Source organism: Bos javanicus, chromosome 11, assembly GCF_032452875.1.
Source record: "Bos javanicus breed banteng chromosome 11, ARS-OSU_banteng_1.0, whole genome shotgun sequence".
Taxonomy (NCBI): Eukaryota; Metazoa; Chordata; class Mammalia; order Artiodactyla; family Bovidae; genus Bos; species Bos javanicus.
In genome coordinates, this window is record NC_083878.1 from 75,706,020 (window position 1) to 75,778,108 (window position 72,089).

Consider the following 72,089-nt stretch of genomic DNA (forward strand, 5'->3'; position numbering starts at 1 on the left):
AAGACTGTTCAGGTTTTGAGAGATGTTGCCTGAGCAGATGGAAGGAGCCATTTCTGCTGGGTGAAGTACTGTCTTTTTCCAGCCTCAGTATCCCCCTCCATAGGAGACAGACATACAAGGATAGGTGAGGGAAGAATGTTAGTTTTTTACTGTATAAGTTAAGTGAGGGATATTGTGTTTTCTCTAAGGTTCTTGAACCTCTCTAAGTCTGTGATTTATAGTGACGTATGGAGATGTTAAACAAAACTTTTTTGGTTGCTTGAAATTTCAGCTGATGCCCAAAGTCTGAGAAAAATATCTGCCAAGTGCACTTATATTTTAAACTGGTAGCCTAGCCCATCTGTAAAGTACTTTAAAAGGAATTGACCCCATTCTGCACTGTCAGCATTAGCTCATCAGCCTCCTCCAGGGTATAAAGGAAAAGAGGTGGAAGGTAGGAGGTGAGGATTAAGGATCCCTTTGGGGAAAGTTGTCAACAGGTGGTGATGGGTTCCTCCCACACCCCAAGTCAGAAGGAGAAGTGCAATCTCTCTCATCAAGGGGGCTGCTCAGAAGCCTTACTTGTGTTCTCTGGCTTTTAGTGGACACAGACACTGGACTTTGTTGGTCAGCTTGCAGCAGAGAGGGAAGAATCAGACCTGCCTGGGAATAGCCTGCCCTTCTGGGCTGCAGCCAGGCTTATTTAGGATGTGTGCTTCTTGTAGAGTGGAGGATGCTCTGAGGAAGATAGCGGCTCAGGGTCCAGCTGCCCATGAGACCTTCTGGAGAGATGAGGGGTTGAGTGGGGGACTGCAAGGTGCCAGGGATGGAGGGAGGGCTGTGGGCCATAGGAAGCATCGTTTTGGCAAGAAATGCAAGATGGGAGTTCTTGTAAAAACGCCCCATAAAGAAAATAATTAATGTTGGATGACATTCCCTGGGTTCCAAGAGCACTAATGCTGGTTTGTATCTGCACCATTACAGAGGGCCCTCCCCCCACTCAGCCCTGGGAAGCCACAAGTCAGAGCTTGTGGAGTGGCGAGGAGGGAGCAGAAGAACAGAACACAGGCTCTGCTTCAAGATCTCCTGGAAAAGGCAATGGCACCCCACTCCAGTACTCTTGTCTGGAAAATCCCATGGATGGAGGAGCCTGGGGCTTCAGTCCATGGAGTCGCAAAGAGTCAAGACATGATTGATCGACTTTCTTTCTTTCTGCTTCTTCCCTCAGGCCTCCATGACTGTGATGGGCCTGACCATGAAATCGTAAATTAAAGCAGATTTTTGCAGTTTTAATATTACAACCCTGGACTTATATTTATTTATTGGAGTCTGGGCTTCTCCAGTGACTCAGCAGTTAAGAATGCACCTGCAGTGCCGGAGATGCAGGACACGGGGGTTCGATCCCTGGGTCAGGAAGATCCTCCGGAGGAGGAAATGGCAACCCACTCCAGTATTCTTGCCTGGGGAATTCCATGGACAGAGGAGCCTGGTGGGCTACAGTCCATGGGGTCTCAAAGAGTCGGACATGACTGAACAACTAAACACCAACAATGATAATTTCTTTACAATGTTTTGTTAGTTTCTGCTGTACATCAACGTGAATCAGTCATATGTATACACATATCCCCTTGAGCCTCCCTCCTGCCCACCCCTTCCCCATCCCACCCCTTTAGGTCATCACAGAGGACTGAGCTGAGCTCCCTAGCACTGGGAGCTTTCTAATGTGATTTTTATCTGAGAGTTAACAAAAAACATTATGAGACTGTTGGATATTCATTTAGGAGTAGGGAGTCATGATCCCATAGCACAGGTTGAAAAGTGAAAAAAAAATTCAGTTCTTGTGGCTTGGGACCTACTGAGTCTGGTTCATTCAGTGAATCAGTCACACGTGTATATTGTCTCACTTCCAAAAATATATCCATCCATCAAATTATCAGTTTGATACCTGTCTATCACCTGCTTGAGTGCATGTGATTGGTATATAACCTATTTGTACTCAGACATTATTTATGTGCTATTTCCTTTGTGTGTGCCTGTGTGCTCAGTTGCTCAGTTGTGCCCGACTCTTTGTGGCCCCATGGACTGTAGCCCACCAGGCTTCTCTGTTCATGGAACTTTCCAGGCAAGAATACTGGGGTGGTTTGCCATTTCCTACTCCAGGGGATCTTCCCAACCCAGGGATTGAACCCACATCTCCTGCGTCTCCTGCATTGGCAGGCAGATTCTTTCTTTACCACTGCGCCATCTGGGAAGCCCTGCTGTTTCCTGTGCAGAGCCTCACACGTGGGCACCGCCTTCTGGGGACGAGTTCCTTGGAGCATCTAGTGTTTACCGCTGCTGCTCTCATATTTGGAGACTCTAGCCCCCAAGATCTAGGGGACACCCTTGTGATGTCTCTGGATGTCTGGAGAAGGGAGAGTAAGGTGTACACAGAATTGTTCAGTGGTTGCTTCTGTACTTTTAGGACCCTTCCTGACCCTTATCACCACTCTCTCCCACTCAGGACCCTACTGTCTCTGTGCAGCAAAGTCACCTCTCCATGACTCCTCTCTTATATTTTGCATTTACGTATTTCTCAGGCCTTTCTCAAGTTTGTCACTGCCCTTAGTATCCTCTCTTCTCCATCGTCCAGGACTTGAGCTTCTTCCAAGTCATATCAGATCCTGTCTTTCTGCACTCCCCACTCCCCACTCCTAGCAAGTCTTTCCCATCGTCTTGTATGAGAGTTAATTCTGTCCTTAGTCCTACTGTGCGTGGTTTATGTCTCTGTGGTCATAGTTCCTAGAGCATGTCATTAGTGATGGTTTTGTCTCTCTTACTAATCTATGAGTTCTCAGAATACAGAGAGACATGGCTCCCCTCATTTCTATGTCTTTGCTAGAACCATATGGGTGCTCATGAAATATGTGTTAAGTGGAATTAAATTGCAGATGATCACTTGTGAGGGAATTGTAAATAAAGAATGTGTGATCTAGCATGTCAAAAATGTATTTTAAAGAAAGGTTGAGCTTAGGCCCTAGCAGATGTTAAATTCTACTGAAATATTTCGTGACCAGTGTGGATCCACAGAAAATCCAGGTGTTCGATTCTCTTAATTCACCACTGAGACTGTGTGAACCTTGAGGGGTAGATGTGTGCATCCTGATTAGAAAAGAATGAGGAAGTTGGTGATCTGGTTAATATCCTGCATAACCACTCTTTTGCCAGGTAAAGAAAAAAATGAACTGATTGGAGTACATGAACTGATTAGAGGCCAGGTTGAGGAAGGTGGGCCCAGTGTTATATAATCCTAGGTCAAAGAGGGCCCCTAATATTATTCCTTGGTGGCTCAGATGGTAAAGAATCTGCCTGCAATGTGGTAGACCTGGGTTTGATCCCTGGGTTGGGAAGATCCCCTGGAGAAGGGCATGACAACCAGTATTCTTGCCTGGAGGATCCCTGTGGAGAGAGGAGCCTGGCGGGCTATAGTCCATGGGGTCACAAAGAGTCAGACACTTCTGGGCAACTAAGCATACATACATACAATATTATTCCAGAGGAGAGAGTCATGAATTCTCCCAAGTCCTGGGGCTGTGATAACTCAAACACACAAATATGGTAGCTCAGTAATGAGTCAGGGAATGGCTTTGAGCAAAGCAGTATTTAGGGTGACCTACTTATCAAGGGGGGCTTCCCTGATGGTTCAGTGGTAAAGAATCCACCTACAATGCAAGAGACATGGGGTGTGGAAGATCCCCTGGAGGAGGGCATAGCAACCCCCTCTAGTGTTCTTACCTGGAAAATCCCATGAACAGAGGAGCCTGGCAGGCTAAGGTCTGTGGGGTCACAAAGATTTGGACGTGACTGAAGCCACTGAGCACACACACTTGTAAAGGAGCCTGGTGGGCAAGAGTCCATGGGGTTGCAAAGAGTTGGATATGACTGTGCACAGTTGCTCAGTCATGTCCGACTCTTCATGACTGCATGGACTGTAGCCCGCCAGGCTCTTCTGTCCATGGAATTGTCTAGGCAAGAATCCTGGAGCAGGTTGCCATTTCCTAGTCCAGGAGATCTTCCCCACCCAGAGATGGAACCCGCTTACCTTATGTCTCCTGTATTGGCAGGTGGATTCTTTACCACTATTGCCACCTGGGAAGCTCTGTCAAGGACAGTATTTCCCCTTTTATTAGTGGGTAGAGAGTAGGCAGCCTAAGCGAATCTCCCATTAAATACGAAAGGGGTAATAGGTGCAAAGACAACAGCATCCATAGCTGCTTTTGCACCCAGTTGTGCTTGGCACAATGCTTGGGGGTGGGCAGGGCATTGAAGGCAGAGTAGCTGGCAATCTGCCAGGGTACATGGCTTTAGCTTTAACAGGGTCAGGCTCTGCTGTTTTGCTTGCTAGCTGCTCCTAATCATTTTTTCTCTTCTGCCTTTTATTTTTCCCCCAGACCTTTTGGTACCCAATGATTTTTGATTAATTTATTTACCATCGTTGGGTGATTGATGCTGTTTGGTGCTGGTACTTTGTAACTTTCCAATTCTTCTAGTTGTCAATGTGACAGCCCCCTGATGATTAATTAGACCTGTCCCTTGCTCTTTTCATTCTCCCTGTGCACCAAGGCTCTTGGTTTTCAGCAAATATAAATATTTCTAAATGCAGATTTAATGATTGAGAACACCCAACAAAATCCAGAAAGATCTATGATACTTTCACTCTCCTTTACTTTCCCACAGAAATGTAATGCATTGTGTTTTTTCTATCCCTGCTTTACTTCAGATTTTGAGAATCCACTTGGCTTTTGGAACCCCCTAAGCTATGGTTTTTCCAGTGGTCATGTATGGATGTGAGAGTTGGACTGTAAAGAAAGCTGAGCGCCAAAGAATTGATGCTTTTGAACTATGGTGTTGGAGAAGACTCTTGAGAGTCCCTTGGACTGCAAGGAGATCCAACCAATCCATTCTGAAGGAGATCAGCCCTGGGTGTTCATTGGAAGGACTGATGCTGAAGCTGAAACTCCAATATTTTGGCCACCTCACGCGAAGAGTTGACTCATTGGAAAAGACTCTGATGATGGGAGGGATTGGGGGCAGGAGGAGAAGGGGACGACAGAGGATGAGATGGCTGGATGGCATCACCGACTCAATGGACATGAGTCTGGGTAAACTCCGGGAGACTGTGATGGACAGGGAGGCCTGGCGTGCTGTGGTTCATGGGGTCGCAAAGAGTCGGACACAACTGAGCGACTGAACTGAACTGAAGCTATTTTCCTGTTCTTCTGGCATCTCCATCTATGCATGGTTCTAGTCTCACTTTTTCATCTTTTGTTGTCTCCTTGGTTTATGTGAACTCAATTTCCTCCACATAATGTGTAAGTTTGGGATGGTAGTGAGAAGAGGAATTCGTGTTTATTATGTCCTTTTTATTTTTTTGTACAATGAGAGGTGCTTTTCTTATAAAACATTTGTCAAGCACTTACTATGTGTCAGAAACCCCTCCTAGGACATCCATGCAAGGTATTCATCTTTATCTCTATTTTATGGGCAAGAAATTGAGGCTTTGGGAGAATAATGAATATGTGTTAAGTCATACAGCTAGGAAATGGCAGAACAGGGATTGGAAGCCAACCTTTCTGACTTTGTCAACCTGTGTGATTTTCAATGATATTATCCTGAAGGAGATCAAGGATGGATGAAGGAACTCCTAGAGCCTCAGAATCCAGATGGGATCGTAAACTTTCTCTCTACAGGTGGTTCTCAAAACTTAGATAATTAGATCCATGCTTGATGAACTACCTAAAAGTCACTTTGGATGCTTATTTAAATATAAATTCCTGGGTCTTCCCACAGTTGTTAAAGATGTCTGGATGGGCCTAAAGCTGTGTGCATTTAAAGCACTGTCTCAGTCAGTTCAGTTCAGTTGCTCAATAATGTCAGACTGTTTGCGACCCCGTGGACTGCAGCACGCCAGGCTTCCCTGTCCATCACCTACCCCTGGAGCTCGCTCAAACTCATGTCCATCGAGTCGGTGATGCCATCCAACCATCTCATCCTCTGTTGTCCCCTTCGCCTCCTGCCTTCAATCTTTCTCAGCATCAGGGTCTTTTCCAATGAGTCAGTTCTTCTCATCAGGTGGCCAAAGGATTTTATTTTCAGCTTCAGCATCTGTCCTTCCAATGAATATTCAGGACTGATTTCCTTCAGGATTGACTGATTGGATCTCTTTGCAGTCCAAGGGACTCTCAAGAGTCGTTTCCAATGCCACAGTTCAAAAGTATCAATTCTTCAGCACTCAGCTCTCTTTAAAGTCCAACTCTCATATCCATACATGACTACTGGGAAAACCATAGCCTTGACTAGACAGACCTTTTTTGGCAAAGTAATGTCTCTGCTTTTTAATATGTTGTCTAGGTTGGTCGTAACTTTTCTTCCAAGGAGCAAGCGTCTTTTAATTTCATGGCTGCAGTCACCATCTGCAGTGATTTTTGAGCCCTCAAAAATAAAGTCTGTCACTGTTTCCATTGTTTCCCCATCTATTTGCCATGAAATGACGGGACCAGATGTCATGATCTTAGTTTTCTGAATGTTGAGTTTTAAGCCAACTTTTTCACTCTCCTCTTTCATTTTCATCAAGAGGCTCTTCAGTTTCTTCACTTTGTGCCATAAGCATGGTGTCATCTGCATATCTGAGGTTATTGATATTTCTCCTGGCAATCTGCCTACATTGTTCTAATTCCCAGCCAGGTTAATGAACCAGTGCCTTCAGCCAACTTTACCTAGTTTCTTGACATCATTCAGAGATGACTGTCCAGGCTCTTGGAGAGGGAGCTTCACCCATGTAGCAGCTTCCACGAGTGAACAGCCCTTGACATTGTGGGAAAATTTTTCCCTGCATCGATCTGTCATCCATTCCTTTGTCACCACCATCTGTGATCCTTACAATATAAATGATAGGCAGTGCTTATTAAGTGCTCAATGCATGCCTGAGACATGCTAAATGCTTTAGATCTATTTTGCCACTCAAGTGCCACCACCACTCTCTGAGGCTGGCTTTATTATTATTCTTCCCACAGAAGAGGTGAAGTCATTCTGGGGATACAAACAATATGTTGATTTTATATCTTCTATATTGTCTCTCCCGATATTTGCAGATAACACCCTTCCCAATCCATCTGCGTTTTCATAATTGAATATGATGAAAAATTCAACTGGTTACTGACATTTTCCAAGGCAAGGTGCTAACAAAGCAAAGATGAAGATGGTCCCTCTCCTTAAGGCTCTATCATTTAGTGGAGGAGACCCATGTGCATTTAGACTAGAATGTAGTTTCATGTGTGAGTTTTGCCTCTTTCAGTGGACTGAGTGTTCTTGGGGGCAGAACCTGTACATTCTCCAGTTTTCTTTTGAACAGTCAGAGGGATGCATTGTGATGGGGAATCAGTAAGACACATTGTTATGAATTGATTGAGACTCTTTTTTGGTCTCCATGTTGCCCCAGATGAGTTGAGTGATTGGGTAGACAGAAAGGTAGGAGGCTCTCCTGGATTCCTAGAGTATATATCTTTGAGATGCTTCATGAATTTCTTGGGAGTCCACATATCTGAGATGTGGAGAATGTCTCCCTGGGAGACAGTAGTTGTGATGGTTAATCTTTCAATTTACTGGGCTAAGGGATTTCCCAGATAACTAGTGAAATGTTATTTCTGAGTCTATCTGTGAGGATGTTTGCAGAAGAGATTAGCGTTTGAATCAGTTGACTGAGTGAAGAAGACCCTCCCTTACCATTGCATCCATTCAATGCACTGGGGGTGTGAATGGGAAAAAAAAGTGGAACATGGGCATTTTGCTGTTACATCTTCAGCTGGGACATCTGTCTTCTCTTACTTTCGGATATCAGAGCTCCTGGTTCTCTGGCCTTCAGATTCTGGGAGTTACACCAATGGCCCCTCTTCCATTTCCTTTGCCCCCTCCCCCTTTTTTAGGCCATTGAACTTGAATTATTTCACTGGGTTTCTTGGTTCTCCAGTGCACATCATGGCATATCTCAGTTTCCACAATCACATGAACCAATTTCCATAAAACTCCTCTTATAGATCCATATGTATCCTATTGGGTCTATTTCTCTGGAGAGCTTGAATACAATAGTTTCCTACAGTGTCCTAACCCAGTAGACAAAAATCCAGGATTTATAACCAAGAACATGCAGACATCCTGTCCACCTGATTGACTTTCTCCGCGATCTTAGATCTGTCCTTACTGCATGCCTTAACTTCTTTCCCATCTGCCAAATGGGAATACCAAATCCTTATTAGTTCTTAAGAGTATGTAGAAGGAAAGTATTGAATACTAGTTGTTATTAATGTACTTCAAACTTCTTGGTGACAGTAGCTGCATAAATATAGATCTTTCTTGTTTTAAGCAAGTGATGCTAAACAAAACCAAGAAATATTAAATTATGAATTACAGAAGAGATAAATTATGGAGGTAGTTATTATTTAAATTGCAGAAATATTTCTCATTTTCAGCCCAGGGTTCCTTTACAAAGCAATCTGTCTTGTGCTTTTAAAGAAGTAATTCAATTTACAAAAATTTGATTTGCATGCAACTTTTTAGAAACATTTATCATGTAAAGTGAGACATCATCTGACTAAATTAGAGAATTTACCAATATGTTTTGGCTTAGGATGAATATCACTTCCTCCAAGGTTGTGAATATTGGCAAATTGAATATCACGTCTCCCCTTCTCAGGCAGAGAGTATCCAAGTCCAGTTTTGAAGCATCTGGTCTGAGAATTAGTAGTCATGGTGGGAATACATGTATTTATGCTCTAGCTTTGTCAATAAATTACTCATATCTCAGGGAGGAGAACCTCACGAGGTCTCAGTTTTCTCATCTGGAAAATGAGATAGTTGGAGTTGATGGTCCCTTCTAGCTTCAGGGTTCATTGATAGCGCTCCTTGCCAAAAGAACTGATTTGAAATCACAGAGAACAAGAGCTGGCATACTGTCAATGGGTAATAAATGCTTAATCAATGGATAAATAAAGTTTTGATCTTCAGTTCTTTCCGAGCTGATCCTGAAAATTCCAAAGTTTAAGATAAAATCAGTTCAGAAAACCCTATTCTTTAACCTTCACTGACTTGACTTCTCCTTAGGGGCTTTCTGCATCTTTAAGCCTGGTGAGAGAAAGATATCAGCTCTGCAGAAGCACTGGGATTCACATTTCAAGTTATGAGATGGCAGTTGATGGCTGCAAGTACATAGACACACAGAGATGCAGTGGTCCCCTCTTCTCGCCTTTTGCAGTTTCCCCGCACAGCCTGGCACTTGCGTTGGCATTTGCTGTCTGAGTCTGGCTACTGACTAGAGTCCCACCCTCACACAGACCTCAGGTATCTGGGCCTCCCTCCGCGGCTGTGAATCATCAGAGGTGCTGAGTCTTCTCCCGCTTTGAGTTACTGGCAGAGGTGTTGTTTCTTCCTAAAAGTGGAGGGAGAGAGTTGCTAAGAAACACACTAACGTGCTGACGACACAACAGTCTCCGAGAGCTTGGGCCTCCAACGTTTGCCTCTAATCAGGAAATCATTTTTAGAAGGATTTGTTGGTGTAAGAAAACAAGCTCCCGAACTAAATTAGGATCTGGATTATTTTTTCCTCCTCTCCCAATCTGCCTCACACGGCAGATTGGTGAGCCCTCGCGATTCTGTGCGTGGCGAATTTGTTTCTGTTGCACATTTTAATTCAGAGCTCCGGAAGGTGAAGGTGTCTGTGTTTCTAAGGACTGCGTTTTTTGGAGCAGCTCCCTTGGAGGTGTGGGGCTCGCCTCTCCTTTCCTCAAACCAGTTGGCTTTCTTGGCAAGGTGGCCCCGGTTTCAGGATTCTTTAATCTGATTGTCTTTTTCTTTTTTTTCCCCCTGCCAGTAATGAATGCACCGCGTGTCTCTGGGAAATTAAGGTAATCCATTATACTCTTGTCTTCCTATCTCTGCAGCAATGATAATAGCATTTAACCCACCTTTGCAATATACTGAGTGGCTTGTCAGGGTCTCTTCTTTAGAAGGACAACTTGAAAACATTTTAATAAATGCTCCTTAACTATATGCTTTAAAAATACATGGGGCCAAATGGCAAACAACTCAGTAATAACTAGTTCAGCAATGCAGACTGGCCATTCATCACTCTCTCTGCAGTTTCCACTTCTCTTTCTCTTTCCACATCCCTCCATTTCTCCAGGGACACCTTGTTTCTCTTTGGAGTTAGAATCTAGGGAGAACCTAGAGGTTTGGTAGTTACGGTCCCTGCTGCCCATGAAAATCCAACTGTTTCTTCAGCTTGGAAAGCTGTTGAGTTTCATGCTCTTTGAGGCTCCCAGTGAACTCTGCACTGAAGGACAGAAGTGGGTGCCCCGCTTAGTGATGTCACAGAAAGATTGGGTATACCTGGATGCAGGTCCTCTGTTACATGCTTGTGGTTTCATTTCCAGTGCAGGTAATGACCTAATCTAATAACACTTGTCATGTTGTGTGTGTGTCAAGCAGACATTCCATGGAGTGGAGAAGTGCCCATCAGACTGCAGTATGAACCTATTTTAGGGATCAGAAGAAAACATCAAGGACTGAGTCCTTATGTATTTGCAGGGCTGGCCTCTTGAAGGGACATGGCAGTTAGTTGTCCCAGAGGGGAGAAGACTCTTGAGAGTCCCTTGGACTGCAAGGAGATCCAACCAGTCAATCCTAAAGGAAATCAGTCCTGAATATTCATTGGAAGGACTGATGCTGAAACTGAAGCTATAATCCTTGGGCCACCTGATGCAAAGAATTGACTCATTGGAAAAGACCCTGATGCTGGGAAAGATTAAAGGTGGGAGGAGAAGGGGATGACAGAGGATGAGATGATTGGATGGCGTCACGGACGCAATGGACATGAGTTTGAGTAGGCTCCGGGAGCTGGTGATGGCCAGGGAAGCCTGGCGTGCTGCAGTCCATGGGGTTGCAAAGAATTGGACAAGACTGAGCTACAGAACTGAACTGAACTGATGTGCACTCAGAGTACCCAATGTTCAACCATTAGAGTTTATTCCCTTGTGGTTCAGGGCTCTATGGAAATTTTCAGAAACATGATGGTGTTGGCTTGAGAAGACTATTCCTCCCGTGTTTCTGTGGATCCTGCATGCTCCTCTTGATTGAAGAGATCTTGATTGAAGAGATCTGTGTTGATAAATACCCTCAATCCTCCTGAGCCAGAGACTTCCTGGATAAAAAGACCTTATCTATAAGAAGACTCCAGGACCAAATGAGCATCTGGGTTAATCTTAATGTCCTGGTTTCTCCAGATGGGTTTAGATGAATTCTCTATGAAAAAGTGTGTAATGTAGAAGGCACATGGGCAAGATCACCCAACAGATCAAGCCTGACCTTCGCAGGAAACACGATCCTTGTTTTCTTGGGCTCTGAGTTCCCGGAATACATGCTCCAGAGAATCCACGAGCCTCTAAATTCTATTACTGAGCTACCCATCTGGTCAATGAGGCCTTCCCTCATCTGTGTGGTGAGATTAGAGACTACAGTCTCTCAATTGTGGATTGTGTGTGTGTATGTATTTAAGCAACAGAAACCCTGCTCCCCCACCCTCACCAAATGTTATTGGGCTAGCCAAAAAGTTCATTCAGTTTAGCTTATGAACGATCCTGAATGAACTTTTTGGCCAACATAATATCTTATATGGAATCCCAAAATACTATACTTGGAGGGATTGGGGGCAGGAAGAGAAGGGGACGACAGAGGATGAGATGGCTGGATGGCATCACCGACCTGATGGACGTGAGTTTGAGTGAACTCTGGGAGTTGGTGACGGACAGGGAGGCCTGGCGTGCTGCAATTCATGGGGTCGCAAAGAGTCGGACATGACTGAGCGACTGACCTGAACTGAACTGAACTGAATATCCTATATGGAATCCCCAAATATTAAGCAGATACAAGTGGGCATGGATGTGAGGGAGTAGAATTCTCCTTGTCTGTACATCTCCCATGTGGAGCCCGCTCCTCCATGGCTTCCAGCCACTTCTGTGGAATTCCAGGGCTAAATCACCAAGCATGTTGACAGAAGAGGTCCCTGAAGTTCCAGAGAAGTTGCAGTTTGTACCAGGCACATAGGAAATGTCCAAGAAATACATCAGATTCATTAAAATTCTAGCTGAGAGAGGGAAGAGTTAAATTAAAGCAGCCAGAGAGGCACTGTGGTCATGACATTCTGCCTTCCATGGACAGGAAGAGGACTTTTGCTGTCCCTTCAATTTTTCCTGCTTTTAGGAGCCCCTTGCTACCTTCTGGGTCCTCATTGCTATTTACACAGTGTGACTGGGGTTGGGATGAGCCCACAGGAAGGGGTGTTCCTTCTGTGCTAGTGCAGGAATGGATGTGGCATCAATCTATCTGCAATTCTAAGCTCAATGTGTTTCCCTTAAATTTTTAGAAAAACCAAAGGTACTTTGCAAGTGCAATAGAGCTTCCAATTAGGCGTTTAAGCTCCCCATTTCTATTTCCCTAATGACTTGACTTGCTCTCTTGCTTTATGAAATGAAAATAGCTTTATTTGGGCATGAGGATGCAGCTGATTGCATGCTTAATATGCTTTTTGCAACCAGCTTCTGCCTGTGTCTGGCATGTGCAATGGGCAGAATAATACATTTACATGCTTATTTCTCCTAAGTACACTGGACCATTTGTTCCAGTCCTGTACCTGTGTTAACCGAAGGTGATACAGTCTGGGTAGAAGTGCCTGGAAGGCTGGTGTTTACTCCTCCAGAAGGAAAGGTGTCCTTGAAGGGCAGACACTGGCCCCAGGGCTCTGTGTGTGTGGGAGGGGATGGATAGGTGGACTTATCAAGTGTTGAGAGGTGGAAAGCAGAGAGGGGCCTGGTGTAAATCCTGTAAAAGAGTTGGATCAGAGATATGGAGGACAAAGAAAAAGCCCTGGAATGACATCAGCTAACTTGTGAGAAGGAAATAGCAAGAATGAAGAATCCAGTTCTGAGAAGGTATAGGGTTAAGGGCTAAATAATTCTTTCTTCACTGGGGAAATAGAACTGAAAATAAAATATATATCCACTTCCAAATTTATCTAACTACTGGGCAGAGTTAGACACTCCCCCCCTCCTCCCAGGTTCTAGAAAGCCAAAGGTCATCTTATCTTTGGCTTTCTAGGTTTCAGCAAACATTGAATCAACTACAGCCCTGGGTGTTGTTCAGGTATCTGCGCAGCATTTTGGAAAACCACTTCAGAAGATTGTCGGGGTTCTCCTCTCTGCCCAAGTCTTGCCCTTCCTTCAAGATTTCCCCAAGCATAGAAGGCTTCTGAGGCCATTCTGGCTTATGCTCTGTGTTCCTGTTATTGTTCTCAACCTGTATGGAGGCTCCGTGCACCCAAGGTCTTGTGCTCTTCTTACCTGGCCCCCAAGGTGAACAGCTGGGCATAGCCCATTGTTCTCAGAAGCCTTGTCAATTTACAGGCAGGAAGTGAAAGTGTGGTTTAGGAAAAGCCAGAGCTAGTGCAGCCCTTTTCGGTCATTCGTCTGGTAGCAGCAAGCTGAGAATGCCCTGTTGTGACTGCCTGGGAGCCAGCAAGCTTTTCACATGACTTTTTTTTTTTTTTTGATGTGGACCATTTTTAAAGTCTTTCCTGAATTTGTTACAATATTGCTTCTGTTTTATGTTTTGGTTTTTTGGCCATAAGGCAGGTGGGATCTTAGCTCCCCGATTAGGGATCAAACCCACACATCCCTGCATTAGAAGGCAAAGTCTTCATCACTGGACTGCCAGAAAAGTCCCTTCAGATGGCTTTTTAAATGCAGAGCCCTCCGTGGAGAAGACCACAGCAAGGCTCTGCCGTATGGGGTGCTCTGTCGAGTGGAGAGTCATCTGTCTCAGTGTGGTCTGTGGCTGCGCTTGGCTTTCTTGTCTAAGGTGCCCTTGATTAGACCCAAGATTATAGAGGTACCTGGCCATTGCCATGAGGCAGCCGTGGCTAATAAATAGACAAAGGGAAGGCAATTTCACATGGCTTCTTCTTATTTCAGGGAACACTCTGGGCCTGCCTCAAAGCACATCTGCTCAGCAGTGCTGGCTGGCCCGTTGATGGGAAGGCCTGCTTTCCAAGTCTGAAGGAGACCCTGAGGTCACTGTGTCCATTCCCCTGCCTTCAGGCAGGATTAGAGATAAGCTGCCCTGCCAGAGGATAATCTCTTCTACTTGTAAAAGCTTCCAGAGCAGGCCCCAGTCTCTCCCCAGACCATTCATTGCAACTTTAAACAACCTTCACCATCAGGAAATTCTCCCCCTTAGCTATCCTAAATCCCTTATGCTGGGGATTAAGTTTCTCTCCTTATGCTATCCTCAGTAGCCACTGCCAAGACTCACCCTGCACTGCCTAAGAACTCTTCTGATACCTGAAGATTGTATTAAATCCTGCCTGCCTGTCTTCCCCCAATGAATAATCCCAGCTTCTTTTCCTCCCAGGCCCTGCTGCCCAGTCTGCTTATCACCTCTGAGGCTGCCCTCTGATCCCTTGCTAAGTGCCAGGCTCCCTGGAGAAGAGCCCAGAACCAGGACTTGGAGTCCAGTAAGTTCTGACCCATCTTACTTCCAATGAGAGTCTTTCTTGAACCTGTGGCATGAATGTTACCTTCCTGTTCACGTACCCCAGTGGGGCTTGCATGCTGGTGATGGTCTCACTCAAGGGCTTATGGTCCCCTTTCAGCGTACTTGTGTATCAGATCAATTTTCTCTACTCCCTTGGATAAGGGCCAAATATATCACACCTGGGCATCCCCAGTAGCTCAGCAGAATCTGCCTGCAGAGTACATGGGTTCGATCTCTGAGTTGGGAAGATTCCCCTGGAGGAGGGCATGGCAACCCACTCCAGCCAGCATTCTTGCCCAGAGGATCCCCATGGAAAGGAGAGTCTTGTGGGCTCCTGTCCACAGGGTCACAAAGAGTCGGACATGACTGAAGTGACAGCATTCACACATGCATATGTTCAACACGGGCATCACTGCATCATTTTACTTGCACCAAAACTGACCACTATTGGAAGCAAGGAGAAAGGAGAAGGCAGACGATTTTCAGTGCCTATGGCTCTTCTGGTGGATCGGACAGAGACAAGTAGCCTGTATCTGCAGAGACATCCTTTGGTTGGATGCGGGTCCTCACACCAGTCTGATGATGACCAACTCTCTCAGTCTGATTGCTTTCCTTCCTCTCCTTTTCTGTGTTACCTTTTCATAGGGGCCAGGGCTTCCCACTGTGTTCCTGGGGCCTGATCTCCCCCACCCCCGCACACAGCATGCTTCACCCAACTGCCCCTCCCCAGGCGATCTCCTATTTCCTGTTTAAAGCAGGTCTCAAAGCTATGGTTTTTCCAGTACTCATGTATGGATGTGAGAGTTGAATTATAAAGAAAGCTGAGCACTGAAGAATTGATGCTTTTGAACTATGGTGTTGGGGAAGACCCTTGAGAGTCCCTTGGACTGCAAGGAGATCCAACCAGTCCATTCTGAAGGAGATCAATCCTGAATATTCACTGGAAAGACTGATGCTGAAGTTGAAACTCGAATCCTTTGGCCACCTGATGTGAAGAACTGACTCATTTGAAAAGACCCTGATGCTGGGAAAGATTGAAGGTGGGAGGAGGAGGGGACAACAGAGGATGAGATGGTTGGATGGCATCACCAACTCAATGAACATGAGTTTGAGCAAGCTCCAGGAGTTGGTGATGAACAGGAAAGCCTGGCCTGCTGCAGTCCATGGGGTCACAGAGTCGGACATGACAGAGCGACTGAACTGAAAGTGGTCCCAGGGGTCTGCACAGCCTAAACACGCTCCGTCTGCACTGGGTAGAAACAAAGGTGGGTGAGGTGGCCACCTTCCTCAAGGAGAGTGAAGGGGACACAAGGACCTGAGACACAGGTGTGGTGAATTGAAAACAGCACGTAGGACTTGGCCTCCTGTGTATCAACAATAGGAGAGAAGGGGTCAAAGACAACCCTCAAAAAAGGGTCTAATGAAGTAGGAAGGTACTCAGTGCACAGGACGTCAGGCAGGGGCAGAGAAGGCTTCCTGGGGGAGAGGGGGTTGGAGGTGAGCTGGGTGAGGAACAGGCCAAGAGTAGAGGCAAATAAGAAGCACTAGATTGGCTCCTGGCTTCTGCTTTGCTCCCCGCCACCCCAGTTCTTTCAATTCTTTGCATCTTTAGTTTCCAAGAGGGCTTCTCTGGTGGCACAAATGGTTAAGAATCTGCCTGCAGTACAAGAGACCTGGGTTCAATCCCTGGGTTGGGAAGATCCCCCTGAGAAGGGAACAGCTACTCACTCCAGTATTCTGACCTGGAGAATCCCATGGACAGAGGGGCCTGATGGGCTACAGTCCATGGGGTCACAAAGAGTCGGACATGACTGAGTGAGTAACACTAGTTTCCAGGAGAGAGAATCCTCTTCCTTTCAGTCCATTAGTAAATGAAAAACAAATTAATGAGCATCTATTATATACCGTGGCATGGTGGCCATGACTTGGTTCAAGGGTGTGGGATTCTGATTTACTTGTCCCTGGGCTGGAGGGCAGGACCAGGATTGGTCAGGGCTCCTGGGCCCTGGGCACCTCTAAGTTCTGAGCAACGCTGTTGCTTTCCCACATTGAGCTGTGCAGTATTTTCACTGTCTTCATTGTTCTCTGTGTGGTTGGAAGAACCACAGGGTCCTAGGCCATAGGGTGCAGAGATAAAGCCGGCAAGGTCCTACTCAAGTGAGGCAGGGTAGGCAGGATTCTAAGTTAGTTCCCAAATTCCTGCACCCTGGTGTTCCTGCCCTGTGGAATACCCTCCCCTGGAGTGTGGATGTGGACCATGAATGTGATGGGGCTGTCATCCCCTGGACTAGGTTATGTTACAGGTGGAGTTGATGGTCACCTGACTCAGTCAGTGAGCCCTTCATGGGGACTGGGCTTTTCCTGATGGGAGAGATTTGTAGCATGAGGGGGTTTCAATGTGAGGAAGACTGTTTCTGACTTTGAAGTTGGAGGGGCCCAGGGAAAGGAATGTGGGCAGCCTTCAGGAGCTCAGGGCTTGGTTTGTGGCCAGCAAGGAAATGGAACCTGTAAGCCTATAACTGAAGGACCTGAATCCTGACATAACCACACAAGCCAGGAAAAGGACCCCAAGCTCTCGATGAGAACACAGCCTGGCGGACACCTCTATTTTAGCCTTGGGAGACCCTGGGCAGGGAACTCAGTCCGTCTGTGCCTAGACTTTAGACCCACAGGGCTGTGAGCTAATACATGGTGGGGGGGAATGATTTAAGCTTTTAAGGCTATGGTAATTTGTAGGTTTGTCATATATAGCTTTTATTATGTTGAGGTATGTTCCTTTTATTCTTGCTTTCTGGAGACTTTGTATCATAAATGGATGTTGAATTTTGTCAAAGGCTTTCTCTGCATCTGTTGAGATAATGGCTGCAATCCAAACGTCTACAAGCAATAAATGCTGGAGAGGATATGGAGAAAAGGGAACCCTCTTACACTGTTGGTGGGAATGCAAACTAGTACAGCCACTATGGAGAACAGTGTGGAGATTCCTTAAAAAACTGGAAATAGAACTGCCTTATGACCCAGCAATCCCACTGCTGGGCATACACACCGAGGAAACCAGAATTGAAAGAGACATGTGTACCCCAATGTTCATCGCAGCACTGTTTATAATAGCCAGGACATGGAAGCAACCTAGATGTCCATCAGCAGATGAATGGATAAGAAAACTCTGGTACATATACACAATGGAGTATTACTCAGCCATTAAAAAGAATACATTTGAATCAGTTATAATGAGGTGGATGAAACTGGAGCCTATTATACAGAGTGAAGTAAGCCAGAGATAAAAACACCAATACAGTATACTAACGCATATATATGGAATTTAGAAAGATGGTAACGATAACCCTGTATGCGAGACAGCAAAAGAGACACAGATGTATAGAACCGTCTTTTGGACTCTATGGGAGAGGGAGAGGGTGGGATGATTTGGGAGAATGGCATTGAAACATGTATAATATCATATAAGAAACGAATCACCAGTCCAGGTTCAATGCAGGATACAGGATGCTTGGGGCTGGTGCACTGGGATGACCCAGAGGGATGGTACGGGGAGGGAGGTGGGAGGGGGGTTCAGGATGGGGAACACGTGTACACCTGTGGCAGATTCATGTTGATGTATGGCAAAACCAATACAATATTGTAAAGTAATTAGCCTCCAATTAAAATAAATTAAAAAAAAAAGACTATGGTAATTTGTAGAAGACAAATATGCATCAGTAGAAGCAGCAGTACAAGATGAATAGATGGGGGAATGCAGAAAAATGTGTCTAGGAAAATATTCAAATAGTGGTAAATGTTGTCCTATGACAAGCCTAGATAGCATATTAAAAAGCAGAGACATCACTTTGCTGACAAAGGTCCCGTATAGTCAGTTCAGTTCAATCACTTAGTTGTGTCCGACTCTTTGTGACCCCATGGACTGCAGCATGCCAGGCTTCCCTGGCCATCACCAACTCCCTGAGCTTACTCAAACTCATGTCCATCGAGTTGTGGGTGATGCCATCCAACCATCTCATCCTCTGTTGTCCCCTTCTCCTCCCACCTTCAATCTTTCCCAGCATCAGGGTCTTTTCAAATGAGTTCTTCGCATCAGTATACTCATCTTTGCTCTGTATAGTCAAAGCTATGGTTTTTCCAGTAGTCATGTATAGATGTGAGAGTTGGACCATAAGGAAGGCTGATCACCAAAGAATTGATGCTTTCAAACTGTGGTGTTGGAAAAGACTCTTGAGAGTCCCTTGGACTACAGTGAGATCAAACCAGTCACTCCTAAAGGAAATCAATCCTGAGTATTTATTGGAAGGACTGATGCTGAAGCTGAGGCTCCAATACTTTGGCCACCTGATGCAAAGGGCTGACTCATTGGAACACTGGGAAAGGTTGAAGGCACAAGGAGAAAGGAGTGGCAGAGGATGAGATGTTTGGATGGCATCGCCAACTCAATGAACATGAATTTGAGCAAACTCCAGCAGACAGTGGAGGATAGAGGAGCTTGGCATGCTGCACTCCATGGCATCTCAAAGAGTCGGACACAACTTAGTGACTAAACAACAGCAAAGGTTGTGCAGAAGAATAACCCCTAGATGTGTAATGGAGAGGGGACCCTGTCGTTACTTCAGGAGGGGGAGTCAAGGGAGCATCTGTTCGCTGAGCTGGTGTTTAAGGTGAATGTCACTGAGGACCCAGTTTGCTGGAGATCAGGGGCCCAAGCAGTTCAGGAGGAGGGAACAGCTAGGTAAAGGCCCTGTGGCTTCAATAAGCCTGGTGTTTTCAGATGCAGCAAAAAGCAGATTCTTGTGGCTGGACGCAGTCTACAGGGAGAGATACCAAATCATGCAGGGCTTTCCATGGCTGAACATGGAATTTGGATTTTATTTTCAACATGAGGGAAGCCAAGGAGGGTTTTAAGCAGCGAGTGACACATCTGCACAGTCTGATTTAATGTTTATAAAAGCTCACTCCAGATCCTGGCTGGAGCTTGGATTTCCCTGGAAGCCGGGGTGGGCGTGTTCGTTCAGGGAGGCTGTAAGCAGCACTCTGCATTGTCCCGGCGAGCACGCTGGGACCTGGGGCCAGGAGTGCAGAGGAGATACAAGAGGTGTCAATTGGGCTTTTTCTTTTCCTTTTCCCTTCCATTCCTTCCTTCCTTCTCAATTTCTGTTTTTTTTTTTTTCCAAACCCGTTCCTGTTCTTCTTCCTTCTCTCTTGATAAATTTGCACACCCTTCTCTAGCTCTGGCCCCACGGGACCAGAATGGAAGGCCCATTCATCCTCCTGCTGGGGACCAAGCACATGGAATGCGTATCTGGAATCTGGATAAACAGAAGGCAGAGGAGTGGGAAGAGTCCCCAGGGCCCACCTTGTCAGCCTGGAACGGTCCTCGCTGTAAGACTGGTGTCTGTGTTTGTCACCCCAGGCGAGGCCAGTACCTGGGCATGGAGAGTCCTGGTCCTGCATTGTTGACAATTAGCCTGTTGTACCCAGTTCATCCTTCTCTTAGAGGCACCTGAGTGTGAAAATCATACTTTCTGTCTCTGTGCTGCTGGCGCTTACCCCATTCTGCCTGTACATGGCAGGTACTTGGTGAAGGCTTGGTGACAGGTGATGGGAATTTGGTTCTCAAACTAGTATTGATGGAAGTGACTCTAGACAGAAACTACCATGTGTCATTGTGGTCATTCATTTATCCCATCATTTATCCCATACATATTTATTAAGTGACTACCGTATGCCTTGCCTGGGACTAGGGCCTGTGGATACTGTATCAAACAGACTGAGAGTAACTTTTATGTAAGGAACTTATTCTTAAAGGGGAGATAGTTTTTTTTTTAAGTATAAAAATAGTGAATTAAAAACAAAATGGAGGTAAGTGCTATGAAGGAAATAAACAAGAAAACTAAATGCTTCAGCTCGGAGACTCCCAGAAGGACTAAGTCCAGATTCTGAAGGTATAATTTAATGAATGAACAAATGCACAAATCAATAATGTCACTGCCCCTGGATTTGCTATATTCTGCTCAATTCCTCTTCTCTGAGTCTGTTTCTTCTGGGAGGAGATCTGTAAAGGAGGGCAGATATTCAGGAAAAGGCTTAAAGGGACAGTGGCAAGCTCCAGTCTGCCTCTTAGGGTGATGGCTGCAACAAGTGGAGTAGGTGGGCCATGTGAAGGACAGAGGCTCTTCCATTGTCAGAGGGTGTGATAGGAGGGGGTCAATTAGGAAATAGGGAAAGGAGAAGGACTTAGGGGACATGGAGATAGGTCATGAAAGATTACTGGTTAAGAGAGAAGGAGGTTAAAGGCCAAGGTCCAGGACCACATATGGGTCTCTGGTTTGGACAATGGTTTGTTCAACTGACTGGCTTTATTGAATTAAGACATTAGTGATAAGGAGCAAGAGAAGGGGCGGTGGGGTGGGGAGGTGAACTCTGAGAAGTTTAGACATGCTTTGTTCGAGGCTCTTGTCCGCTAGGAACTTGTCACACCTGTGGCCAACCAGGCAGGAGAGCTGGGCTGGAGATGTGGGTGTGGAGTTATCATTTGTCACCCAGACACTGGAAGCTGGGAAGTGAAGGAACCCAGGGAAGAGCAGGGCTTCAAGTAGGAGAGGAGCTGGCGATGGAAGAAGTTGCATATTCAGGAGAAGGTTTAACTCAGGGAACTGTGTCTTGGCTGGTAAGGCGGGAAGGGGTGGGCCTGGAGCTCAGGTGATGCTGTGGTGGGAGGGCCTGGCTGCCACCCAGGGGCCCCCACTAGGTGTGCAGACGTGGGGGGAAAGGGAGGCGTGCATCTGATGCTTCTATTTTCACTGCAGGTAGGAGGGAGGTAATCTGTTGCTTATGACTCTTCCCATTTGTTTTTTGTTTTTTTTTTAAGAAGTGCAACTGCAGCTCAGTAAATGCTCATGAGAAAGGGCTGCAGAACGAGAGGGGTTGAAGGTCTGGGGGAGAAGAGGAAGCAGTGGATTGGGGGTATGTGAGGAGCAGGATGCCTCTTCTAACCTTTCAGGAAGAAAGGGCGGGTAGAGAAGCAGGTGTGTGTGTGTGCATTGTGTGTTGTTTGTGTGTTGTGTGTCTGCTATATGTGCCCTATGTGTTGTTTTGTGTTGTCTATGTCATGTGTGTGTGGAAACCAGAGGTTCTGCATTTCACACTTTGCTGCCTCTGCATTTCCTGTGAAGTCGGAGGCAAGCTCGTGTGAGAAGGAGGAAGAAGGTGGGAAGCAGGTGGGTGAGTGGGGAATGCTTGAAGGAACCCCGAAGAGAGGGAAGGGGCGAGCTGGCCAGGAGCCTCTCCGGTGGCCTTGGGGAGTCTCTGTGCACAGGCCACAGCACCAAGGGGACAGCTCCAGACCACACCATGTGGCCAACTGGGCCTGTAATTTGAAGTTCTTCCAAATCCAAAACCAAGCAGGCTGGGCAGATCGGAGCTGTCTCCTCCAGGACACCTGCCTCCTTCTCAGCCTCCCAGGAGGGAGGGATGGAGGAGAGGTGGCCATGGCAGAGGGCAGCCTGGGTTACGGCTTTCCTGGGTGAAAGGTTAGGAGGAGCCTACCCGGGAGTTTTTAAGATAAGCGCATGCAAATCTTTCTGTCTCCATTTCTGTATTGCCTGCCTCACCACCTGCCCCTGCCTCCTCCCCAAGTCTGTTCCATAAATAATTAATGACTGTGACAGCGGGTTCTGTTCCCATAACTGAAGACACCTTTTGGCAGCTTGGAAACTTTGCAAGCTGAACGGCTCACCTTGTGTCTAAAACTGTGGCTCCAGACAGTTTACTGCTGAGCGTCTTTGTGTTGTGATGGGCGCCATTAATGTCACAGCCATAAGCCCAAACTGGCTGCTGAAGTGAGAGTCTGGTGATACGAAGTTCTGGGGACCAGCGATGTGGGGCGGGGAGTCAGGTGGGAGGAATTTAAAGTCATGTTAGGGGCCAGATTCAATTCAAAATACTCCATTGTGTGTTGTAGAAATACAATGTCTTAGGTTACATTCCTCAAAGCAGAGCCTGTAATGGGGACTCTTGAGAAAGTGATTTATGGATGAGAGGCTCTCAGGGGCAGAGACTAAGAGAAGGATGGAGCAGGGATAGAGGCCGAAGAAGGATGTGGCCTCAGGTGTGCATACAATGACGTCTATAGGGTTCACTGAACCCCAGTGTTGGACTTGTCTCGCCTGCCCTTTTTCCAGGCAGTGGCAGGGGGCACTGGCTCTGATTCCTTGTAATTTTCCCACTTAAACCAAGAAAAGTCTGAGAAGTCGCCATACCGTGTAGTGCTAAGTCGCTCAATTGCGTCGGAGTCTTTGCAACCCCTTGGACTGTAGCCTGCCAGGCTTCTCTGTCCATGGGATGGTCCAGGCAAGAATATTGGATTGGGTTGTCACCAGTGGTTCTGTTACTATGTCCACTTACTTTACTTCATATACTGAAGTCATTCATTCATTCATTCATTTACTCATTCATTCAACAAATATATACTGCAGCTCTTCCCTCTACTCTTAACCTGTTGACTGTCTCAGGACATATTTTGTTTTAAATGCTGCACTAGTCACTGAGAGCCAAGGAATTTTGTGCTCTCAGATGTGCCAAAAAACCTCTCTTTTGTCTTTGAGTTTCCGTTGGCTGTAGCTCATCAGTGTATTCTCAGCATCTGTACCCCATCTACATAAGTTTAAACGTCACAATGGGGTGGAAAAGGAAGAGAAAAGAAGAGCATTGCCACCTCAGGGGGAGGGAAAAAGGAGGACAGGGTGAGGAGGGGAGAAGCCGGGGCCCTGGGTTGGCTTCTGAGTCCTTCCAGCTGTCACTCATGGACCACCCTCAGGATGGGAATAGATAAAGAAAAGACAGTCTTGGTGGAAGGATCCCACCAGTCTACCATGGATGATGGAGTTCAGGTGCCGGTCCAAGGCCACCCTGGGGGCTTGTTGCTATGGAAGTGCCTTCTCAATGCAGGTGGCTTAGGCTTTATGAACCTATCAGTGCACTTTTTCTGATGTCATAGAGAGGTTGTCCATTTGTCACACTTCCCCATGTGGTCCTGGAATCCCAGTCTGTAAAATCAAAGCTTCTGATCACTTGATCCCAAAGGCCCTTTCCAGAGTAGAGAGCCTCTATCTCAATGATTCCTGGTGCAAATGGTGAAAAACAATTAATCCAGGCTGAGGGGATGTGTCTACTGGCACATCAACTTGGATGGAATGACAATGGCATGCTGCTCGGCTTTTGGAGGCATTGAAATGAGCTTGAGGGGACCCATCACTGTGTTGGAATCAAGACTTACTAAACTTGAAAAGCTGAATAAATGGACCAAAACCCAAAAGATAAAGTGCCACAGTTTTGAAATTAAAAACTAGCACTTGTACAAATACAGATGAGAGAAACCTGGTCAATGAGCAGTTCAAGTAAAAATACTTCAGAGTTTTAGTTCAGGATATATTTATGAGTTCAATAAATATTAATTGGATACCAGGCACTGATCCAGGAGCTGGGGACACAGCAGCGAACAAGATGACATCATCCTCATACGGCTTACATTCTGGTATTAAAATGTAATGCACAATACCCAATATGCGGTACAAATAAGTAGGTTATATGATACAGGCTGGCAAAGGATGGTGAGAGGAAAGGAGAAGCTGAGCAATGGGAAATAGAATGATGGGGTGCTATTTCAAATGAGGGGCAAGGAAGACTTCTACAAGGAGGTAACACTTGGCCTGTTAGCTGTTTGACATGGTTGCTAAAAAGCTACTGAAATCCTGGTTCTATGACTAATTATTCCCACTAATTAGTGTGACCTGCCTGGATACCTCCGCCTACGTACGATCCCGTGACTTCCTCCAGCCGCAGCATCAGCCCTGAAGGTTAGTCCAGGGTTTTCAGAAAATCACCAAGCCAGCCTGCCTGACCTTGGATTCTTTTTGGTTAATCTGGATCTCCTGGGCTCTTGTGAGCCATCACCCATGGCAGGACATCCTACCACCGACCATTTCCAATGCTGCCATCCGGGATCTGTGATTAATGCTATAGACACTTGGGATGAACTGGATTCCCCTGCCCCCTCTGGCCTGAATGTGGGGCCACCCACGGTGCCCAGATAACCAGCAACCCTGATTTATTCACCCTGAGCTCTCCCAGTTCCTTCATCCTTTCAAAGTGCTCTATTGGCACTAGCTCCAGAAGAAGATTCAAAGGGAACAGTTTCTGTTTTATTGATGTTCATCTTCCTGAGTTTGCATCTCGTGTGGCATCAATGCTAATTTTTCTAGGTGGGGGAAAAAAGTTTTCTCCCAAACTTCTTGCAATTTTATTAATAATGTAACAAGTAAGGCCACGTATTCTGATGGCTTAGCTGGTCCCAGAGAGGCCACCCAAGCCTCCGAGCGCCCTTATTCTCCCTCCCGCCGACTCAGCCTCTCTCTCAGGTGGGTTGCCGAGGCACCAAGAGCAGAGGGCAGGGGGAATTATGCATGAACAGAGAGATGAGAGACTGACCTTCTGTGTTTAAAGGTTAAAATGATTTCTTGGGAAATGGAACAAACTCACAAATCAGAAGCTGTTCTGAATTTTTCCTGCAAAAATTAGACTGAGTTTCTGTACAGGCTCTGTTTGGGAGAACATATACACACACATTTAACAACTCAGTCAGGTTCAACTTAAATTCATTGAACACACCTACTGTGTTCCTAGTCCTGGAACTTAGGCTTAAATGGGGACATGACTTAGGCTAATGGGGACATGAGGAAGAGGAAAAAAAAAGCTTTAGTGACCTATAGGTCAAACAATAGGAACATGCAATGAGCCATCTTTTGGCTTCATGCCACTTAAACGGAATATGATAATTATGCCAGGGATTTCGTGAAAAGCCAACAAGATCAGAGCCCATTGTAGAGTCTGCCCCACTTCCACAGCCATGGTGCTGGTGGTGAGGCAACAACCTTCAGGATAAAGTTCATGGGCACCAGGACGTCTTAGCCAGAGGGCTGAACTGAAACCAGGGGAGTGGCTTGAAACATAAAAGACAAACATGAACTGAGTACATTGTCTGTGTCCAGCACTCTGAGGGGCACTTGAAGATAAATTCAAGTCAGATGCTACTTCAAAAATATACTCCCAATAAAGGTGGAGAACTTTTCTGTCTTGTCCTCTGCTCTATTCTCAGAACTAGAGCAGTGTCTGGTATTTAGTACAGGAGGTGTCTTTACCCCTTTGCTGGACACAGCCATAGTGGCTTTCATTACTGATGCCACAGAGCTGGGCACTCGGGTGCTGCTGTCGCTAGAGCTTGGATGTTGCTGTCCCCACCCTTAGCAGGATGAATTCAGTGCTGTGCATCCTCCTTCATGCTGCTGGCCTCACATGCAGAATCTGGCTTGCATTCATCTGACTAGGGAAGTTGAGGTGACCTCAGGCAACATGGACAGTAGCTGCAAGGGAAGCTGGTAACTGAGCATTTGGTTTGTATTCTTTTCTCAAAAAACCAATAAGGTGAGGGATTTGTGAAACGTTGGGAGGGCATCCCAAGGTGTTAGGTGGTATAGAAGAAAGATAGATGATGGTTGCAATAAGATAGGTGGTCCTTGTGTGCCAGGGATAAAATTATAGATGTGGTAAGAGCAGATAGATCTTTGTATGTCTTGTTTTAAAGTCTGGACTCCTATCCATAGACAGTTGGGAGCCCCTAGTGGGTTTTAGGCAGGGGAGTGACAGAGTCTGATTTGCATTTTAGATTGATAACCCTGAAGGCTGAGTGGGGAGGGTGGTGGGAAAGATTAGGGCTGGAAGGAGGATGACTAGAGTTAGAGAGAAGGGGATTTGGAGGGAGAGGGGCAAGGGAGGGGAAAGCGGAAGTGGCAGGAGAGAGAGAAAGAAAGAATGAACCTGGGAGGGCAGGTTCATAGAGGAGAAGAAATCTTGAGCATTAGCAGCTGCAGTCCTGAATGATGGGGGTAGGGGGAAGGTCAGAGTTCTCCCCCAGGCAAGAAGGCACAGCAGGAGGTGCTTGTAGGTATGGGTGATGTGATTTAGGAAGTTGGGAGAGTACATTCTTGAGGGGTTCACATTGTCTAATTCCTTGAGCCCCAAGGCAGCCTGCCTACATCCTTTGTATGGATCATCTCTCTCTTTCCCTCATCAGGTAGCTCAGTACAGTTCAGTTCAGGTACTCAATCCTGTTCGACTCTTCGTGACCCCATGAATCACAGCATGCCAGGTCTCCCTGTCCAACAGCAACTCCCGGAGTTTCCTTGAACTCATGTCCATCGAGTCGGTGATGGCATCCAGCCATCTCATCCTCTGTCATCCCCTTCTCCTCCTGCCCCCAATCCCTCCCAGCATCAGCGTCTTTTCCAATGAGTCAACTCTTCGCATGAGGTGGCCAAAGTATTGGAGTTTCAGCTTTAGCATCAGTCCTTCCAATGATCACCCAGGACTGATCTCCTTTAGAGTAGACTTGTTGAATCTCCTTGCAGTCCAAGGGACTCTCAAGAGTCTTCTCCAATACCACATTTCAAAAGCATCAATTCTCAGGATTCAGCAAACTTTTTCCTTAAAGGGTCAGATGGTCATTATTTTCAGCACTGTGGGCCATGCGGTCTCTGCCCAGACTCTAGAACTGTGATGCAAAAGTAGCTGCAGACAAACCATCCATGGAGGGACGAGGCTGTGTGCCATTAAACTCTATTTACTAAAACTGTCTAGCCATAGTTTGCAGACCCCTGAGCTACCTGATTCCTACTCAGCCTGACCCTCTGTAAATGCTCTTATTGCCCTTTGTTCTTTTCCTTCAGAGCTCACATCTCGGTCCTAATGAATTATTTGTCCAAAATGTGCTTAGCACTGACTCCAGTGTTGGGGTTATAGCAGGGGCTGTGCCCATCTTGTCTCCATGGCTGCCAGAGCTGACAGATATGTCACCCAGAATGCATCTCGTACTCACAGTGTGCATTGTTCTCACTGCTTTGTATTCATCAGTTTGCTCAAACTGCCCAGGGATTGCCCAGTAAGTAGACACTCTTCTTATCCTCCTTGACAGATAAGGAAACTGAGACTCAGAGAGGCTAACTAATGTGCTTGAAATCATACAACTGGAAAGGAGGGGGATCTGACTTTGGACTCAGTTGGGCTCTGTAACCGCAACACCATTGATAAGTTGCTGGTAAAAAGTGAACCAAGTAAATAAGAAGTTTGGTTCTTCCTCTGGTAGGAAAGGAGGCAGGGTGAGGTAGGGCTTCCTAAGGAGGAGGATGGAGACCTGGCATTGTCACTGGGGGAGAGGAAGTGGGAGCTGACTGTGGGCAGGAAGTGGCTTTGCCCTGTGGTCTAGGTGAGGAGGAAGGACTTGCATGGACGCTTCTACAAGCTCTGGGCTTTCCTCTCGATGGATGCAGCAGCATGTGGCAGGGAGGCACTGCTGAGGTCTGGGTTGATGCAAGTTGTGGGTTTACCAACAGGTATCTTATTCCCAGGTAGTGCAAGTGGTAAAGACTCTACCTGCTGTTACAGGAGGTGCAAGAGACATGATTTTGATCCCTGGATCAGGAAGATCCCTGGAGGAGGAAATGGCAACCCACTCCAGTATTTCTTGCCTGGAAAATTCCATGGACAGAGGAGCCTGGCAGGCTATAGTCCACAGGGTTGCAAAGACTGAGCACACTTGCACGAATCTTGGGTCAGAGCAGAAGCGATTGCTGCCTGGATCAGATCACCTTCTGGTTTTGGCACTTACTGACCTTATAACACAGACACATTGCCTAAATGAGTTGAGTCTTAATTTTATGTTTAATAATTTTGCGTCTGAGAACCTTGCTCAACTCATTTATTAACTAAGAGTTCATAGAATATGTTAAATTTTCTAGATAATCAGATAAAATGTCTTCAGATCATTAACATTTTATTTTTTGTGTTTCTATTGTTCATTTTGTATTCTTTCTTTTGACGTATTTCACTCTCCAGAAATGCCAGTAAATTTAAATGCAAATAGTGAGGAAGCATCCTGTCAGTAGTTTAAATATTTGGCAAGTCATTTCCTGTTCCTTTTTGTACATAATGTTTTGCAGATTAATGATTTCACATTTTTCGTGGAAGATTTGTGTCACTGATTTGGTAACAGTAAAAGCAAATGCACCTGAAGGCACTGGCCTGTGATATTAATCGGAGCTCAGCAGACTGGCCCTACTTTTCCTTCTGAGAACTTTTTGTGCATGAGTCTCCCTGAGGGCAAGGATGCTCAAGCCACGCCTTGGGAAGCTATACCTCCTCCCGCCTCACTGTGGCCTGTACCCCACTCTTTATGGCCCCAGCAAGTGTTCTCAGCTCCAACCAGGCAGCACCTAGTACAGACTACTTCCTGCTGACCATGTGCTCTGGACCCATTTTGATGTTGTATTGAGGTGTTTGTCAGAAAAAGGACACCATTCTTGCCTCCGCTGGGAGTGGGAGGGGTGGGCACCTTCCCCTGTGTGTTGTGTATAAATATGCATCTGAATGTGTGTACCTGGTGCTCAAATTACAACCTCCAGTTCCTTGTGGTGGAGATAAGTTTCTCTCATGATGTGACTAATAACTAAAAATAAAAAGGTGACTCTAGAGCCATGTGGGTTAGTCCTGAGAGAGTAGAGATCATGGTGTGTAGCAAACCCAAACAGGTTGCAAAGAGCTGAAAAGACATTCATATCTAATAAGATGAATTTTAGCAGAGATGAAATCAAAACAAATTCTTTTTATTAAAAAAACATTGATATAATGAATTGGGCAAGTCTGTGGTAGAAGAGGCTGAATAACAGGTACCAGGTGAGGAAACCCTGGAGGTTTGTTGACTGAGCTCATTATGGATGAAAGACTCCAGGGTTGGGCTGGCCCTTAGCCCCCTCCCTGCCCCCTGAGTGGACTGCTTCCTATTTTATTATAATCAGCAAATAGTAATTGAGTATGTAGAGTGTGATATTTGCAGAAGGTATTAGTGAAATATGAAATTTAATCTTCTACTTTCATATATTTTAATTCTTTCACTCATCCTAAAACTATTATTGATAACCTACATTGTATTAAAATACAAAGGTGATTAAAATATAGTTCTTAAAGGAGCCACAGCTTATGTGGGAAGAGAGAATCAGTACACAGGATAAAATGCCTAAAATATAAGGATATATGATAAGTATATGATAGGATACAAATTCATGAGGTCTGCACGTTCAAAGTCATTGCCCTTCCCCAAGAACACCAAAGAGAATCACGTGGCCTCTACTTCAATCCTCCTCCCCCATCATGAAGACCACTGTGGGAGTAGCTTGGGGATAGCAAGGACAATGATGAAGGAGTTTAATAAATATAACTATAAACTATGCTTTTGGAGACTCTCTCACCTCTTTTGAGAAATATGAGTAGAGAATGAAATTCTTTTTTAATTACTTTGGGTGGTTCAAATTTAACTTCTTGAAATCAACCCCACTCTGAAATAGAACCTCTGGTTTAGGGGATTGGAGATCATGCTGAACATGTAATGTCATGGTAGCCTTCATGATGGAAATGAACTGGGGCCTCATTTCCAGGGTTGAGTACGAAAAGCCAGGCAGACAGAAGAGTAAAGGGAGGCCATTGCATGGAGGAGGCCTAGGGGGTGCTGTGGAGAAAACTATAGCAAGGTGCTGAGGAGGGAAAGCTCAGGGCATCTCCAGAGGTCAGTAGAGAGGCCTGTGCAAAGGAGAGTTTGCGGATGTTGCCCCAGCCATCTACTTCTTTGGGAGCTGTCCTTCATCCACCAAAGCTTTGTCCTGTATTTCCTACATATATTGTCTCCAGAGAATCAGAGTTAGACAGGGCAGGCAGTGATGGTGTGTCCCTTCCTATTTCCTGGGCAGTGTTACCCCTTCTGACAGAAGTCTTACTGCTCTCTCTTTCAGTCTTTCCAACTGCAGGACTGGTATAAGTATCCTAGCACCTTATTTTTACTCATAGGAGCCTTCAAGTCTCATATTTAGGGCTATTTTCTAAATGACAAAGACGGAATTCAGAATCACATAAGTGCATAAAATATTTATAATGAACCTGAGAGGTTAGTTTAATCACATACATCTCTTTCCTCTTGTGTATTAATTAATCCTGATAAATCCCCCTACCTTTTTTTTTTCCTCCTGCTACATCTAAATTGCTCAGAAAAGATGTGTTTGTGGAAGGCAAGCTGGAGGAGGTGTTTCAGGATCATCTTAAAAGAACGAGCCCTAAATATTTCAGATGGAGTCACGAGTGTAGCAGATCCATCATCCTAATATGACTAGGTTGACTTCAAGAGAAACACCCACTTTTACGTACTTGAGAACTTCCCTGAACTCACTCTGGTCTCTGAGATCTTCTAGGTTATTACTGAAGACCTGCAGGATGGGTTGGGTTTGAATCCATCAAAATGAAACCCTAAGTTCTACCATCAGTACCTACTAAGTCATAAACAAATTGTCTGGATATTTTATGCTGAGGATGAGGAAAGAATAGGAAGAGGTGTCAGGAATTATGATTCCCTTTCATAGCTCTGGCAACTGCAATAAATCTTCTTCTGTAGTTAGACAATGGCTTTTACTTTTAAGATGAAGAAAACCAATGCTAACACAATCTATCCACCATGGAGATGAGCTGCTGCAGATGAATCTTAAAGATCTTCACTCTGTATTTTCCCCTCATTTAGATTCATCAAATTTCCCACAAACCCAACAGTAGCTTTTGATTTGGTTTCCTTACTCTGGTGATTTAACTCTTGTTCAAAATGAAACATTAGTTCTGACATCCATTTCCAGGAAAAAAACAACAACGACAACAATCTGATTTGCGAGGCAATGTCTTAGTCTGTTTGGGCTCCTATAACAAAATACGTTTTTGTCGGGCTTCCCTTGTGGCTCAGCTGGTAAAGAATCCACCTGCAATTCGGGAGACCTGGGTTCGATCCCTGGGTTAGGAAGATCCCCTGGAGAAGGGAACAGCTACCCACTCCAGTACTCTGCCCTGGAGAATTTCACGGACTGTATGAATTCCATGGGGTTGCAAAGAGTTGGATACAACTGAGAAACTTTCATAACAAAATACCACAGATTGATAATCTTATAACAGCAGAAATTTGTGTCTCACAATTATGGAGGTTGTGAAGTCCAGGATGGAGGCACCAAGGTGGTTGCATTTGGTTAGGGATCTCTTCCTGATTCATAGTGGACACCTTCTACTGTGTCCTCACATGGAGGAAAGAGCAAGGGATCTCTCTGGAGCCTTTTATAAGGTGCTAATCCCATTCATGAGTGCACCACCCTCATGACTTAAGAACCTCCCAAAGACTCTATCTCTTAATATGATCATCTTTTGGGGTTAGGATTTCAGTGTATGAATTTGGAGTGGGAGAGGGACATAAGCATTCATACCATAGGAGGCAAATAATAGTGATAGGGAGATCTTGGAAGAAGAAATACTAACATCATCTGTAGTTCGAGATTTTTCCAAGTATGGTGAAAGAGATCTGGGGGTCTGGGTATACAAGGTGTTCATGAAGAAGGACATCTGTCTCAGTACAGCTAGAGAGGCACTTGCAGGCAATGCATGACTGGAGAAGCTGGGGCCAGAGCACTGAGGACATTTTATGTCAGTAGCTCTCAAGACAGGCTGCTCATGAAAATCTTCTGGGGAGATTAAAAAATACCTTTGCCATCAAGTTCCATATCAAAATGATGTATTTTTAATAATTTGTGCCTTAGAGTGAATTAATTCAATTAGATCACTTGCCTCCCAAACTCTAGTTGAGACTACTGAATAAATAGAAGTTTTGTTTGGGGGACTTAATTAACCTTGGGGCATGGATTAATTAATTAATTGAAAAACCATGTGTGTGTTATTTTTCTATTCAGGGTGTTAGAATGAAGAGATAAGGAAGGCCTTGTCTCACACTTTGAAGAACTCATCCATCAGTGGGGGATATATACAAACAAACAAACAGATATTTTATAATACTGCTCTCTAGGCAGAGAGAACTTTGCTTCTTTTCAGCACATAGTCTTTTACACTCACACTTTTGGCTCTTAACGGTGATCCTTCGGCACCAACCATCACTCTTGAAGTCTTGAAGGGCTGTGTTCTGGTGAGGCGTGAGTAGAGTGAGGGGATAAAGGGTCTTTTTACATGTGGAGCACAGAGGCAGATATGTCATGTTCCAAAGGGGTGATAAAGCCAAGTCAATGAACTTGATAGAGTTTGAGAGCCCAAATCCATATCAAAGACAGTAGAAGAGGGTTGAGAACTATGGTATGGGAACAATCGGAACTGGTTGGCTGGAGGGGACCTGGAGATGTTCTGGAAAGAGTACTTTTTTATGGCTTCTCCTAACAGCTGACATGGGTTTGGCAAGTACATTTAAAGGTCTGGACTAGAAGCAATACTAATTGCCATATGCATTTCATTGTCTCTCTGGGAAAATGCATTCTGTATTAAGAAAGGAAGTAAGGTAGAACCAAAGACGTTTCAATTTATATAAAAATAGTGGCATTATTGATGCTTTTCCTTTGCTTCACCAAGTAAATGGAACGACAGAGTAGCAACGTGATATGATTACTTGACTTGTCTGCTTATAGGCAACGAAAGGAGAACTCATTATTTCAATTACCATTGGAAATATTTCAAGAATATGTTAATCTACTTTCTTGCCTTGGTAATAGAGTGTAGTGGAAATAACAGAATATTTGTTTCTGTGAACCTCAACAACCTCACATTTCGATGTTTTAATCACATATTTCTTTGTGTTATATAAGATAATTATATCACATAAGAATTTTATCTCCTTGTTATGTTCTGAATGTTTCTACCCCCTTCCCTCTAATTTATAAATTGAAATCTTAACCCCCAAGATAATTGCATTAAGAGGTGAGTACTTTGGGAGGTGATTAGATCACAAGGGGGAGTCCTCACGATTGGAATTACTTGAGCACACAGCACACAGCAAAATAGTATAATTTATGCACCAAAACGTGGTCTCAGTAGACAGCAAATCTACTGGTGAAATGATCTTGGACTTCCCAGACCCTGGAACTATAAGTAATAAATGCTGGTTGTTTATCAAGCCATTCAGTTCATGCTATTTTTCTTATAGTCCCCTGAATGGACTAAGACACTCTCCAGAGTCTATGAATTTCTAAAGGAATGAACATATTTCCTAAATCTTCATCTTTCCTACAAAACCTGGCCACTTGGCTTGGACATTAGCCTGTGAAGAGCTGTGAATAGAACTGGACTGATCAAGATACTCCAGTCCTTTGGGGAGTTGCTATGGTCCAAAAGTCTGTATTCCGCCAGAATTCATGTTGAAATGCTAGCCCCAAAGGTATTAGAAGGTGGGGCCTTTAGGGGGATGGTTAAGCCATGAGGGTGGAGTCCTCATGAATGGAATCAGTGCCCTTATAAAAGAGATACTAGAGAGCTCCCTGGTCCCTTTCACATTGTGAGGCCACAAAAAGCCTGCAGCCCAGAAGATGGCCCTCATCTGATCATACTGGCAGCATGATCCTGGACTTCTAGCCTCCAGAACTGTGAGAAGCAAATTTCTGTTTATAAGCTTCCCTGTCTGTGATATTTCCTTATAGCAGTTCAAACAGACTAAGACAGCCATTTCCGTTTCCTATTGAGTGAGGTACTATGGATGCTTGCTTAATGTACTAAGTTGCTTCAGTTGTGTCTGACTCTTTGCAACCCCATGGACTGTAGCCCACCAGGCTTCTCTGTCCATGGGATTCTCCAGGCAAGAATACTGGAGTGGGTTGCCATTTCCTTCTCCAGGGGATCTTCCCAATCCAGGAATTGAACCCTCATCTCTTATGTCTCTTGCATTGGTAGGTGGGTTCTTTACCACCAGTGCCACCTGAGATAAGGAATGCATACCAGTGAAAGGGGCTTCCCAAGTGGCACTTGTGGTAAAGAACATGCCTGCCAATACAGGAGATGTAAGAGACGTGGGATCACTTCCTGGGTCTGGAAGATCCCCTGGAGAAGAGCATGGCAACCCCCTCCAATATTCTTGCCTGGAGAATCTCCGTGGACAGATGAGCCTGGTGGCCTACGGTCTGTAGGGTCACAAAGAGTTGGACACAACTGAAGTGACTTAGCGTGCATATATGTATCAGTGAAAGAGGGTGGAGCTAAGGGATTAAGAGTAGAAATTGTAACACAAAAAAAGTAGAAGTTCTCTGTCAAGACATTAGGACAGCCTCTTAAAAGTAAGTTTATTAGCTGGTTATTAATAAATATGTGTTTTCTCCCATTGGAATCCTAGTCTCTGAGATCTGAGGAGACATGAGCACCTGAGGGCTCCTTTATTCGATAGGTGCATATTATTGGTGACCCTTGGAGTCCAGACATCATGCAGTCATGACCCACCTGGGTGCCTGCTTCTTGTCTGAGCAGAGGTTCGCCTGCTTCAACTCTCACGGCTTTATGAGCACTCCTGCCGGCAAAGGTTGGATTTTGCAGCTAAGTCTAGACTTGGGAACCTGCAGGGAGGAAGATTTCTTGTGGAGAAAACATTTTTAAAATGTAAACTCAGTATTTTGGCGAAGAGTTCTTTTTCTGCTGAAGGAAGGCAGGGCTAGTGCACAGATGTCCACAGTGTAATGGTCTTAGATAGAATCTGTACCACAGGCCATGTTGTGCAGAGCATAGGAAGTGCAAACTGTGTGTGGATTCACACATACACTCGCACAGCAGTTGCACTTTTTTTTCTCTCCAAAGTGTGGTTGAGTGATTGCTGGGGTATAAGCAAGAGTCACCCTGTGGTCTGGCCTTCACTAATCTGTATGTCTTTCCTGGAAGGAAGGCTTTAGCTGTTCAATTTAGTTTTGTTTACTTAAAGTGTTGTGTTTGAACTTTGCTGCATGCCTGGAGGCTAGAGGGACAGGGGGAAAGGCATGCATTCTAACTAAATCCCAAAGCACATCACATCAATTCAGACACGGACCGTCAGGACCATCTTTTACTCCTGGAAGCAAGTAGGGGTGGAAAAGAAAGTTCTTTCTACCCTGAAATGATGGAAAGGAAAAAAAAAAATGTTTGCAAGTGAAAATTTATACAACAAAATCTTGTATCCAAAAATATAACAAAACTTCCAGAAGAGCATTCTGAGCAAATTTCCTGTTCCATTGGTTCCGTTTCAAATTATTGTGTGTCCCTAGTTGCCTGCTAGTTTAAGTTTTTGTTAGCTCAAGAATATGCTCTCACTCCTTCTGATTTAAGTAATATTAATTGAGGCTTTCAATTACATCCAATGGAAATTTATTGTGGTAAAAGGAGAGGAGTCATTTAGACAATCTGTTTATTAGGAACATTCGAAAGGGTTTACTTTTCTGTCTCAACAGCAGTACTTACAGAACAACCTTCCAGATTAATAAAAAAAAGATTAGCTCTCTCCCAAAATATTTCAAACAGCTTATAGTTTATGAGAGTACAGTTTACTCTGCAAAGAGATTGTCTAATGACCAGAGTTCACAGGAAGAAAAGTTAAAATACAAAGAAAACTAGGTTGTGGGGTTTCCATAATGTAGAAAATATGGAAAAAATTAAATCCAGTTTTTGAGAGGTCAAGGGAATCAACATCATTATCATAACAAAAGCAACCAGTGATCAAATATCTTATGTTTTATCAGTTTGGTACAATGCCCAGCAAACCAAATATGCTTAATAAATTTTAAATGATATCAACAATATTCCCTTGCTACTGAGAAACAGTATTATCACTTTGGGAAGCTTTATTAACCCTTTAAGTATGGTTATTTCATTGAATGAAGAGGGGAAAGGGTTCATTGGACAGCAGAGGTAAGGTGGAAATGATACTTCTTCCCATAATGAACAGATGTCTCACTTCTCATTGAGTTAATCAATTCTAATATTATTAAGCACAAGCCCAGTAAATCTGCCCTTGTATTTTTCTGATACAAATACAATATACCTACCACTGCTCAATATCTTTCATATGTGAAGTAATAAAACTGATTCAATATGAAATCTTGTACTTTACATGTAAATTGGATTGCTATGGGCCATTAGACTCTTTACATAAACAATATATTTTGTTTAAAAGAAAACTGTGCTCACTTTAACATTCTGAAAGTTCATAATGGGCAAAACCACATTAGCAGAGTAAATGGTGTCGGGAAGGAATCTGGCATGGCCAACAGAGGCATAAAGTAGAAAAGAACCTTAACGTCTAGTAAAATAATTTTGTCCCATGGGTGGTTTTAAGAAAATGGCTGCCAACAGGTGAGAGCTCACTAATGTCAGGGGTAATTAAAAACCTTAATTCTGGATTGATTCTCTGAAGCATTCACAGTGTACTATGCCCAGAGGCTGAGGCAGAGAAGCCTAACTAAGGAAGCAAGTTATTTGCCTTTCTGAGAAGACAGCCATTTCCGCTCAGAAAGGTGATGACATATTGAGGCCAAGCCTGGCAATATAATATGATGTCACAGGATCCATTTTTGATATTAGATAATAGCCTTCATTCTGGTAGGTCAGCATCTCATTCCTTGGCTTATTTATCTGCATTATGTATGAAAGCTGCACACCAGAATTTGTAGACAAACCTTACCCAAGTGTACTGCGATATTTGCATCTTGGCCTCCTTTGCAACACTGATCCTTGTGCTCTGCCACAGCTGTCAGAGTAATGGCTTTTCCCCCCTTTTTTATCTGGGTTGGCTTTATTCCCAGATTCCAAATGAAAGAGACAGCATTTTACTTGACCACCCCATTCCAACCGTTAAATACTGTGCCTTCAGGCTCCGATGCTCTAATGGTCAATTAAAGTTGATAACAGTCTGTCCAATTTCCATTTTTTAACATTCAGCTTGCTGAAATTGTAATATTGTAAAAATCTGAAGTCTACAGGACCTGCCTGAGAATCTGTTTGGACGTCAACACGTAATAATAAACAAGGGGAAAAAAGTAATGCCAACAGCCCTCAGCATCTACAGAGGTTGTGTTAGCTACATAAGATAGCCAGGTTTGTATAGATTAGAAGTCGCCAATCTATCATACAGTAAGTAGAATAGAGATGCTCATGGGGTCATTCACAGCTATGAGGGCAAATATCCTCAAAAACTCTCTAAACCAATGAATAGCCTATGCATTCTCTTCCCTACCTGCCTTACCAAGAGCTCAGTCTTTCTTTGGTCTTATTAACACTCTTTCTTGTTTGGCAGACACAGAAATTATAGCTCCTGGACTTCATTGTTAGAGATGTTGTTGTGGGATGAAGGGTCACGAGGGTACAAATCTAATTGAAATATTTTTAAAAATCTGATTTCTCAGGGGATCAGAATAAAATAGTTTGAAATAATCTCTTTTGAAACCAACAGTGGTCTTTCTTGAGCCTTAGAAAAACAAAACTAAAACCGGGGATTCTGAGATGGATTTGTAGACCAGTAGAACTCAGAGATAAGCAGTTTGGTCTCAGTCTTCTAAGTGATGGAAAAAAATAACACTTTCACCATGAATCATACTCCCTGTGTTTGTAATAGCAGCCGCTACCCAGTCCCTTCCATTGTACTAGTCAGCTTGCCTTTCTTAGCCACGCTTGGGATCCTTCCTCTGATCGTGGATGATCTCCCAGAGTTCTCATCTTTGAGTCTAGGCTCATTTTTTCCAATCAATTGCTCAACTCTTGGATACTTTTTTCATGCTGGAGAAGCGATTGCCCATTTTCTGAGTCTTTGCTGCTAAGTGCAGATGAGTCCCTCAGATTCTGAGAAATTTATCACTGTCGATAAACATGACATTTCTGGGAATGTGGCTTCAATCTCCTTTTTCCTAGGCAGGCTGAAATGATGACCAAGAAACTGAAAGGGCCAAATATTTCGTTTTCCATGTTATGACCACATCATAGAGCCTGTGCTTACTTTTTCAGACAATTTTTTTCATCTGAAAACATGGATATTATTGCTTATTCATAAAAAAGACTCTAACACTATCAAACTGTTTGAACTCTATCTCTTGTCCACTTCATTTTTGTCACAGGGGGATCTTTGTATCAAGGAAAGCAGGTATTTATGTTTGCTCATATGCAATGAGATAAAAGAAGAGTATGCAGAAATTTGGGCTTCCCAGGTGGCGCTAGTGGTAAAGAACCCACCTACCAATGCAGGAAACATGAGATGCGAGTTCGATCCCTGGGTCTGGAAGATTCCCTGGAGGAGGGCATGGCAACCCAGTCCAGTATTCTTGCCTGGAGAATCCCATTGACAGAAGAGCTTGGTGGGCTACAATCCACAGGGTCGCATAGAGTTGGACACAGCTGAAGTGACTTAGCACAAACTCAGGCATGCAGAAGTTTAACATCAGAAACTGATGTGACTCCAGGAGATTTCTTCCTCTGATTTTGAACTGTGGTGGCATAAAGTCTGCCCCCCAGCACATAAGCACTGATGATATTTGTCTTTATTGTTGTTTTTCTTCATATTAATGAAAATGTTGGTGCTAATGTTTATTGCTGAAATGCTTCTGAACTCTGGGAAGCCCAGGCTTCCAACAATGAGTGTGAATTAAAGGGGAGACATACTCCATCTTCTGGACATGTCTTCACTTCCCAGAATTAGCTATTGATATTTGCCGGGTAGAAGCTTGAGGTCGCAAACTTTCTGCCTCAAAAATCCATTTGTTTACATGTTTTCTCTACTCTCATCAATTTTCTTTTTTTTTTTTTCTTTAATGTTTATTTATGTATTTGACTGCGCTAGTCTTCGTTGTGGCACACGGGATCTTTACTCATGGCATGCGGGATCTTTTTTCAGATGTGGCATACAGGATCTTTAGTTGCAGCATGTGGGTTCTTAGTTGTGGCTTGTGGGATCTAGTTCCCTGACTAGGGATCTAACTTGGGACCCCTGCATTGGGAGCAAGGAATCTTAGCCACTGGCCCACTAAGGAAGTCCCTCATCAATTTTCTTCTACCTTTTGGAGATCCATGAAAAATCTAGCACATTAGATGATGACGATAACAATAGTAATAATAATACCAGTAGCAACAAATGCTTATATAGCATGTGCCAGATAGTTTTCCAAGCACATGACAAGGATTAATTTATTTAACTCTTATGACACCTTTGTGAGTTAGGTACCATTATCATCCTTGTTAAACAGATGAAAGAACTGAGGCACAGACTGGTTTGCCAAGGTCATATAGCTAATAAGGGGTCAGGTGAGATCTGAACCCAGGAATCTGACTTGAGAGTCTTCTGCTTAATTTATCCTATGGGTGACCATGTTAGTTTGCTTGGGTTGTCATAACAGAATACAAGTTGCATGGCTCATTAGGCAACAGAAATTTATTTTTTTAGGCTAGAATTCCAACATCAAGGTGTGGGTAGGTTTGGTGTCTTCTGAAGCCTCTCTCCTTGGCCTGCAGAATGCCTCCTTCTTGCTGTGTTCTCACCTGGTCCTCCCTTAATATACAAAATATACACCCCTATTTTCTCTTTGTGTGTCCAGATCTCCTCTTTTCGTGAGGAGATGAAACAGTCATAAATCCAATCAGTCATATTGGATTAGGGCCCACACTAATGGCCTCCTCGTTTTAGCTTAACCACTCTTTAAAGGCCCTATCTCCAGTTTGGGCCATCACAGTGGACTTCTGAAGATCTGCTTTCCTGGCCTTTGTGTTTGCTGCCTTGCTTCGTTGCTGGGTATCTCTTTTTCTTACGTCTCTACCTAGCACACTACTCTGCTTACTTGCCCAGACTTTCTATCCACAGAGGCCCATACCTTGCAGACTTAGTTCTACCTGACAACCAGATTCAGCCTCATTTAAGAGCCCATTTCTATCAATATGATCTGTGACACCCGGAATGAGGCACTGCCCAGAACCTCCGTTGGGGTTACTGAGTGATGCTTGGGTCTTCTGTCCCATTTCTGCTGGGTGTGCTTGGCTGTGAGGTTTTAATCATTGGTTTTCTGATCATCCCTCCACATTCCTTGTAGGACGTGAGCTCTGGCTTCAGTATCAACTTTGGGTTCTGCTACTTCACAAAGTTCAAAATTCCTTGGAGTAGACTCAGCTCTGAAGTGCCTTCCACAGTTCTTTAAGGTGATGCTTGATAATGCAAAGTGAGTGGGAAAGAGAAAGTACAATAGGAGGTTAGAGGAAAATAGAAAATAATCAGAATCATAATGAGAAGAAAGCAAGAAATAAAAAAGTCTCTTATGTAGTGTTTCTTCTGGATGGGATAATTTGTAGGAAAGTGTTTGAAAAGCCTTCCATGCTCTCCAGTGGGAGGTGGCATTATTATTATAATTGTTGCATTTGTTTTTATTATTCTCACCTCAGGATTCTGGTTTCTGTCAACGGTGAACATATAAATCGGTAGGTGGATTGTACCAGAAGGCTGGGGTGCCATTGAACCACCGTGGACAGGCAAATTGTCTTCTTAGAGCTTTTGCCTGTCCTGTGGGCATCCTGACGACTGAGGGAACATTCAGTCCCTCTTCTTGAAGGAGCAACTGAAAGATGAAGGGAAAGATCTGTCTGTGCTATAAACAGGGAAGGGGAAGGGCCAGTTCCCAAATCAAGGCCATGCGAGATTAGTTCAAAGTGCGGGGGGAAAGTACAGGCCACCAAAACACAGAACAATTCCAGCCTGCAAAGGGGTCAGAGAGAATCAGAAACACTCTTGCAAATATAGCAGAGAAGGAGGTGAGGCGAGAGAAAAAATAGGACAAGTCATAAGTGGGAAAGGGGATTGAAGCTAGTAATGACTCAAAAACGGCTGAGCTGCCGAACCTATTTAAAAATCCTCTTAAAAACAGAAGCAGAGAAGAAAAGGAACATGGACGGGAGTGACACAGGGATGACCTTGAAGAATAATTAAGCCAAAACCGAGTGAGGGGCTATTTTGTAGCTCAAAATGTAGAGAAATCAGTGTGGGATGGCAGGGTTCCTAAGGCATTAAGGGAGCTTGCACTCTCTAAGCTAATTAGTTCACACACTTACAGCTATTCTGGGGAAAAGTAATAGGGATCTAAGGATACTTGGAGGAGAAGGGAGTATAAAAGGTGGTTTCAATCTTAAACCGAGACAGAAACCTTATGGAAATGCAGTTCAATAGAGCTGATGTCAACACGCAATGCGGGATGTGAAGGAGGGACCCCAGCATCCAGAGGGTAATGGGATCCTTGGCAAGAACCATGATTGATTTTTTTCAAGAACAAAGCAGGCCCAACAATTGATTTTTTTCCTCGTGTGCTGGAATTGGCCGAATTTTAAAAGATAGCATAAATCTTTGAACTTTACTTACACATTTGGCACCAGGGTTCACATCATTTATTTCAAAGCTGGGTTACCTTGGCTCTGTGGGCCCTTGTCACATGAATTAAGAGTGGCCAGAAGACCAAAGCAGAGGAGGAGACAGACAGAAGTTTATTCTGCTCATAGTAAGGTGGGGAGTAAATCCTTAATGTTAATGAAGCCTTCAGGTGGTTCTCAACTGGGGGATTCTGATAATTCCTTTAGAAAGTGAAGTCTTGAACAATAAATTGAGAAAATTGTAAGATGAATTTTGGCTGAGGGCAAGAACTACTGTCTTAGTAATGTAAGTGGGCTTGGAGAATTCTTGCTTTGGATGGATGACTGAACTGCATGAATTCTCATGTTCCTTGTATAGTGAGTATTTTAGAATTCTAGAAAAAGTGGCTATTATAATTAAAAAAAAATTTTAATGGAGTATAGTTGATTTACAATGTTGTGTTAGTTTCAGGTGTATAGCAAAACAAACCATAAGTTTATTTTCTACATCTGTACCTCTGTTTCTATTTTATATTAGATAAGTTCATTTGTACCCCTTTTTATAGATTCCACATATAAATGGTATATGATATTTGTCTTTCTCTGTCTGACTTATTTCACTCAGTACAACAATCTCTAAGTCCACAATCTATAACTCACCTGAGTTCCTCCATTGTTATTCCTAACTTGAGTCTGATTCTATTTTTGGTAGAGCCTATACTGTGAAATTTTCCACAGTTTACTGTGATCCACACAGTCAAAGGCTTTGGCATAGTCAATAAAGTAGAAATAGATGTTTTTCTGGAACTCTCTTGATTTTTTGATGATCCAGCAGATGTTGGCAATTTGATCTCTGGTTCCTCTGCCTTTTCTAAAACCAGCTTGAACATCTGGAAATTCATGGTTCACATATTGCTGAAGCCTGGCTTGGAGAATTTTGAGCATTACTTTACAAGCATGTGAGATGAGTGCAATTGTGCGGTAGTTGGAGCATTCTTTGGCATTGCCTTTCTTTGGGATTGGAATGAAAACTGCCCTTTTCCAATCCTGTGGCCACTGCTGAGTTAGGAGATCCAACCAGTCCATTCTAAAGGAGATCAGCCCTGGGTGTTCTTTGGAAGGAATGATGCTAAAGCTGAAACTCCAGTACTTTGGCCACCTCATTCGAAGAGTTGACTCATTGGAAAAGACTCTGATGCTGGGAGGGATTGGAGGCAGAAGGAGAAGGGGACGACAGAGGATGAGATGGCTGGATGACATCACTGACTCGACGGACATGAGTTTGAGTGAACTCCGGGAGACGGTGATGGACAGGGAGGCCTGGCGTGCTGCGATTCATGGGGTCTCAAAGAGTCAGACATGACTGAGTGACTGAACTGAACTGAACTGATACTGTGAAAATGCAGAGTAGGGCAAAATGTTAGGGATATAGAGGCTAAGAGGAATACATAATCTAGTATTTTATGACAATTCAGAAATCCCCATGGGCAAAAATACATGAAGTCTGTGAGATTCTGAATGAGTAGAATGAAAAAGTAATCAACATTGATAAAATGAAAGATAGGCTGATAGATCAAATAGAAGATCCTGGCTTATGCCACACAGTAGGCCCCAAAATAAAAAGATAAAAATAAACTCCTACTGGAATGTCCTGGCTTGTGATTATCCTGAAAGTCTCCCTCCTTGTATGTTTCAATACCCTGAAGCCTTCAGGGCAGAATTATTTCCATTGTGTAGGTGAGAATATTAAAACACAAGCCAAAAGGGACTTTCAATTTTAAATCCTACATTTGAAGAGCTCGGAAGTCATCACTGCCATTCTTACAAAAAGAAAAAAGCTGAGCAAATTGAAAACCAACTTTTTCTTGGACCAGCAGAGAATTATATTGGGGAGCAAACCAGCACTTTGAAATCTAGAGAGACAGGTGAATACAGAAAAGTCACACTGAAATATGCTTACCTGGAGAACAAAAGTAAAATAGTTTTTTTTTTTTTTTTTAACATTTCTTACTCTTAATTCATCTAAAAGATAACTGTTGAGGTAATCATAGTAATAATTTACTTGTATAATGTAATTGTACTATTTGGTTTATGGATAAATGAAATGACTAACAGAAGTATAAGGGACCGGGAGGAGGAATTGGGAAAACTATTATAAGGTACTTTTACTAAATGTGAAACAGTATGCCTTTACTTGAAGGTAGGCCTAGATTAATTTAAAATGTATATTTCAAACTCTAGGGCAAACACTAATTTTTTTTTTTTTAAAGAATAATTGATACACTAAGAGAGGAGAGAAAATGGATTCATGTAATTAAAACCAGAGATAGCATGAAAAAGATGGGGAAAAGAAACAAGTATAATGAATAGAAATAGCTACAAATATAATAGGTATTAATCCAACTATATCAGTAATCCCTTTAATGCAAATGGTCTAAATACACCAATTAAAAGTGAGAAATTGTAAGAGTGAATAAAAATATAAGAATCAACTATATTTTGTCTATAAGAAAACCACTTTAAATGTAATGTTTTAGATATTTTCAAAGTAAAGGGATGGTAAAAAGACATATAATGCTAACATTAATCAAAAGAAAGCTGGAGTTACTGTATTAATTTCAGACAAAGCAGACTTCAGGACAAGGAAAATTATTAGGAATAAAGAAATTATATAATAATATTGGGGTCATAATTATATATTAACATAGGAGTCAATTATCCAAGAAGACATAATAATCCTTAATGTATGTGCAACTAACACATCACAGCCAGTCCAAGTCTGCTTAGTGGTAGCTTTGGTTATACCTGTCTGGATTCCACCAGGGACATTTAGTAAGCTTTGAATCACAGCAAGATTCCCCTCCCAGACTCAGAGCCCTGCCCAGGCTACAGGCAAAGACTCTTGGGATGGGAACACCTAGCTCTGGGTTGGGTCTTATACACCCCCAAATTTTAGAAGTCCCTGCAGTCTGGCAGGAGCCCCTAAAATTTGGGGGTGTATGAGGGCTTCCTTGGTGGCTCAGTGGTAAAGAATCTGCCTGCCAATCCAGGAAACGTGAGTTTGATTCCTGGGTTGGGAAGGTCCCTGGGGAAGAACATGGCAACTGACTCCTGTATTCTTCCCTGGGAAATCCCATAGACAGAGGAGCCTGGAGGGCTACAGCCCATGGGGTTGCAGAAGAGTTGAACATGAGTTAGCCACCAAACAACAAACTAACAAAAGAGTGCCAAGATACAAGACAAAACTGACAGGGCTACAAGGAGAAATGGAAAAATCCATGCTATGGTTGCAGACTTTAATACCTCTTCCAGTCATTGATAAGTAGTTTCAGAATCAGAAATGATATACTTGATCTAAATAGCATTATCGATCAACTTGATCTCATTTACATTTGTACAATATGCCATCCCATGACAACAGAATATACATTTTTCTCAAGTTCACATGGAATAGTGACATTCTGGGCCATAAAACACATCTTAACAAATTAAAAATAATGGAAATCATATTAAGTGTATTCTCAGACCATAAATTAACTGGAAATCAGTAACAAAAAGATAACTGGAAGATACTCAAATATTTTGAAATTAAACACAACACTTGTAAATAATACATGAATAAAAGAAAAAAAATCTCAAGAGAAATTAAACATTATTTTGAACTAAATGAAAATAAAACATCAAAATTTGTGGAATGCAGTGAAAGTGCAGTGCTTAGAAGGAAATTAATGTGTTTAATGAGTATGATAGAAAAAAAAGAAATATCTTAAATCAATAACCTAGCTTCCACCTTAGGAAACTAGAGAAAGAAGTACAATTTAAGCCCAAAGCAAGTCAAAAAATAATACAAATCAGAGCAAATGTCAATGAAGCTGAAAATAAAGTAATAGGGAAAGTCAATAAGACCAAAATCTCATTCTTCAAAAATAAAAATAAAATTGATAAACATTTAGTCGGGCTAACCAAGGGAAAAAAAGACACAAAACTTCCCAGATAAAGAAAGAATGTCCCCACTGAGTCAGTGGAAATTAAAAAGATAATAAAGGAATGCCATGTATAACTCTATGTTCAATAAATTGATAACTTAGATTTATGGATCACATCCTTGAAACACATGACCTGCCAAACTCTTCCAAGGATAAATAGGTTATATGAATAGCCTAGATGAATCTCTTTAATATATATTAAAGAGGTAAAATCAATAATTAATAATCTTTCAAAAGAAGAAAGCATCAATCCCAGATAGTTCACTGGTTGATTATGCTGTGTATTTACAGAAGAAATGATACTACTTTTCAACAATCTCCTCCAGAAAAAGAGAAGCAGACAGAATACTTCCTGATTCATTTTATGAAGCCAGCATTAACCTGATAAAAACATCAGATAAAGATATTATAAGAAGAGAAAACTACATCAACATAGAAGCAAAAGTTTTCAACAAAATATTAATTAATGGAGTCAGACATGATATCAAAAGTATTATACAGCACAATCAGATAGAATTTATCCCAGGTATGCAAGGCTAGATCAACATCAGAAAATCAATCAGTGTAATCCACCACATTAACATGTTAAAAAGAAAAGTCATATGATAATAGAAATTGGTACAGAGAAGGCATATGACAAAATCCAGCACCAGTTCATGATAAAAACTCTCAGGAAACTAGGATTAGAGGGGAAATTCCTTAGTTTTATAAAGAACACCTACAGAAAATCTCCAGTTGACTTTACTTTTAGTGGTGAGGAACTTACTCCTTAAGATTGGGAACAAGTCTTAGATGCCCTCTCCTGCCACTCCTCTTCACCATCACGCTGGAGTCCCAGCTAATGCAAAAAGATAATAAAAATTTATACAAATTGGGCAGGAAGAAATAAAACTGTCTTTGTACATTTTTTAATAATGGCCATTCTGACTGGTGTGAGACGATACTTAATTGCAGTTTTGATTTCATTTCTCTAGTAATTAGCAATATTGAGCATCTTTTCCTGTTGGCCATCTGTATGTTTTCTTTCAAGAAATAAATGTCTATTTAGGTCTTCTGCTCATTTTTTTATTGTTTTTTTATTTTATTTTTTTGCTTTTTGATATTAAGCTGAATGAGCTATTTGTACATTTTGAAAATTAATCCCTTGTTGATAGCATCATTCGCAAATATTTTCTCCCTAGACTGTAGATTGTCTTTTTATTTTGTTCATGGTTTCCTTTGCTGTGCAAAAGCTTTTAAGTTTAGTTAGGTTCCATTTATTTATCTTTGTTTTTCTTTCTATTACTCTAGGAGGTGGCCCCAAAAATATTGCTGTGATTTATGTCAGAGTGTTCTGCCTATGTTTTTCTCTAGTAAGTTTATGGTATCTGGTCTTACATTTGGGTCTTTAACCATTTTTAAGTTTATTTTTGTGTATGATGTTAGGATGGGGTCGCTAAGAGTTGGACACAACTGAGCAACTTCACTTTCACTTTTCACTTTCATGCATTGGAAAAGGAAATGGCAACCCACTCCAGTGTTCTTGCCTGGAGAGTCTCAGGGACGGGGGAGCCTGGTGGGCTGCCATCTATGGGGTCACACAGAGTCGGACACGACTGAAGTGACTTAGCATAGCATAGCATGATGTTAGGAAGCGTTCTAATGTCATTCTTTTACATGTAGCTGTCCAGTTTTTCCAGCACAACTTATTGAAGAGGCTGTCTTTTTTTCATTGTGTATTCTTGCCTCCTTTGCCATAGATTAATTGACCATAAGTGTATATATTTATTTCTGGGCTTTCTATCTCACTCCATTCATGTAATATATGTCTGTTTTTGTGCCACTACCATACTGATTTTGTTACTATAGCTTTGTACTATAGTCTGAAGTCAGGGAGCACGATTCCTCCAGCTCCATTCTTCTTTCTCATGACTGTTTTGGCTACTTGAGTATTAGAGGTCTTCTGTGTTTCCATACAAATTTAAAAATTTTTTGCTCTATTTCTGTGAAAAATACTACTGGTAGTTTGATATGGATTTCAATGAATGTACTCAAGTTCAGTGAATGTACTCAAGTTCAGTGACTCGAGTAGTGTAGTCACTTTAACAATATTAATTCTTCTAATACAAAAACATGGTATATTTTTCCATCTATGTCATCTTCAATTTCTCTCAGCAGTATCTTATAGTTTTTGGAGTATGGGTCTTTTGCCTCCTTAGGTAGATTTATTCTTAGGCATTTTATTCTTTTGATACATGGCAAATGGGGTTGTTTCCTTAATTTCTCTTTCTGATGTTTCAGTGTGAGTGTATAGAAATGCTGGAGAGGGTGTGGAGAAAAAGAAATCCTCTTACACTGTTGATGGGAATGGAAATTGGTATAGCCACTATGGAGGACAGTATGCTGCTGCTGCTAAGTCACTTCAGTCGTGTCTGACCCTCAGCGACCCCATGGACTGCAGCCTACCAGGCTCCTGCGTCCATGGGATTTTCCAGGCAAGAGTACTGGAGTGGGGTGCCATTGCTTTCTCCGGAGGACAGTATGGAGGTTCCTAAAAAACTAAAAATATAGTTACCATCACTTCAGTTCAGTTCAGTTGCTCAGTTGTGTCCAACTCTTTGTGACCCCATGAATCACAGCAGGCCAGGCCTCCCTGTCCATCACCATCTCCCGGAGTTCACTCAAAACTCATGTCCGTCGAGTCGGTGATGTCATCCAGCCATCTCATCCTCTGTCATCCCCTTTTCCTCCTGCCCCCAATCCCTCCCAGCATCAGAGTCTTTTCCAATGAGTCAACTCTTCGAATGAGGTGGCCAAAGTACTGGAGTTTCAGCTTTAGCATCATTCCTTCCAAAGAACACCGAGGGCTGATCTCCTTCAGAATGGACTGGTTTGGATCTCTTTGCAGTCCAAGGGACTCTCAAGAGTCTTCTCCAACATCACAGTTCAAAAGCATCAATTCTTCGGCTCTCAGCTTTCTTCACAGTCCAACTGTCACATCCATACATGACCACTGGAAAAACCATAGCCTTGACTAGACAGACCTTTGTTGGCAAAGTAATGTTTCTGCTTTTGAATATGCTATCTAGGTTGGTCATAACTTTCCTTCCAAGGAGTAAGCATATGATCCTGCAATCCCATTCCTGGCAATGTATCCAGAGAAAACTCTAATTCAATATGATACATGCATCCCACTGCTTATTGCAGCACTATTTACAATAGCCAAGACTTGGAAGCAATCTAAATGTGCATAGACAGATGAATGGATAAAGAAGATATGGTATACACACACACGCACACACACACACACACATGTATGTATGTATATGTATATACAATGGACTATTACCTAGCAATAAAAAGAATGAATAATACCATTTACAGCAACATGGATGGACACAGAGATTATCATATTAAGTCAAGTAAGTCTGAGAAAGACAAATATATAATATTAATATTACTTATATGTGGAATCTGCAAAAAGGATATGAGTGAACATATTTACAAAGCAGAAATGGACTCACAGTCATAAAAAATAAACTTACAGTTACCAAGAGGTATAGCTGGTGGTCATGGGGGGATAAATCAGGAGTTTGGAATTAACATATACACACTACTATATATAAAATAGGTAAATGACAAGAACCTACTACATAGCATAGGGAACTATAGTCAATATCTTATGATAATGGATATTGGAAAATCCATTATGGAAAAATGGATATAATGGAAAAAAAATCTGAAACAGTGTATATAATATATATATAACAGTATATATATGTGTGTGTATATAATGAATACTTTGCTGTAAACTTGAAACTAATAAGACATTGCAAATTAACTATACTTCTGTTTTTGAAAACACCCATATAAAACAAAAAATAATTAAAAAACTATTTTTTTTTGTTTACAGATGACATGATTGTCTAAAACTCCAAAGAACTGAGAAACAAACAACTCTCAAGGAACTAATCAGTGAACATAGCAAGGTCATAGGACACAAGCCTAATATTCAAAAGTCAAATGTTTTCTTATATACCAGTAATAAGCAATTGAAATTAAAACAATTACAATGGCACCAGAAGCTGAAATGCTTAGGTATAAATTTAACAAATATGTACAAGATATATATGTGGAAAACTACAAAACTTACGAAAGAAATAGATGAAAATCAATAAATGGAATAATTCTGTGTTCGTGGACTGGGAACACAGTCATGAGAAATATTAATGAGAGGGCTGGGACTAAAGCTTCTATTTTCAGATCCTCAAACCAGAAAAGAACTTTAATTTGAGGGACTGGGTTTGATGACTTCTTAATAAGAACAACTTTTAAAAATTAGCCTATTGATTAATTGTCTGATTTGTTTATCTTTGCTGTTAGAAGGCAATGCATGCTTAGAGTGAAAAATTCAAACAGTATAAAAGGTTATGAAAGGTAAGTTTTTCTCCATTCCAAGAAGTAATTATAGTTATCATTTTCTGGTATGATTTTCCACAAACATTCTAATCATATACTATCTTTCAGAAGTGAAATCAGAGCTTGTAGCTCAAAATGCTAACAAGAATGTTGACTTTTTCATTTGTGTAATCTTTGTAAACCATACATATGTGGAAACTTTTACTTTCCAGTTTGAATTGTTCTATTTTTTTTTTAACAGAGTACTTACCTAATTTTGTTGTTAACTAAATCATAGTTAATTCATAGCTACTAATTTTATAGTTAACATGTAAAATTTCTGATGTCTACTGCCTTCTATTCTGTTTGGGCAAATAATTCAAAAATGAGGTCACAGTTGGTGAGATTTTTCCCATTCTTTCCAACTGGGCATTGAATGTGAATATGTATGTGGAGCTTGACAAGGAGAAATTAGCTAGAAAAGATGGAAAGCAAGACAGAAGAAAAGATATCTTTCTTCTTATGTGTCTCCAGGTCCTCCTGGATGTCTTAGGAGGGGCACAGGGGTGTCCTGGGTCATAAGATGTTTCCTGTGGACAGCACTATTCTGGAAACACATTAGAAGCAGTGGTCAGAGCCTTAAGGTGCAGCAGGTCTTTAAAACCTGATTTCTAAACCTTTTAGAGGCCTGAGCCTATAGAATTTTCCAGGGTCTGATTGTGGGTAGGGAAGCTGTACATCTTTATAAACATCCCTCTACCTCCCCATTCAGAGTCTCATAATCTTCTGCATTCAGCAAAGTCAATGTGAAGTGAAAAGGGAAATGTACAGAGAGCACGAATCCATCATGACCATCTTCAATACCTGGCCCTGATGAAAACCAATTCTATCTTCCTAGTTTTCCTGTTCATAATGTCCTGCAAACCATCACAGACATAACATAGTTTAGAAAGCAAACTACAAGCCATTTTAAGGAACTTAAAAATTAGTCTAAGAAGGAGGAGTTTGCTATGCAAGAATGAACACTGTGATGATGCTGGTACATAGCAGTTGTCTTGACCAATGTCATATATGAATTCTGCATCCTGGGATTTCTATGTGTTTTGAGGTTGAAGCAAACAGGGTTCTGTTCTTTAAGTCATAGCACAAGCATTAGTGTGGGGCCTGTGCTGAGGTTAGGGCTGAAGTGAGGTCTGGGGCAGGGTTTGGAGAAAGAACAGGGAACATGAAAAATTGGAGACTGGCTTCCTGTTGCCCTTGAAGAAGTTAAGATTAAGGAGGGGAGGCGGAACATTTGAACAACGTTAAAAGCATTATTTTAGCAGAAATCAAATAACATGTCAATATCAGGAATTCCTTGAAGGGTGCAGGAGCTTGTGTGGGAGTATAGAGAGAAGCAAAGAGGATGTGGTCGGAAGATTTTACGCTTGCAGAGGGCTGTCTAGAGGCATCTTTCAGTGGTGATTGGCAGGCTGTCCTCCATTCACTATCTGGAGGCTGTGTGTAGCAAGGTCATATTCCCAAACGCTCTGCTTTTGTAGTCCAGCCAGATGAGGCCTCATTCATTGCTTAGAATTTATGGGATGCCCTGTTTAGAAGTCCTTTGGCTTAGTGACATTTCTATAATACAGCACTTTGTGACTATACAGAATGTGCAGCCCACTACCATGAGCCCCAGGGGGAATCAGGTGCTTCTCGTGTTGATCCCTTGAAGAGCTGACTCATTGGAAAAGACCCTGATGCTTGGAAAGGCTGAGGGCAAGAGGAGAAAGGAGCTACAGAAGATGAGATGGTTGGATAGCATCACTGACTCAATGGACCTGAGTCTGAGCAAACTCAGGGAGATAGTGAAGGATAGGCAGGCCTGGTGTGCTGCAGTTTATGGGGGTCACAAAGGGTCAGACAGAACTTAGCCACTGAACAACAACTCTCCCTGGAAAATATTGGTTCTCATCTTTCCAGTGCTCATACCTTGGTGAAGATAATGTAGTTGATATTTTTGGTTCTCATCATTTCTCAGGGGAATAATTGTGTTTTCAATGTCCTCTGAAGAACGCCTTGGATTGCTCTGAAAAAGCACTATCTGAGCCCAGGTGTCCATCACATCTGCAGATGTGAGGAAGGGCAGCCTGGGTGAGTCAGATGCCTCCCGTCACCCAATGAATCACCTGGAAACCTTATTAGGAACTTTCCAGTGACAGGCTCCCATATATTTACTTGACATCACTAGGTTCTTTTGACTCTAGCTTGTTCATCTCAGAAAGTAGGAAGGCGATGCTGGGTGCTGTCAGCTATTATGTGTCTGCTCTGGGGATCTCATGGCCATAGAAGTGTTAATCCTTAACCAATGCATTTTATTTTATTTTATTTTTTTTTTGAGACTGAGAAAGGTAAATATCTTATTTTTGAACCTCTTACATATTGGGATATAATCTTAGTGATTTTTTTTTGAACAATAAAGTGATATTTAAGCAACTGACAATTTTCTGTGAAAGGATATTTTTAGTTTAGAGGTACTTATCTTGGGTGGGTGTATTATTTTGGTCCAATTCATTTCATTACTATTGTTTATATTCTTTGTATGGTAGATTTTATATAAATTTCAGTTCAGTTCAGTCACTCAGTCGTGTCTGACTCTTTGCGACCCCATGAATCGCAGCATGCCAGGCCTCCCTGTCCATCACCAACTCCCAGAGTTCACTGAAACTGGTCCATTGAGTCAGTGATGCCATCCAGCCATCTCATCCTCTGTCGTCCCCTTCTCCTCCTGTCCCCAACCCTTCCCAGGATCACAGTCTTTTCCAATGAGTCAACTCTTCGCATGAGGTGGCCAAAGTATTGGAGTTTCAGCTTTAACATCATTCCTTCCAAAGAACACCCAGGACTGATCTTCTTTAGAGTGGACTGGTTGGATTTCCTTGCAATCCAAGGGACCCTCAAGAGTCTTGTCCAACTGTATGCTGTTTCAGTAGTTTTTCTTGAATGTGATTTCTAGGTTAAATCTGTCTGATAATTACCTCTACACTATTGGTGGGTCCAGCCCAACATTTTGGATGATATACTCTGCATATAAGTTACATAAGCAAGGTGACAATATACAGCCTTGACGTACTGCTTCCCAATTTGTAACCCATGATACCATTACCATAATCAAAATAGATAGGTGTGTTTAGAACCTCCCAAATTTTTTTAGTACTCCTTTGTTTTGGTGTGTGAGTGTGTGTGTGTATGCATGTTAAGAACACTAACCAAGAGATCTACTGTCTCAATCAATTTTACGTGCACAATGATGTATTAACCAAGGCACTCTGTAGTGCATCAGATTGGTAGAAATGATTTTTCTGGCATAACTGAAACTTTACTTCCATTGAACAGAAACTGCATTTCTCCCACCCCTCAGCCCCTGGCAGTCACTCATGTACTCTCTCCTTCCATGGTTCCATTTTAGATTTGTCATATGAGTAAAATCCCATAGTATCTGTGTTTCTGGACTGGCTCATTTCACATAGCATAATGAACTCCAGGTGCATCCATGTTGTCTCACAAGGCTGAATTCTTTTTGTGAGTCTGAATCATATTCCAGTGTATGTTGACGCCACATGTTTTCCCTCCACTCACCTATTGATGGACTCTTGGTTCATATCTTGGCCGGAGTGAACATCAGAGTGAAGATGTCTCTTTGAGATACTGATAACAATTCTTTGGATGTATCCCCAGAAGTGGAATTTCTGGATCATATAATTGTCCTATTTATTCATTTTAAGTTATTATTAACTTCAGCAAAATTTGCTGCACACAGATTTTCTAGTTGCAGCAAGCAGGGGCTACTCTCTAGTTGTGGAGCATGGTCTTCTCATTGCAATGGCTTCTCTTATTGCCCAGAAAAGAGTCTAAGGTGCCTGGGTTTCAGTAGTTGTGGCACAGGGCTTAACTGCCTCTCAGTGTGCAGGATCTTAGTTCTGGGACCAGGGATTGAATCTGTGTCCCTTGCACTGACAGATGGATTCCTAACCACTGGATCACCAAGAAGTCTCTCTTATTTTTAATTTTTGAAAAACCTCCAATTTTCTCTTCTATAGGTCCTGCATTATTTTACATTTCCAACCAATGCATTTTAATAGTGTCAAGTTCAGAATGGAAAGGAGCTTGGTGCTGGTGCTAAGTCGCTTCAGTCGTGTCCAACTCTGTGCGACCCCATAAACGGCAGCCCACCAGGCTCCCCCATCCCTGGGATTCTCCAGGCAAGAACACTGGAGTGGGTTGCCATTTCCTTCTCCAATGCATGAAAGTGAAAAGTGAAAGTGAAGTCGCTCAGTCGTGTCTGACTCTTAGCGACCTCATGGACTGCAGCCTACCAGGCTCCTCCATCCATGGGATTTTCCAGGCAAGAGTACTGGAGTGGGATGCCATTGCCTTCTCCAGGAAAGGAGCTTAGTGGTATCTAAAACATTCTGCAGTCTCAAGTTAGGAGCAGCTCCTTTTCTCTCCTAGAATTTTATGTAAGGACCTACTGTTTATCCTGGCACTGTTACTCTGTGCCAGGCACAGTGCTTTAGACCAAGCATTAGATCTCTCCTCTAATTCTTTCATTTAGCTCTCACATTAAATGAGGCCCAATCCCAGGTGGCGCTAGTGGTAAAATATCTGCCTGCCAGTGCTGGAAATGCCGGAGATGCAGGTTTGATCCCTGGATTGGGAAGATCCCCTGGAGGAGGGCATGGCAATTCCAGTATTCTTTCCTGGAAAATCCCATGGACAGAGGAGCCTGGCAGGCTACAGTCCATGGGGTTGCAAAGAGTCTGACACGACTTAGCACACCCCTTACAGGTGAGGAAACTGAGGGGATGCTTTAAGAATGCTTTCTTAGTTAACTCAGTCAATGTCCCATCACTGGACTGTGTCAGAACAGTGGAAACACCAAGTTCACCTTCCTTTGCTACTTTTTAAATTTTTTAAATTAATTAATATTTTTTGGTTGTGCTGGGTCTTCGTTGCTGTGTGTGGGCTTTCCAGTTGCAGTGAGCAGGGGCTACTCTTCATTGTGGTGGGTGGGCTTCTCACTGCAGTGACTTCTCTTTTTTTGCAAAACAAAGGCTCTGGGGTTCTTGAGCTTCAGTAGCTGCAGCTCTTGGGCTCAGTAGTTGTGGTTCATGGAATGCAGAGCGCAGACTCAGGAGTTGTGGCGCATGGGCTTTAGTTGCTCTGTGCGATGTGCGGTAAACCCATATCCGTTGCATTAGCAGGAGGGTTCTCATCCACTATGCCCCCAGGGAAGCCCCACTTTGTTACTTTTTAGAAGTCCTTGTGCAATGTGGATTCATCTGAAAGCATTAAACTCAGGTTTGTTAACCTCAAGGAAGATGTGCTAGGTGTGGGGAGCAGACTGTTTAAATCACCATTGAAGATGTTTGAGGACTAGGGGAGAAGTTTTGATTCAGTATTCACCTCTCTTCTTCAGTGAATAACACACAAATTTCACCAAATTTACCCAGTGCCCACCACCCCCGTAAAACATTTGTTGTGTTCAGTTTCCCTTTTATCTGTTGGCCTAATTCATCTGTAAGCCCATCTTCAACCATTCTTTCTTTTTCAAATTGTTTTCTTGTTATCTGCCTCCAAACTGATTATCTTACATTATTTAGCTGTTTCTGAATAAGATTATACTTGGAATTAAATTTTTTCCTGCTCCATGACAGCAATAAAGATAAACTAAATTCAGTACCAAATACAAGGAAGAGATAGCTTTGCTATTTCTTTACTGAAACCTGCAGTTTTGCACTTCTCTAGTTTGGGGGAGTCAAGTTCAGCCCCATGCCAGCCTTTATCATGTGTCCGTCTGAACCTTAGTTTTGATCTCTGGAAATCAGTGGTAGGTATGAATCATATGTGTCCAACCATCTCAAGGCTGTTGTGAGGACAAAAGAAGTTAATAATATGCTCCAAAGTACTTGGAATATATATGAATCTATATATATATATATTCATTGGTATATATACAGATGAAAGGTTGTATGAGCAGTTGTGGCATTGACCTTTCTCTTGTGTCTTCTGCCCTGGCCCTCTCCTACTCACACTCAGTCTCAGATGTGTTGTCATGTCTCTCTGAAGATCCCATTGAAACACCCTATGTACACTTGTTGTTGTTCAGTGACTCAGTCATGTCTGACTCTGTGGTCATATGGACTGCAGTATGCCAGGCTTCCCTGTCCTGCACCGTCTCTCAGAGCTTGCTCAAACTCATGTCCATTGAGTCAGTGATGCCATCCAACCATCTCATCTTCTACCATCCCCTTCTCCTCCTGCCTTCAATCTTTCCCAGCATCAGGGTCTTTCCTGATGAGTCAGCTCTTCACATCAGGTGGCCAAAGTATTGGAGCTTCAGCTTCAGCATTAGTCCTTCCAATGAATATTCAGGATTGATTTCTTTTAGGACTAACTGCTTTGAATTCCTTGCAGACTTGAAGACTCTCGAGTCTTCTCCAACACCACATTTCAAAAGCATCAATTCTTTGGTGCTCAGTCTTCTTTATGGTTCAACTCTCATATCCATACATGACTACTAGAAAAACCATAGCTTTAACTATATGGACCTTTGTCTCAGTTCATTTCCAAGGCAAACCATTCAATATCACAGTAATCCAATGCCGGGAGCCGGCATATTGCATATTGAGTGCATATTGCATATTGCATATTGAGTGCAGCACTTTCCACAGCATCATCTTTCAGGATCTGGAATAGCTCAACTGGAATTCTATCACTGCCGGGAGCCAGTGTGAGGAACTCCGCCCATGACAAAGGTCATGAGGAAGGAGGCTCGGCATACCAAAGGCGGGATCGAGCCTCAGGAGTCCCCCATCTACCCCCAAAACCAGAGTCTGCCTACTTTCTGCTTTGTGCTTTCACCTACACCTCTGACTTTACGGGGGGCTGTCCCCCACTACCTCTCTCTGAAAAAGAGTTAGCTTACAGCTCCAGTTAATAATTCCTGGGTGTGACAGTGTTTAACCTACAAACTCCTTTGGAAATCCTCTAGCCTGCCTGAATAGGTTTTTCCGGCCACATGTGATTGTTCAGAACCTCCCAACTGTGAGAGGCAGGAGATGTTCTAAACTGTCTAAACACAGATTCTTTTGAGTAGTTAAAAGATTGATTAGAAATTGTATTGGTGAAGGGATTTTCACTTGTTGGGCCAATGTTTGCTGCTAAGTTTCCATATCCCTTACCTGCTGTGTCCCTGGCAGTGTATTGATTAATATAATTGGTGTAAGTAGTAGCTTTAATGTTTGTAACCTGGGACCCTTGAGTTAATTCTTTTTCTTGTTATAGCCCACCACATCTTTGCGCTGTAGGAATGCAACTTTATCTAATGCTTTTGGAGGGTGGCTCCTGACCAATCACCTTTAGAGAAAAATAAGTTTTCTGAAGAAAAGGTCTTAAAATGTTAACAGGCCTCTGGGCCAGAAGATGATGCAAATCACCTAAGCTTTTGCATATGATAAGTTTGCAGGAAGAAAGCCTGGCTTGCTGCAAGACTCTACCCCTTCCCCCATTATCCTCTATGCATAACTTAAGGTATAAAAACTACTTTGGAAAATAAAGTGCGGGCCTTGTTCACCGAAACTTGGTCTCACCATGTCGTTCTTTCTCTTACCTTCTGGCTGAATTATTCAGCCTCTTTTCTCCACTGAATTTCCTCACTGAGCTATCCTTATTTCAGCCTCTTTTCTCCACTGAATTTCCTCACTGAGCTATCCTCATTCTATTACTCTTTATATCCTTAGTTAACGTTTAATTAAGCAATTGTTTCCTGATCCTCGCCTACGCCGTCTCTCCTTCGAATACCCTGGATCAGCCGGGGCTGGTCCCCGGCAATCCAAGTCTATGCCCCAATCACTAATGCCAAGGAAGCTAAAGTTGAACGGTTCTGTGAAGACCTACCATACTTTCTAGAACTAGCACCAAAAAAAAAAAAAAAAAAAGATGTCCTTTTCATCATAGGGAACTGGAATGCAAAAGTAGGAAGTCAAGAGATACCTGAAGTAGCAGGCAAGTTTGGCCTTGGAGTACAAAATGAAGCCGGGCAAAGGCTAACAGAGTTTTGCCAAGAGAACACCCTGGTCACAGCAAATACCCTCTTCCAACAACACAACAGATGACTCTACACATGGACATCACCAAATGGTCAGTACCAAGATCAGATTGATTATATTCTTTGCAGCTGAAGAAGGAGAAACTCTATACAGTCAGCAAAAACAAGACCAGGAGCTGACTGTCTCTCAGGTTATCAACTCATTATTGCAAAATTCAGACTTAAGTTGAGGAAAGTAGGGAAAACCACTAGACTATTTGGGTATGACCTAAATCAAATTCCTTATGATTATACAGTGGAAGTGACAAACAGATTAAAGGGATTAGATCTGATAGACAAACTGCCTGAAGAACTATGGATGGAAGTTCATAACTTTGTACAGGGAAGTGGTGATCAAAACCATCCCTATGAAAAAGAAAAGCAAAAAGGCAAGATGGTTGTCTGAGAAGGCCTTACAAATAGTTGAGAAAAGAAGAGAAGTAAAGATGAAGGAGAGAAGGAAAGGTATACCCATCTGAATGCAGCATTCCAAAGATTAGCAAGGGGACACAAGAAAGACTTCCTAAAGGAACAATGCAAAGAAATAGGAGAAAAGAATAGAATGGGAAAGACTAGTGATCTCTTCAAGAAAATTAGAGATACCAAGGGAACATTTCATGCAAAGATGGGCACAATAAAGGACAGAAATGGTATGAATGTAACAGAAGCAGAAGGTATTAAGAAGAGGCAGCAAGAATACACTGTGTACACTAGGGCTGCCATAACAAAGTACACAGACTGTGTAGCTTCAATGGCAGAAGTTTATGTCCTCACAGTGCTGGAGCCTGAAAGTCCAAGATGAAGATGTTGTCAGGGTTGATTTCCTGTGAAGGCCTCACTGTTCTGGCTAATAGATGGCCATCTTCTCCTGTGTCTTCATGGTCTGCCTTTTATGTGTGCATCCAAGGTTTTCCCTCCTATAAAGACATCATTGCATTAGGACCTGATCTAATGACTTCATTTAACCTTAATTTTCTCTTTAAAGACCTTATTTCTCAGTACGTCACATTGGGAAGTACTGGGAGTTAGAAATTCAGCATATGACTTTCAGGATGACAAAATTTAGCCCACAGCACCTCGTTGCTGTTTCCCCATCTCTGTCCTTCCAAGAAGCCCTTTCTGGGTGTTTTCACAGCATCTTGTATATTTTCCCTATCACAGCACTTATCACTGCTTCAATTTCTTATTTACTTGTTTATATTTCACATTAGACTCATAAATCTGAGTAGAACTCTGCTTTGTTCTCCCTGTATTTTCAGTTCCTGGAGCAAATAGATTTCTAATTAATCCTTGAATATTTGTTGAATGGTTAAGTTCTTGTTATCACCTCTAACTATATGAAATTAGACTGAGTATTTATTCCATATTTATGATGTCTCAGATAGTATATGTGTCTTATTTCATGTAAAAATTACAAGAGCCCCATGAGGTAGATATTGTTATACTACTAACATCCTTGTTTTATAGCTGAGCAATTTGAGGCACAGAAAGGTCAAGCAATTTACCCAAGGTCAAAGAGCAAGTCATATTGGTGAAGATGGAATTTGAACCCAGGAAGTATAACTTCAGAGTCTTCATGGTTAAATACAATACTGTTTCTTGGTAGAACAACAATGTGTGTTACAGTTATACCAGCTGCTGACTGGTCCAAGTTGATCCCAATTCTCCCCCTAATCCATGTCCTAAACTAAGGTTTTTTTTTTAATGATTGTCTTAAGAGTGATAAAATGGAGGTAGAAGGAAGGGAGGGGAGCAATCAGCGTGTTTGGGGCACAACTTAAGGGTTGTGTTTGGAACCAAGTTAGTGGGAAGAGAAATAGTGAAGGAGGTGTAGAAGAGGCAGTCTAGATGAGAGTGGATTCACTACAATTCTCATCATCCCTCTTATCTTAGAGGTGAACAACTTACAAAGTCTTTACAGTCTTCAAAACACTCTCCCTTTTATCATCTCATGTGATTTTTTGAAGCAGTCAACTGACATAAACTGAGAAGATATTATTATCTGTGTTTTATTGGTAAGGAAACCGATTGAAAGTGGTGAAGTACATTGGCCAACATTGGCAAGCTAATCATTGCAGATCCATAAGATTAAATTCTAAGCCTTTGCCCATCTCTTCCTGGGATTGAGTTCAATATGGGAAAGAAGTAGAGAGAGAATTTCAGGGTGAACACCGTCAATCCAGAGGAGAGAAGAGAAAGAGTGTCCTGCAAAGGAGGCTGAATTGGATTGCTAGGAAACTTTGAAGGAGAACTAGGAAGTTGCTGGTGGCAGAAGTCAACGGACCAGGGAGCCTCAAGAATTGAACTCATCAAGGGAGCTGACTTACATGATGGCTTGATGCATGTGAATGCGCAGAAGTTGGCAATCAGGAGATCACCGAGCATGTTCTAGAGCCTGTTCTCAGTGCTACAGTGTGGTCAGGTCTCAGCTGTTGTCCAGGTGAACTCCTCTCTCTGAATGTAGTTTGTATTTTTTTCTCTAGAATTTCCATTAGTTGAATAACACCAAATTGCTAGATACCTTTTTATTTGCTTTTGTTTGTTTGAATTCTCTTTGCCTGAAGACATATATCTTTGATCTTTCCTCAGGATGAGTCCTCTGTAGCAGATTTGTTTGCAACTCCAAAGTACATGTTTGCTCTGGCCTCCCCCTTCACACACCCAGGTCCCCTTTGTTGCAATGCAAACAAGACTATTATTTTAAAACCACTATCTCTGAGATTTGGCATCTTAATTTTCATCTTGACTTTCTTCCCTTTCCTTCCATGGGCTAGAATTAAAAATTAGGTATGTTTTAGAAATACGTCTAGAATTAGAAATGACAGTTTCTTCCTTGTACCTTATGGGTTCCTTAGCTTTCGTTCCTCCCTCTAATCCGTTTGCTGACTCTCTAAATTGTTGTGCTGTGGTGGCTGCTCTTTGAGATCATCAACATCTAATGAGGATGTGATGTGTTTAACTGGTGTTGCAAGTCTGCAATGAGGTCATTGAACCCAAGACAGGTGAACGTAATGTTATTTGTTTAACTTCTAACAATTCTTATGGATTCTCTATTCTTCCTGCTAGAATTAAGCCTCATTACTGAATTTTCTTGTTTACCAGGATAAGAGCACACTAGCTTGAGGTAGATACACTATTCTGGTTGCAGATAACTTTGGGGGAGGATCATGGGGTGAAACAGTGCTTGGTCTGGATGCTTTTCTATACTTTAGCAGAATATCTTGTGACCAGAAACCTAGACATTTAATTTGCAAACTGGATGTAATTCACTTTTTGACAAAGTGTTTCAGCCCAGTATTGGTGTACAGAGACTTGAGTATTCATTGCTGCCTCACCTCTCTCCCTTGATGTGGAGAACTTGGGTACTGTCTGTCTTGTATCTAAATTATAGGTGATGAATTTGTCTTTGGATGAGCAGTGTGACCCTCCAAACATAATCAACTCATTTTTGCCTCTGAGGCTTTGATAATTGCTTTATTCTCAAGTTCTCATCCCCATTTTTCCTGCCTATGCATATTCTGCCTGCTCTTTAAATTCAGTCCAGGTGCTATCTCTTCTCAGAAGCCTTCCATGATATGAAAGTGAACAGTCCTCCTCTGTATTCTAATAGCTCTTGTCATCTCTAGCCATGACCTAATGTATGTTACTAATTTATTTTCTGAGTGTTTAATCTTTGCCACTAGATTCTAAGCTCTCCAAGGCCAATGACTCTGCCCTTTTCAATCTTTGTATGACCAGCATCTTTCTAGCACAGAGATTTGTTTATAGTAGGTGTGAAATAAATGTGTGATATTGGTTGATTTATGAGCATGCTCTCTAACACAAGACATATGGAGTTCATTGGCTTGGTGCTTGAGTGTCAGCACCCCCACTACCACCCCTTTCTCCAAGTTATCCTCTTGGCCTGGTCCAGCTGAAGCTGTGGAAAGTAGATAAATCACTCAGCTCCTAGGTCAGACAGCTCAGAGACAAATGAACACAGCAGGTTGTTGCCACTATAATGATGCAGTGGCTGTGCTGTTTGCCAGTTTCTGGACAACAATAGATTGCCTTCCTTCCCTTAACTTTAATTCCGTTTCTCATAAGCCTGAAATTGCACTTGCTATTTTCCAACTTTTTCACCCCACCCTGCCCTAGTTCATGTCAGTGTTCCTTAACTAACATTTTTATGGCTTGAAAATCAATTCTGTACCAGATATAAAGACATACTCTGTCTCCAGCCTTTGTTCTCAGTACCAGCTTCAGCACCCTGTGTTAGCTCAGTGCTGTGGCTTCAGTCCTACTGGATGGTTTCTAGTCTCTGATTCTTTTTATTTGAACTCTGGTTAGATCTGTGTTGATGTTTATGAAATAGATTTTCTCATGTTCTCTTTTCATCAGTTTATTCCCAGATAATAGAATCTTTGGAATTATGGAACTGAAAAGATAACTGGTTTGAACAATTCTTGTTAATTGAAAGCCTCACGTATTCTCTCCAGTTCAACCTGATGATTTTGGGAAAAAAAGGAAAGACTTGTGGGCTAAAGCAGAGGATTTGGAAAAGCCTTTACTGATTTTCAATGGCCAGGTTTAGAGTAGTATTCAAGATCCCTTACAACCCAGATTCAGATTACTTTGTTTTTGCTTTATGCCAACTACGCGGGGGGGCGGGGGGGGGGGGCAGTCTTTAAAGTCAGCACCATGGACAGGGGTGATTAGCTCAGGGAAAGATTGGAGCAAAACTCGCTCTGGGGAAGTTTAGTAGGGCACAAAGGGACCACTTTTAATTCTTAGGGATGACTTTATTTAAAGACACATGCATTGTGAGTTCAGAAACTTCATAAAGGACACGTTTGCTGCCCTAAACAATCATCCAAAGTAAAATAATCAGTTAAAAAGCACACACAAAACACAGAGCATGTTCTTTGGAATCAAAATATCAAAACTTGAATTCTAACTTTTAAAATATTTCCTAAGTGTATGACTTTGGGCTGATACCTTCTCTGAGAACCAGTTTCTTTTTGTGTAGATTTGGGAATCTACTACTGTTAGAAACTCCTTGCCATTGCTACTAGCATAGCCCTTGGTATCTTTCTGCAGTCCCCTCACTGCCCTGTCTGCTACTGAATGCTGGTGGATCACAGTATATCCCAGTGTTCATCCCTGGCACTCACCTGACACAGTCCAGCCTTGACGCACTGGACACAACACAGACACTTCTGTCTCTACCAGACACTGTGTGGCAGCCTATGGCACAGAGGCCTTTCTGGGCAACCTATATAGAGCTGGGCTTGCTAGCTCTTTTGTTTGCATACACCAGATTTGAGACGGGCTATCATTAACCAAATGGAGAGCAGCTGTGCTTACTGAGAAAGTGTGCTTCCTCAGATTTGTGGACATGCTAGAAATTCCACAGACAGAATGTCTGGCTCAAGAGGCCTCAGGAATGTGTGAAAATGCCTCAGTTAATGTTCCAGAAAAACCCCTTTCTCTTTGGCCTAATCTCTCCTGAGCTGATCTAGTGATGAATTCTTAAATTTCCCAATTAGATGATTATGCATTTGGGATGAGTAGGACTTTTCTCTGTTAAAAGGCAAATTCCAATAGCAGGATTTCACATTAAGCAGTTCCCAGACAGTGACACCTCCTTTAGTGTGAATTAGGGGCTGGCAACTTCCTCTAGAACTTAAACACAGAGCTGGAAAGAGACCATATGAGGGAGAAAAAAGTCCAGAATACAAATCCCCTTACCTGGAGGCTACTAGAATGGGGAGAAGCTCACAGATGGAAGGCAGAGCTGCCAAAGACCATGTACGCACACCTCCAAGTTGTGTCCAGAGTTGCCACTGGCTGAAGTTAGATTTATTTTTATTTGTTCTTGCAATATGATCAAACTTATGATTTGACATCTCTTCCACCTTTCTCTCTCTCTCTTCCCCAACACTCTATATTTTTATCTCTTCTACCTTTTGTCTCCATTCTCACTGGTCCAGGATCCAAGTTGCCACCAGTATCTTACAGTGCATATTACCTTCTGTGCATGTGTGCTAAGCTGCTTCAGTCATGTCTGACTCTTTGCAACCTTGTGGACCATAGCCTGCCAGTCTCCTCTGTCCATGGCATTCTCCAGGCAAAAATACTGGAATGGGTTGCTATGCCCTCCTCCAGGGGATCTTACCAACCCAGGGATCGAATTCGTGTCTCTTAGTCTCCTGCATTGACAGGTGGGTTCTTTACCACCAGTATCACCCCCAAAATGACTTGTGGTGACACAATTTCTGGAATGGTGGTATAAGATGCTCCATGGACCCTCTCCATTCAGAGTCTCTGGAAATCGTCTTCAGGGTATACAGCAAATGAAATATTTACTCAAGATAGTTTACTAAATCTCAATAAGAGCATTAACAGTGTGAAACATTTGTGCCACAATTCATGTCCCTCCCTTCTCACTCTCCCAGCTACCCTAACACCCACTCCAGGCAAATGCAACCAGGATCACAGGTCTCCCTTTTCACTCAGTTCCCTGATAAGGGCTGTGATGTCTCTTGGGGAAGGACAGGCCATCAGGACATCTCACCCTACCAGCATGTCTCACCCTACCAGCCCTCCCATCTCTGTGTTTCAGAGGCTTTATTCCTAGCAAGAATAACTAAGAGGTCTGGGGCTTTCTTCCTCTACCCAGTCCCCACTTATAAGGTGGAGAATATATTTCAGGCATGGAAGGCCAGAGATAGAGGGACCCAGTCACCTCACCCTAGCTTGGTTATAAGGCAAAGGCTCCTTTCCAGGAAATGCAAGCTGCAAAGACAAGGCTGCTGTCCTAGCCCATGATACTGTTAAAGGTCAAGGATCAGGGGTGTGACTCTGAGAGAAGTAGGTCATTGTCCCTGCTCCCAGCTATGGAGCAATGGTACAGATTTGCTGCTCAAGAGGAGAGGCGGGCCATAAGAATTAGAGCTCTAAAGCTATCCCTGAGAGAGCTGACTTTATTTGTACCATGGTATGAGGAAGTTCAAACCCAGGAGTATTCTTCAAACCAATGGACATTATAGTGACAAGCAATTAAGAGGAAATTGTTAGTACTGTGGGACCAACAAGCTAAACCATATAGAAATTAGACCATATAGAAATTTACCAGCGAGAACTATAGAAAGAGATCGCTAACAAGAACCCTCCTGGGGTTAAAACAAACCTCCGAGACTGTCCTCAAAGATTACCCCTGCAAAGGGACCTGCATTTAATTGCAACAGACTGTGGAACAATTTATGCCCCAGGGCATTGTCAAAATAATAAAATAATCAGTCAGCAATTAGTGGAGGCTAATAGCTGGGCACAGTATCAATGGAGGCAGACAACAGAGAGATCAGCAAAAGAGACAGAAAGATCACTAATAAAATCACTGCCATCCCAGAGTGACGATATGCATGCCCAAGGCTGAACCCTCTGAGCAGGGATATCAGAAGCTGCTTTCTTAGGGAGAAATAAGCTACAAAATAATCCAGCCAGCTCATCAAACAAATAGCAAACAACAACAAACCCCAGAGGAGGAGATTAGCATACAGAGGTACATTATCTAAAATGTCCAGTTTTCAATAATTATGAGACATGCAAGGAAATAGAAGGTGACCCAGATGGGAAAAAAACAGGCCACAGGAACTGTCAGTCAAGGATCAAATGTCAGATTTAGCAGACAGAGACTTTAAAATAATGACAGGCATTGTTGTTGTTAAGTCACTAAATCATGTCCGACTCTTTGCGACCCCATGTACTGTAGTCCACCAGGCTCCTCTGTCGATGGGATTTCCCAGGCAAGGATACTGGAGTGAATTGCCATTTCCTCTCTGGGGGATCTTCCTGACCCAATATTTGAACCTGTATCTTCTGAATTGGCAATCAGATTCTTTACCACTGAGCCACCAGGGAAGCCCCAACGATCTGCACACATCAGAGATATTACAGGTTTGGTTCCGGGCAACTTCAATAAAGCATGTATCACAGCAAACTAACTCACTAAGTTTTTGATTTCACAATGTGTATATAAGCTGTGTTTACACTGTACTATAGTCTGTTAAGTGTGAAATAGCGTTATGTCTAAAAAGCATACATATTTTTATTTAAAAATACTTTATTGCTAAAAAATGCCCAAACAACTATAGTAATAACATTAAAGATCACTGATCACAGATAAGATCACTATAATAAATATAACAATAATTTAGAAGTTATTAATTGAATTATGGAAAATATTGTGAGAATTACCAAAATGTGACACAGAGACATGAAGTAAGCAAATCCTGTCAAGAAATGGTGCTGCTGAACTTAATTGATGCAGGGTTGATACAAACTTTCTATTTGTAAAAACTGCAGTATTTGTGAAGTGCAGTAAAGTATAGTGCAATAAAATGAGGTCTGCCAGTTTTATAAATCTATTCAAAGAACTACAGGAAAATGCACTTTAAAAAGTAAATGGAGGAAGGGAAATATAATCATTATGTCTCATAAAATAGAGAATAATGATGAAGAAATAGAAATGATAAAGAACAAGATGGAAATGATGAAGGTGAAAAATACAATAGCCAAAATTAAAATTTTACTAGAGGGACTTACCTGTAGGTTTAATTTGGGAGAAGAAAGAATCAGTGAACTTAATGGTACAATTAGAAACTATGCAATCTGAATAACAGAAAAAATGAAAAATGAGCAGACTCAGAGAAGTATGGGCTACATATGTGTAATGAGAATACCATAAGGAGAAGATAAAAGAGGGCAAAAAAATGTATTTGAAGAAATTATGGCTGAAAGCTTTCTAAATTTGATGAAAGCCATTCATTTACACAACCAGGAAGCTCAACAAATTCCAAATGATGACCATAAACAGATTTGTGCCCAGATATATCACTTTAAAAGAGCTGCAAGCAGCAAGAGAATGTGACTCATAATAAATAAGGAGACTTCAATAGTATTGTGAACTAATTTTTATTGGAAACAATAGAGCCCAGAAGGCAGTGGGTTGACATACTCAAAGTGCTGGATAAACAACAACAACAACAAAAACCAAACTTGTCAAACCAAGATTCGTATATCCAGCACAACAATCTTTTGAAAATGAAGATAAAATAAAAACATTCCCATATAAACAAAATCTGAGAGCTTTTGTTGCTGGCAGGTCTGCAAGAAATACTAAAGGAAATTCTCAGGATTAAAAAAAAAAAAAAAAGACTCCAAGCAGTAATTTGAAACCATATTAAAAAAAGAAAGACTGAAAGATAATTATGTTATTATAAAAGATAGTATAAAAGCATATTCCTTTTTCTTCTCAACTGATTTAAAAATTAATGTATTGAGCCATATGTGTACAATTCTATTGTTTGGGATTTTAACAAAGAGAAATGATATTTTTTGACAACACAAGTACCAGGAGATATTGGGAGAAAACTGTATTGGAACAAAGAAATGACACTAGTTGGTAACTTGAATTTCTACAGGAACAAAGAACCAGAAATAGCAAATAAGACGGTAAATATAACAAACTCTACAAGTAAATATTAATTCTCCTCTATTCTCTAAACTTGTTTAACAGACATAAAATTATATAAAGGCATACCATGAGAATATATTTTGAGGTTTGTAGCTTATCTACATATAATACGTATATCAATAACAGCACAACAGGGGAGAAGAAGGTATAAATTTATATAGGAGTAACATTGCTATGTCACAGTGTAACTAAATTGGTGAAAACCTGAAATGGATTTATCCTTCTTGTTGTTCAGTCACTCAGTCATGTCCATTTCTTTGAGACCCTGTGGACCACAGCATGCCAGGCTTCCCTGTCCTTCACCATCTCCCAGAGTTTGCTCAAACTCATATCCATTGAGTCAGTGATGCTATCCAACCATCTCATCCTCTGTCAACCCCTTCTCCTGCCTTCAATCTTACCCAGGATCAAGTTTTTTCCTATTTAATAAAAAAGCCAAGAGAAGGAAGGAAACAAGATTTGAGCATAAATTATAGAAATATAGAAAATGATAGAGAATATAAAAAGCAAAAGTTGTTTCTTTGTATTTTATTTTTTTTTACTTTACAATATTGTATTGGTTTTGCCATACATCAACATGCATCTGCATTTCTTTGAAAATACCAACCAAATTGACAAACCTTTAGCTAAATTGACCAGACAAAAATAATGACTTAAATTACAAAAATCACTCTAAGTCACAGAATTATGGAGGTCCTGGTCAATGAAGTAACACATACACAAAAAGATACACACACAAACACACACACACACGATTAAAAAAGATGATACAAGACTGGTACTATCTTCTTATAAAAACCATCAGAGTCAACAAACTGTTAGAACCAGTGGGAGAGTTCAGTTATGAAACAAGATGATGTAAAAATATAGTGTGTATTTCTACATCAGAAGTAACAAAATTGAAGACATAACTGAGTATAAAATGCCATTCACAATATCAAGAAAACCCTGCAGGATATATAAGGATCAATTTAATGAAGAATGTATAAAACACAAGTAGAAAATATTATATTAAAGGACATTTAAGACTTTAAAAAAGAAAAAAGGTGCTGTGTTTATGAGTAGGACACAACATGCACTTTTAACATGACATGTTCTTTGTCATGTTATTATTCATCACAATAACTCTCCCCAAATTAATCTAGGAATATGTTATATGGCACTCTCCCCAGAAGGTTCAAGGAAGAGCTGATGTTTGCAGACCTGGTCTCATTCCTGTGAGCTCCACCCCATGTTCAGGAGAAGGATGGTAAAGAGAGAAAAGTTGAGGAAGATAGATATTTTCTGATCACTCAGCGTGTAGAGGGCCCAGAGGAGTGTACTGAGCACCAGAAATGGTGACAGTGAGTGACAGCTGTGGCCAGTAGGGAGAGTTGGAGGCCACCCCCAGGGTTTGGGCCCAGCTCAGTCAGTGACTCCTGTCTGACGGCAGGTGACTTATTGAATGATGCTGAATGATGTCTATTGCCCTGCACACAGTGAGAATACTAATCCCTACCCCACCCTCCTCATGGAGTTGTCCTGAGGATCTATTAACATGATACAAGAGCTCCTTGAAAAAATGTAAGGACATTGTGTGACATTTGAGATGACATTCCAGCTGTCTTACTAAGACACACAGAGTGACACTGAGATTCTGATCACCAGAAATGACCAGATTTCTCATCTCTTGGGTCACTCCTCAGCACCACAGGGGAAGACCTTGGTGAGGCTGGGGCTAAGTTGGAATCAGTGCCCAGTTTAATAATTTTAGTAACTTATAGGCCCACACTTAATCTCCAGTTTAGCGATACACCTATAGTTTGTCTCTGAGTACAACAGATGTGGCTGCTGTCTGTTCTCTATTAGGCCCAGTTCCATTAGGTGGGAGAAACATGCAGAAAACTTGCCTGTGCAGCTGGTTTGGTGGTTCATTAGAAGAAGGTGAGCATGAAAGGATTCATCCCCACCAGGAACTTAGGATCCTAATTTTAACAGGATGTCTCCAGCTAGTAGCTCTGAGAATGGGGAAGCCCTATCTATGATTCAACCTGAACACACATGACAGTTCTCAAAAACAAGTAGAACCTCAGTTCAGTTCAGTTGCTCAGTCATGTCCAACTCTTTGCGACCCATGGACTGCAGCACGCCAGGCTTTCCTGTTCATTACCATCTCCTGGAGCTTGCTCAAACTCATGTCCATCGAGTCGGTGATGCCATCCAACCATCTCATCCTCTGTCGTCCCCTTCTCCTCCTGCCTTCAATCTTTCACAACATCAGGGTCTTTTCTTTTGAAAAGCAGAACCTCTCTTAGGATCAAATGAAATCAGTGCAGTGAAATAATTTCTTTGTGATCTTACCTTACCTCTAGAGGTTGAGACTCTTAGAGGAGAAGAAAGAAGAAGCTGCAGTCTGACTATTTTCACTTGTTAAGTAAATATTTATTGAATATCTACTATTTTTAAAATCTTGAAAATGATTTAATTTGTTAAATCTCAGCCTCCATATCACTAAAAATTCAAGGACATGAATGGACCTAGAGACTGTCATTCAGAGTGAACTAAGGTCAGAAAAACAGGTTTTGTCATTAACATGTATATGTGGAGTCTAGAAAAAAATGGTATAGATGATCTTGTTTGAAAAACAGAAGTAGAGACACAGGTGGAGAGAAAAAACATATGAGCACCAAGGAGGGGAAGGGAAAGTAGGATGAATTGGGAGATTGGGATTGATATATACACACACTGTTGATACATGGATAAAATAGATAACTAATGAGAACCTACTGTATAGCTCAGGGAACTCTACTCATTGCTCCCTGGTGACCTGCATGGGAATGAAATCCAAAGCAGGGGATATGTGTATAACATATAGCTGATTCATTTTGCCGTACAGTAGAAAGTAACACAACATTGTACAACAACTATTGTTCAGTCACTAAGTCGTGTCCAACTCTTTGCAACACCAAGGACTGCAGCATGCCAGATTTCCCTGTCCTTCACTATTTCCTGGAGTTTGCTTAAACTCATGTCCCTTAAGCCAGCTTTTTAGTTCCTCTTTGCATTCTGCCATTAGGGTGGTATCATCTGAAGTTGTTATTTCTCCAGCAACTCTTCTCCAATAATTTTTTTTTTTTACAGTCAGGGGAAAAAGTCCAACCTCCTGCTCATTTAGATCAAGCTGCCTTAGGAGCAGGGGATGATCACAAGTCATGTCTCAGATGTACTAGTTGGCTCTTTCTTGTAGTCGTGCCGGCCTCACCTTCTTTAGGAAGTGTAGTTACCCATTGGGAACTCAGTTACCCATTGCACTGTGTACATGTCCCATGCCCGCAGAGCAGCAGCCTGGAGTGGCTTTGTATGATCTGGAGGGGATGAGGAGTTTTGCCTGCTTCAGATGAAGCTGGTTTAGTGCATAGCGACAGAACTGTGGGAGTGCTCACCGTGGTTGCTGTGACTTAGCTTGGAAAGAGTAATCTGACCCCTTCAGTGGAAACACAGGACTTTCTCTGGCTTGGAGGTCCCCAAAGCTTATTTCAGGAGCCTCTTTACCCCCCTCTCAGGCTGTTTTGAAGGAAATCTTGTAAATCACATTTCCTCTATATAAATATCTCAGTGTGTTTCTCTAAAAGAGAAAGCATTGCCCCTTTAATAAACAAAATAAACCCTGTGCTCATCCATCCAGACCTGGAGGGAGATGAGCTATGTGACAGGCAAGGTCAGATTTAGGTGATGCTGGCTGTCTTTGGGAGGGTCCAGAACCTGCTAGCCTCTTGAGTTCTCAACTTAGAAACTTAAGCTTGGAATGGAACAGAAAATGATGGCACATGTATGCGCCCCTGTGCTGTGAGGGTCCCTCCCCAGTGAGGGCAGGATGGTGCTTTGACAGTTAGCCATGTTCCCAGCCAGGCTGTATTAACTGGGTCATTTAGCTCCAAGCAGACTTAAGTTATTAACTGGAGAGGAGGGAAAGAGAAATTAGGAGGTTTAGTGTGGTCAAGGGAAAAGAAATGGGTTTGCATTTAAGACACGCTTTCATTGTCTGCATAGGGCAGGGTGGGCACAATTAGCCCTGGAACACTGTGCCATTGGCACCAATGAGCAGGTATGCTTCTCTATTTCAGAACCACACTCAGGGGACAGAGCCTGGCTGGACTTCTGTTGTGAGGCTGTAGAGCATCCTGAAAGGGATGGTTGAGTATATGTGTCAACTTGATTAGCTTAAGGGATG

The 72,089-nt window shown here is 42.4% G+C and overlaps 1 long non-coding RNA gene across 1 annotated transcript; it reads left to right on the forward strand.

Annotated features, from left to right (window-relative positions):
• Positions 1–4,120: 4,120 nt before the first annotated feature.
• On the forward strand, positions 4,121–55,737 carry LOC133257374 (uncharacterized). Its single transcript, XR_009739519.1, has 4 exons — positions 4,121–9,769; positions 9,881–9,914; positions 14,473–14,575; positions 49,750–55,737. It is a non-coding gene; the product is annotated as an uncharacterized LOC133257374 (long non-coding RNA).
• The last annotated feature ends 16,352 nt before the right edge of the window (positions 55,738–72,089 follow it).